The 72,089-nt window shown below is 44.2% G+C and overlaps 1 protein-coding gene across 5 annotated transcripts; it reads right to left on the reverse strand.

The window, feature by feature from the left end:
• Positions 1 to 7,984: 7,984 nt before the first annotated feature.
• On the reverse strand, positions 7,985 to 34,815 carry TRIM29 (tripartite motif containing 29). 5 transcript variants are annotated; one of them, XM_053672193.1, is made up of 10 exons: positions 33,866 to 34,815; positions 25,154 to 25,249; positions 24,162 to 24,395; positions 22,586 to 22,784; positions 19,914 to 20,015; positions 17,405 to 17,494; positions 15,049 to 15,150; positions 13,510 to 13,608; positions 12,004 to 12,080; positions 7,985 to 9,179 (listed from the first exon to the last, which is right to left on the reverse strand). In XM_053672193.1, exons 1-10 carry the CDS (start codon positions 34,667 to 34,669, stop codon positions 9,117 to 9,119), a joined length of 1,866 nt encoding a protein of 621 aa, XP_053528168.1. In that variant the 5' UTR covers positions 34,670 to 34,815; the 3' UTR covers positions 7,985 to 9,116. The 5 variants fall into 5 exon arrangements, with proteins under 5 accessions (XP_053528168.1, XP_053528167.1, XP_053528169.1 ...); XM_053672192.1 differs by having other exon boundaries at positions 17,405 to 17,497; positions 33,866 to 34,813; XM_053672194.1 differs by lacking the exon at positions 17,405 to 17,494.
• Positions 34,816 to 72,089: the final 37,274 nt, after the last annotated feature.

Consider the following 72,089-nt stretch of genomic DNA (forward strand, 5'->3'; position numbering starts at 1 on the left):
CTCAGTGAATTGAGCACAGGCCTGTGAAACAAAGGGCCACCAGTCCAGTTCCAGTCAGGGCACATGCCTGTGTTGCAGGCCAGGTCCCCAGTACAGGACACATGAAAGGCAAACACACATTGATGTTTCTCTTCCACTCATTCTCCTTCCCTTCCCTTCTCTCTAAAAATAATTAAATAAAATATTTTTTAAAAAGAGACATAGAATAGCTAAATGGATAAGAAATCATGACCACACATATGCTGCCTACATGAGACCCACCTCAGGACAAAAGACCTACACAGACTGAAAGTGAAGTGGGGGAAAACAAATTTTCCAAGCAAATGAACATGAAAAAGAAGCCAGGGTAACAATACTCACATCAGACAAAATAGACTTCAAAAAAAGGGCCATATTCTGCTTGCTTGTTTGTTTTGTTGTTTAGCTTCCTGTTAAAGGTGAGATCATATGGTATTTGTCTTTCAACATCTGGCCTATTTCACTCAGGATAATGCTTTCCAGTTCCATCCATGTTGTTGCAAAAGGTAGTAGCTCCTTCTTTCTCTCTGCTGCATAGAATTTCATTGTGTATATGTACCACAATTTTTTTTTAAATTTTATTTAGTTATTTTTCAAGTACAGTTTTTTGTCTATTTTTCCCATCCCAGCCTCCCCTGCCCCTTGCTCCCCACCTCCCTCCCATTTCCTCCCCCCCCCCCTTAGTTCTCGTCCCTGTGTCCTTCCTATTTGTTCCTCCAAATCCCTCCCCCTTTTTCCCCTAACTTCCCTTCCTTCTCCCCTCTGGTCACTATCCCCTTGTTCTCTATTTCAGTGTCTTTGCTTTTTGTTTTTTTTTTCTGCTTGCTTGTTTGTTTTGTTGTTTAGCTTCCTGTTAAAGGTGAGATCATATGGTATTTGTCTTTCAGCACCTGGCCTATTTCACTCAGCATAATGCTTGCCAGTTCCATCCATGTTGTTGCAAATGGTAGTAGCTCCTTCTTTCTCTCTGCAGCATAGAATTCCATTGTATATATGTACCACAATTTTTGGATCCATTCATTTACGGATGGGCACCTAGGTTGCTTCCAACTCTTGGCTATTGTAAATTGTGCTGCTATGAACATTGTGGTACATAGGTTCTTTGATATTGATGTTTTAGGATTCTTAGGATATAAACCCAGCAGTGGAATTGCTGGGTCAAAAGGCAGGTCGATTTTTATTTTTCTGAGAAAAATCCATACTGTTTTCCATAATGGTTGTACCAGTCTGCATCCCACCAACAGTGAACTAAGGACCCCTTTTCCTTACAACCTCTCCAACATTTGTTGTTTGTTGCTTTGTTTATGATAGCCATTGACACTGAAATAGAGAACAAGGGGACAGTGACCAGAGGGGAGAGGGAAGGGAATTTAAGGGGGAAAAAGGAGAGGGATTTGGAGGAACAAATAGGAAGGACACAGGAACAAGAACTAAGGGGGGTGGAAATGGGAGGGAGGTGGGGAGCACAGGGAGGGGGGCTGGGATGGGAGAAATAGACAAAAAACTGTACTTGAAAAATAACTAAATAAAATTATTTTTTAAAAAGGGCCATAAAACAAGATCCAGAAGGTCACTTCATAATACTCAAGGGAAGAATCCATCAAGAAGATATAAACATTGTAATTAGATATTCACCCAACATCAAAGCACCCAAATATATAACGAAAATCTTGGAGGACTTCAAGAAAGATATTGACAGAAACACAATTATGGTAGGGGATTTTAACACCCCACTGTAAATAATAGACAGACCTTCCAAACAAAATATCAACAAAGATATTGTGGCATTGAACAATTCCCCAGATGAAATGGACTCAACTGATATATATAGAGAGCCTTTCATCTCAAAGAAGCTGAATACACATTTTTTAAAAATACACATGGAACATTTTCAAAGACAGACCATATGACAGGACACAAAACAAGCCTCAACAAATTCAAGAAAATTCAAATCATATTAAGCATTTTCTCTGACCACAAGGGACTGAAACTAGAAACCAACAGCAAAAGAAAAACTCAAAACACTCAAATACATTGAGATTGAATTGCATGCTATTAAACAATGAATGGGTCAAGAATGAAATTGGGGAGGAAATCAGAAAGATTCTGGAAACAAGTGAAAATGAACTCGCAACAACTTAAAACTTATGGGACACAGAGAAGGCAGTCCTGAGAGGAAAGTTCATAGCAATACAGGCCTAACTAAGAAATATAGAAACATTTCAAACAACCTAACCCTACAACTACAAGAACTTAAGGAATAACAACAAAGACAGCCCAGAGCAAGTAGAAGAAACAAAATAACCAAAATCAGAGCAGAATTCAATGACATAGAGCACAATTCTAAAAATAAATGAATAAAGGAGGTGGTTCTTTGAAAAGATAAACAAGACTGGCAAGCCCGTAAGCAGGCTCATAAGAAAAAAAGAGAGGAAACAAATAAATGCAATTAGAAATGAAATCAACTGATATCACAGAAATACAAAGGACTGTAAGAAGTTACTACAAAGAACTGTATGCCAAAAATTTTGAAAACCTATGTGAAATGGACAAATTTCTACAAAAATATAGTCTTCCAAGTCTAAATGAAGAAGAAACAGAAAGCCTGAACAGACCAATAAGAGCTGATGAAATTAAAGCAGTAATCAAAAAGCTCCCAACACACGAAGCCTTGGACCAGATGGTTTTACAGGAGAATTCTACAAAGCATTTAAGGAAAAGCTAATACACAACTTTCACAAATTATTCAAAAAACTTCAAGAAGATGGAAGACTCCCAAACTCTTTTTATGGAGCCAGCATCAACCTAATCAAAAAAGCAGAAAAGATACAACAGAAAAAGAAAACTTCGGGCCAATATTGCCAATGAACATAATTGCTAAAATCCTCAAAAAATATTGGCAAACAGAATCTAACAATACATTAAAAAAATCATATACCATGACCAAGTGGGATTCATCCCAGGGATACAAGAATGGTATAATATCCACAAATCAATAAACATAATATATCACATAAACAAAAGCAAAGACCAAAATCACATGATCATATCAGTAGATGCAAAAAAAAAAAAACATTTGATAAGGTACAACACCCATTTATGATATAAACACTCAGCAAAGTGAGAATAGAGGGAGTATTCCTCAACATAATAAAGACCATATATGAGAGACCTACAGCCAATATCATACTCAATGGGCAAAAACTAAAATCTTTTTCACTAAGATAAGGAACAAGACAAGGTTGTCCATTTTCACCATATTCAATATAGTATTGGAACTTTTAGCCACAGCGATCAGACAAGAAAAAAAAAGGCATACAAATCAGAAAGGAGAAAACAAAACTGTCATTGTTTGCAGATGAATTATAGTGTACATGGAAAATCTTATAGACTCCGCCAAAAAAAACTGACCAATCTAATAAATGAATTTGGCAAAACAGCAGGATACAAAGTCAATATTCATAAATCAAAGGGATTTTTGTATACCAACAATAAAATATCTGAAACAGAAATCAGAAAAAAAACCCATTTGATACAGCAACAAGAAAAATAAAATACCTAGGAATAAACCTAACCAAGGAGGTAAAAGACCTATACTCAGAAAACTACACAACACTGAAGGAAAAAATGAAAGAAGACACAAACAAATAGAAACATATACTGTGTTCATGGATTGGAAGAATTAACATCATCAAAATGTCCATACTACCCAAAGCAATATACCAATGCAATACCTACTAAAGTACCAATGGCATATTTCACAGACATAGAACAAACACTTCAAAAATTTATATGGAATCATAAATGACTGCAAATAGCAGCTGCAATTTTCAGAAAGAAGAGCAAAATAGGAGGAATCACAATACCTGATACCAAACTGTATCAGGTATCTTTGATGACAAGACCACTGTAATCAAAGCATTATGGTACTGGCATAAATACAGGCACATCAACCAATGGAACAGAACAGAGAGCAAGAAATAAACTCCAGTCTCTACAGTCAATTAATATTTGACAGAGGGGGGAGCAGTATAAAATGGAGTAAAAATAGTCTCTTCAACAAATGGTGTTGGGAGATCGGGACAGCTACATGCCAAAAAAACAAAACTCAAGCACAAACTTACACCATACACAAAAATAAATTCAAGGTGGATAAAAGATTTAAATATAAGCCATGACACCATTGAAGTCCTAGAGGAGAACATAGGCAGGAAAATCTCAGATATTTCACCCAGCAATATTTTCACTGATATGTCCCCTAAAGCAAGGGGAATAAAGGAAAGAATAAACAAATGAGATCTCATCAAAATTAAAAGCTTCTACACAGCTAAAGAAAACAGTATTAAAATAAAAAGAGAACAGGACTTCCACCAAGATGGAGGCATAGGTGGAGACACCATGCTTTCTCACACAACCAAGTTTAGAGACAACAAAATATTAGCAACAGAAAACACAGCCAGAACACAGAAAATTGAACTTTTCGGAAGTCTGATAACAATGAATTCTTCAGCCTGACCGGTAAGAAGGGTGAAACCGGCAGCTGGCGGAGCAGGGTTGCACAGGAAAACTTGGTCAGACAGACTCAGGCGCTCAGATCGCAGGCGTGGGGTTGCAAAGGGCCGACCAGTGAGCGACCTGCAGATCCGGCAAGGGTGCAGGGCGATGGGTTGACTGTGGTGGCGCATTCCTGCACAGATAGACCACAGCCAGGGAGTGGGTGGTGAGACAGGACTGAGAGGGTCCCAGCAACAGGAGGCAGCAGAGACAGCCGCCATTTCCCGGCTCTGACCCTGCCCCCACATATAGCATCACAATCCAGCGACCTGAGCCACCCTACCCCGGTGAACACCTAAGGCTTCGCTCCTCACCAAGCATTGAGAAGCAGGAGAGGGGGAGGCCATTTCCCCACTCTCACCCCACCAACACATAAAGTGTCACAACCTAGCCACCCCGCCCTGGAGGCCCCGCCCCTCCCCTAAGGCTCCACTCCTCATACTTAATGAGCGTGAACAGACCAAAAATGGCTCAAGAAGATCTCAAAGCCCCAGAGCCCAGTGACAAAGAAATAGCAAAACTTTGCCCTGGCTGGTGTAGCTCAGTGGATTGAGCACAGGACTGTGAACCAGAGGATTGGGGTTCAATTCCAAGTCAGGGCACATGCCTGGGTTGCAGGCCAGTTCCCTGCAGGCCAGTTCCCAGCAGGGGACGCACTAGAGGCAACCATACATTGATGTTTCTCTCCCTCTCTCCTTCCCCTCTAAAGATAAATAAATAAAATCTTTAAAAAAAAAGAAATAGCAAAATTTTCAGATGCACAGTTCAAAACACTGGTGATCAGGATCCTCACAGAACTGGCTGATTTTAGTCACAAATTACAGGAACATATGAAGGATAAACTAATTGAAATGAATGGAAATGCACAGGAAACCAATAGTAATGGAAAGGAAACTGGGATTCAAATCAATGGAGTGGACCAGAAGGAGTTGGTCATAAAAATGACCAACCAGAAAAGAATGAAGAAACAAGAATTCAAAAAATGAGGAGAGACTTAGGAACCTCCAGGACCTCTTTAAATGCTCCAACACCCAAATTATAAGGGTACCAAAAGGGGGAAAGGAACAGCCACCAGTTAAAAACTTATTTGAACAAATAATAAAGGAGAATTTCCCCAATTTGGCAAAGGAAATAGACTTCTAGGAAATCCAGGAAGCTCAGAGAGTCCCAAAGAAAGTGGACCCAAGAAGGAACACACCAAGGCACATCATAATTACATTCACCAAGATTAAAATGAAAGAGAGAATCCTAGAAGCAGCAAGAGCTAAGAGGACAGTCACCTACAAAGGAGTCCCCATCAGACTGTCAGCAGATTTCTCAAAAGAGACCTTACAGGCAAGAAGGGGCTGGAAAGAGGTATTCCAAGTCATGAAATCCAAAGACCTACATCCAAGATTGCTCTATCCAGCAAAGCTTTCATTTAGAATGGAAGGGCAGATAAAGTGCTTCTCAGATAAGATCAAATTCAAGTTCATCATCACCAAGCCCTTCTTATACAAAATGTTAAAGGGACTTATCTAAAAAAAAGAAGGTAAAAAATATGAACAGTGAAAGGACAGCAAACTCAGTTATTAACAACCACATCTAAAACAAAAGCAAGCTAAAAGGACAGCTAGATCAGGAGCAGAACCATAGAAATGAAGATCACATGGAGAGTTAGCAACAGGGGAGTGGGAGGAGAAGGGGGGAGAAGGTACAGAAAATAAGTAGCATAGACAGTAGGTAGAAAATAGATAGGGGAGGGCAAGAATTGTATGGGAAATATAGAATCCAAAGAACTTGAGACACATGGTCATAAGCTAAAGGGGGGGAATGGTAGGGGTGGGGGGGTGCAGGGTGGAGGGGAATGAAGGGGGAAATAGAGCAACTGTAATGGCATAATCAATAAAATGAAAATTTTTAAAAAAGTGAGGATAAAGGGTTCCCCTGATTGCTTTATAATCACAGCTCCAACACTAATAGAACTGGTATGAATTGATGGGGAGAAAGCAATGCTTGGGGATGTCCCCACTCAGGCCCCAGTAGAGGGTCTAGGGCCTCCAGACACTGCTGTTTTGTCTTCCCACCCTCCCAGCCTTCACACTGCAGATGACCATTCCTGGTGAAGCCCAGGCCAAGGACAGGCAGGGACCCAGTCGCCCTTGACTTTCAGTCAAACCTGAGTCCCTGTCCATCTCCCTCCTCTGGGCAGCCAGGGCCTCTTTCAGAGAATCTAGGCATCCCCCAGGGGCCATCACTATGGCCCTCCTCACCATTATGGACCCAGCAATTGCAGGTCCCAATTAAGATTAGGAAGGCTACAGGGCACTGGAGGCCCATGGAGATGAGCCTGCTGGGTCAAGGGGGCAGAGACAGCACCTGGGGCAGGGGGCTTCAGAGAGCACCAGGCAGCCCAGGGACACTGTGCTCCCAGCTCACAAGGAAGGGCATTGAGGTGGCTAAGCCTCCTCATTTGTGGCATCTCTTCATCCAGACAGACAGTGCCTGAAGGTCTCCAAGGATGCACTAGATCCCTTCACCTTCCTCTCATCTCTTTCCATTCTTTCCCCTCTTCTTATCCATTTTCCCCTTCCTTTTTCTGATTCCAAAGAGACTTCTTCTGGGAAGCCAGCAAGGCAGGGTGAGGAAGGAGGAAAGGTTGTTGCCCCTCTGTGATGAACTAGCAGTGAGGTCATTTAGGTACCTTCACAAAGTATGGGGGCTGCTCCCTGGTGTCATTTGGCCTCTGGTGAAAAGCAGAGCAAGGAAGGATATAAGAATGGAGGAGCCATGGAGGGGCCTGTCCATACCAGGGGAAAGAGTATGGTTTTATTTTACCTTCTTTTCTCCCTCCTCAATAATACTTCCTCTGGTCTTGCTTGCCTCTTCCAGGAAGCCTTCTCAGACTGCCCCCCACCCAGGCCTCTCTAGGCTTCCAGGGACTGGGAGGTCTCATTTCCTTTCTCTATGCTCCAAGTCCAGTATGGTACTGCCCTCAGGAGCCCAGATTTCCTGCCAGCCCTTAGCTCAGGGTCTCCTCCCCAGGACTGAAAAGTCTCTTACTCTATACTCCAGCCTATGAGTGGCCACTCCTGGACTCTGCTCTCTTCTGGAGGCTCAAGAGGAGTCCAGCAGGGGCTCTGAGCATGCAGTCCTCAGGGTAGTCAACATATCGCAGGACCCCATGCCATTGTCCGCCCCCCCTTTCTCCTCATTGTTGACTGAGGCCTTCCTCAGAAAGGTCTAGGCTCCTGCACTACATCCCAGAGACTCAGTGATGGTTGGGGTAGAAGGGATACCCAGAAGAGCCACATCTTTTGGAGGAAGGAGGAAAGATGATCACATATTCACCAGAGTTGGACAGTGTGTCCAGAGGAACTGCAGCCTGTCCCGCTGGTGACTTTGAGGGAAACACTTGTTCAATACACAAGAAGCAGATAATCAATGTTTTATTCAGGGAAAGCCTAAGCTGAATATCTCCCTCCCTGTCCCACCCCTGCAAACTGGCCCAGCCTTCCCAGATCCCCACCAATCTGCTCCTAGTTTGGTCTCCTCTGCAGGCTCCAAGCCTCATGGCAGCATGGAGGGCGGTCAGAGGAAAGAGGAAGACTGATGGGGCAATAGATGGAAGTGGGGCAGGTTTATCAGGCACCCTGTTAAAAAGCACCAGCAGTTACCAGCCCAGCCACACTTTCACTGTCATGCTCACTTCCCATGGCCAGAAGAATTAAAAAAATTATAAAAGTAATGAAATTCTATAGCTAAATGATATTTTCCTCAGGGAAGCTGGACCAGAAGGTATTTTCACTGGTATCATGTCAAGGGAATTGCTTATCTCGGCAGGTAGAAAAGATGATTATTTTGACTAAGGTCATCTTACCAAGCTGGAAGGCCTGCCCTCAGGGACTATAGACTCAAAGTGGATGTAGTGAGACCCAAGACTACGAAGGATGATTCCAAGACACTGACATGCTTCCTTCTGTGGTGGCCAAAAGCTGCAGGTTTTGCCAGGCTGGGCATTGTAGGTAAGACCAGAGCAGGGCACAAACAACCAGTCTTCTCCTGATGGGGCAATGCTGCTAGGAAGAAAAATGTGGGCCCATGTGGATGGGAGATGAACAACTGTGTTGGCCAGGCATATACTGTGTGCATAATGGGGCAAGGGTCCTTGGAGAGAAATGGTTAACAGGCCTAAAGACCGCAAAATAATGGGCAGAAGAGGAAAGCTGGTACTATGTGGTCACCCATTGCTAGCCCCAATAATCCCACTGAAGAGATAGTTAGTGGGTTAAGGGAGAGAAGTCCATTTATCCCACACCTCTGTGATACATGACTTCTGAGCACAACAAAGATGGTAACAATTAGAAGCTTCAAAACTAGAGAGTGGCCTGGATGGATTGTGGTTAATGGGGAAGGTCGGGGGAAGCCAAGATGGCCCTGAGATGGCTCAGGGAGAGCAGGTACAGGACCGGTCTTCTTCCAACCCAAAGGAGAACAGTAGCAAGAGCAGCAGGGTCAGCTAGGAGTGCAGGGATGGCGGTGCCTCATTCCTGCCAGTCGGGAACTCATGGGGCTTCATTGGACCCAATCCCATTGCCTTTGTTGACGTAGAATGGCCGGTAATGAGACTGCAGGGAACAAGAGTAGTTAGAGAGGACAAATGACAATGGAGCCTACTAGCCAGACCTACCCAACTCTAACCTCCCCCAGGAAGCAGCAGTGGTCTGAACCTTAATAATACTGTGGGTCTGTGGCCAAACCTGCAAGCTTTATCTACCCTGTGATCAGGATTGAGCCCCAATGTTATCAGAGTCTCCAGGTTCAAATCCTATTTAGAGTTTATTTCCATCAGTTGATTGGTGAGCTTGAACCTTGGGCTCATCATCAAACTTTCTCTACATGGCCCAGGAAGGCCCTCCTAGCACCATTGTAGCTCCCATTTATATAATGCTTTCTACTTGACAGAAGAGTACACACCACTGTTTTATACAGATCGACTCATGGAATTTATATAACCACCCAGTTAAGTAGGTTACTGCTACATACCCATTTTATATATGAACAAAGCAAGGCACAGAGAGGATAAGAAATTTGCCCAAGGTCACCTAGCCGGTAAGTAGGGGAGCCAGGACTCCAGGCCCAGAAGTTCAGCTCCAGAGTCCACTCCCACCCATTTGTCCAAACCACTTCTTGAGTCTCAAGAATTCCAAGTGTTTGCTGCTTCTTTCATTGCAAAATTCTCCTTGACAGATGGGTAAAGAGAGGGCAAGCAACTGTCCCAGCCCAACACAGACCACCTCAACCCTTCCTCTTCTCTCATACTGGCTTCTTGTTCAGGTTCTCTTAGGACAGAGCAAGCAACAACTCTGCCAGCTCTGTGTATTATATTCTGCAGCAACTTCACAAAATCAGCACTCCCCTCTCTTCCCAATCTCTCATCACAGCCCTGAGAAACCGCCTGAAATAGAAGTGTACACTTTAGCTGCTGGTTGCCAATACAAGCACTGTGGACCCCAACAGAGTATCTAGGAGTGGCTTTGTCCCTGAGCTGGGACAGAGACTGAGCCCAGCAAACACATGACTGATTCTCATGCAGGAGACATCAAGAGTGCTCCAGCCCCTGCCCTTGTCAGCCTAGAAACTTATATTTACTAGTAGCCTCTTTCCTATGTATGTCTGGAATGATGGACATGACATCTGGAATGGCTCTGGCTCAGCATCATTAGCTACTGAAAATAGCTCAGATGTCAGTGACACTACCTATACTAAACAAAAGAAGAAAGGAAGACCCAAAGAAGTAATGACAGGCCAAGTCACACAGCTACTTGGTGGCACAGTCTGGACCAGCACTCCTGAACCCCAGGTGTCAGTTTGGACCCCAAAGCAAAGTAGATAAATGTGACAATGGCTATAGCCTTTCTTTCAGAAAGACTGGGTCAATAAAATGTAGCTTTACCCAAGTCAGTGAACAGTGCTATCTTTTTGGGAGACCAGAGTGGTGGATAGGCAGAAACAGAGAGCCCCATGGCACCTGGAAAGGATGCTCTCTCTTTCATCTGCCCACCCCTATACCCTTTCTGGTTCAGAGTCACAGCATGTGAAAGCTTGAAGAGCAATGAAATCATCCCAGCCATGTGACTCATATTACAGGTGAGGAAACTGGCACAGAGGAAGAATGACTCACACAAGGTCACATAGCAAGTTGGTGGGAGGGCTGGGACCAGATCCAAGGCAGACTGACTTCCAGCCAGCCATCTCAGCATATTACTATCTGCCTCTATTCTCTCAGGATTGGATACTTAGCTGGAGACACTAGATCCCTGCTTAGCCAGGTATCTCTGGGTGGTGATGAGCCTTCTCTGCTGATATGCAGACTCTGGGATGTGGAAAAGTATATGGTAGAGAGGGAAGGACTGAGCTCAGAAACGGAAGGCTTCTATTTTCTCTCCATATCTGCTTTGTGCATCCCTGCTGCTACGATGCCCCTGGGTCCAGCTCTAAATTACACATACAATCACATAGCTCCAATCACCAGAAAATTAGAGTCTCTCCAACTAAACCGGCCTCAGTCTTTGTGGCCCTGATCAAATCACCTCCTCCTGCTCTGACCTCCAAATGTAAAGACAACAGGGAGCCAGGAGCTCCACCCTTTGACCTAAGTAGATACCACCCACACCTAGGACATCTGGCTGGTCTCCTTCAACAGAGCCTGGCCTGGGCCTTCCTGACAGTTTGTGGGGGTAGAGGCACAGCCTGTGAAGGAAAGTCCCTGATTGGTGAGATCTTGTGCAGGAGTCAGGCATGTCAGGATCATAGGGGTACGTGGACCACATTTTAAACATAAAGAAACAGTCTCAAAGAGGAATCTGACTTGCTCAGGACCCCACAGCCAGCTGGTAGCTGAACATCAAGACTCTGCTTCCCTCTGTGCTGCTCTTCAATGGCTGTGGCTCAGCATCATTAGCTACCGAAACCTAAATGTATCTATTCCTAACTTGGCAGACTCCTCACCCCACCATCACTCCAATCATCCCTGTGCTGTCCCAAGGACATGAAATTCATCTCTAGGATGCCTGTTCCCTGGGATGAGCATTTTACACTCCCAGGGCTGGCAGCAACCAAGCCATCATTTAACAAGCATGGGTACTCACAACTATTTGCCAAGTGAAAAAAAAAAAAAAAGGCTGCCCATTTTACTGATTAGAAAACTGAGGCTCAAAAATACATGCTACCCAGGCCCTCTGCCTATTAGCCCTGGGTTTCTACTACCTTTAGCTCTATGAAGGTATTCAGGCCACTACTGCCTCCTCCTACCATCCCGTGGTCAGGACACATCACCATCCTCCCACATGCTCCAGAAAACTGATAAGCCACTGTCCCTGGGGAGACCTGTTCAGTGTCTAATCTGTACATGCCTGTGTCCATATGCTCTTTTGATCACTCCCCACTCACCAGCAAAGTCTGCTTGCCAGATTTCCAAGTCTGGGGCTGGACCTTGGGGCTCTGGCTCCTCATGAGGGAGGGATAGCCTGGGGAGACAAGAGGGTCTGATCACAGGAAGCATGGGCAGACAGACAGAGCCTGTAGGGTGCAGATGCCATCTCCAAAGTGGTCACCAAACTCTATCCAACCCATTGCCAAGTATAGCCATCCCTGAAGAGGCGTGCAGCAGCCAGGGTCCCACAATGGGAAATCCTGGGGAGGTCTGCCAGAAGGAAGTGGCCCCAAGGTAGACAGAAAGAGGAGGAGCAGGCCAGATAGGCTGAGTCAGATAGCAGAAGACTGTCACCCCAAAATCTAGGTCAGGATTTCCCCCACCCATCCTGAAGACTCACATCCCTGACCCTCCCTCCCAAAGCCCAGGAAAGCCACTTTATAAGCACAACCTGCCAGGATTCCACTGGAATGTGCTCATTTCATCTCCCCAGTGTTCATGGATGATGTTCCCCATTTATTGACCCCACTCATGCCAAGCAGCATGCTGGGACTTTGCAAATGTCTCATTGAACCTCCACCCTATTTCTGTGAGTTCAGCAGTTTGCCCTGAGCTCCACAGCTAATAAGCGGGATTTTAACCCAGGCTTTGCTGGGCTCCAAAACCCACCCTCATGTTCTTCCTGCCCAGTTCTGCTGACTTTCCCCTACATCAGAATCAGGAGGGTGGGCCCCAGAGAGAGCCATGTGGCTGAGGTCCAGGGTTAAGACAGCAAGCCCAAGGGGCCTGAGCATTTGGGCACTGTCCAGGCCTGATCCTGAGGACACTGGTACAGGGCGGAGCTCCCTGGGACTACCTTCCCACTTCTTCCCAGTGAGATCTGTAAGGAGCTGTGACCCACAAAACTGTGGAAAGAACTCTCAGTGTCAGCCATCAGCCTGTAAAGAAAGAAAAGGCCATGACCTGAATGCAGAGGAACTCAAGAAATCCACAGGGTCTGTCCTTGGCTGGGGCCACCTAGAGTCCTGTCCTGTCCTGCTCTTAGAGACAATAAGCTGATTAGACCCAGAAACCACCTGCAGCACTGCCAGGATGCCAGCAAGCGGGCCCATTCTTGGGTTGGCACTTGGCAAAACAGCAGAGACAAAGCAGAGAGCCCAGGTCTCTCCTTGCATCTGGGGATGGACAGCCTTGGAAAGAGAGGGTTGTACTGATCCTGAGTGGGAAGCTGAGAGAGAGGGAATTCAGGTCTCACTCCATTCCCAGAAAGATAATCCCATGACAGCCATCTATAATAGTGGTGAGGATGGGGGTGGGTGGAGGGGGTCCAGGAGGCCAGCCTTATGCAGCAGGTAGAAGAAAAGGGGAGGGGAGCCAGTGATGGCAGTGGGACATTCATCACTCTTCCAAAGGGCTTTGGGCAGGAAGAACCAGGATACCCTAGAAGTGGCAGAGAGTCCCACAGGCTGTTTTACCTCCCCACTGTAGAAGAAAAAGGGGAGGGAAAGGAAACAAAGAAGTACCAGAATTATTTTTAAACAGCCCATTGGTGTCCAATGGTTTGGAAAACTCTGTGGTGGCCTGTCCCAAGGTGGTGAACTGATAGGGGAATTTCTCAGTGCCTGCTGGGAGAGAGAGAGGTATTAGCAGCACAGTGCCAGTTTCAGGAGAGACCAGAGAGAGTCACATTTCATCTTGTGGTGCTGCAATTCCACAGCCCTTGCTCAACCCTAGCCCAGTACTCAGAGCATGCTCTCTGCCTCCCCCAGGGCTGCTGGAGTGAGTGTGGGTGAGTTGGTCTTCACAGATGGGGGCTCTCCTTACACACATGCAGCCCTGACCAGAACCCTCATCCAAGGCCATTCCCAGTGGATTTGGTGAGTGGATCTGTGTGAGGGTGACAGCAGATGCCCCCAGGCTATTCCTGAATGACATGGTGTATTTGAGAAGGTGCTCTCCTAAGGCAAGACCTGTGGAAGAGGCTCTGCAGGCTAATGGGGAGATACTGAGGAACATGAAAGCTCTAAATCACACCTGCTGGGTGGTCTTTGACTTGGGCTTGACCACAGAGAAGGGAAGTAGGATCTGTTAGAATCCAGATAGACCAAGGACATCCTAGAGTCTCCCAGGGGTTCCTGCAGGCTGAGACCCTCTAGTCATATTCCTTTCTCCTTCACCTTGCTGATCATTCCAAGAATCTTCACCCTGGGCATAGTCTGGGATCTCAGCTAGGAAGGATCACTGGATGATAAAGCCCCCTTCAGAGACCTCTTATTAGGGGTTTGCCTGCCCTACAGAGCCCATTTTTCCCTCCCTGAGCCTACCCAACTTGCTTATCCTTTCTTCCAGGCCAGACATCTTAGGTACCAGAAGATAAACTGGGTCACTCTCACCACAACCTGCCAGAACTGTTGCTTGGACATTTCCAAAGAGATGTGAGGGCACTGGGCTCCACTGTGAGCTTGGGCTTGGCTCAGGCCTTTCTCTCAAAATGACCCAGCCACAGGGAACAGGAGGCATTGACTACTCAGCTTTGTCAAAGAGTCCTAGGAGCAGAATCAGACATGGAGGCCTTAGAGATCATCTAGTTCCACTTTTCCCAAAGAAGCTTTGCAGGACCTGGCTCTTTGAAATATGACAGGTGTCATATAGTCACAGGGTTCTAGAGTCAACCATGGCCAGGAGTCAGTAGATGAACAAAGTTAAATAAACTCTGAAGTAGGAGGACTGGGAAGTTTGGCCTGATGAAAGCACCATGGGGATATTTGGGGTGGCAGCTCTATATGGTGTGGCATGTCCCTGTCTCCCTGATGCTGATGCCTGTTATCACAGGGCACAGTGTTCTTCCTTAGGGAACAGTTTGTGATGAGACAAGTTTGAAAAATGCTGTTGGGATATAGCTGTCCCCGACAGTGAAGACATGTATAATGGCAGTTGTCTGGCTTTCAGTCCAAGGCTCTGCCACTTCAAGGTGAGGAACTGATGAGTGAAAGAGCAGAGACAAGTGCAGGGCTTGGTGGGTGACAGTAAAAGCAGGGAGGGCAAGGGGGTACAGAGCTCACCTTTCAGGGAGAAGGAGGAGCTGCCTTGGGCCATAGGTGAGTCATCAGAGCTCTGCATGGTGGAAGAGTACTCCCAGACCCGGGATGTGTAGTTTCCTGGAGCTGTGGAAAAGAGGGGCCTCAGACCAAGGCAGTCTGACAAGGGGGTCAGAGGTGGGTTCAGCCATCTCTGTGACTCTCCAGGCCTTGTCATGTCTCAAACCAGGATACTGCTGGGCCAGGCATGCTTCCCACCAATCCTTCTTGCCATCAAAGTTGTCTTTGTGAAGTATAAAGTACCATCGTGTCCCTGCCTTATCTAAGGATCCACTGTAATCAGATGAAGGTTCAAAGTCCATCACACATAACCTACAGCTCTTTCATGGGCCATTGCCTTCACCTCTTACCACAGACTCCAGTTTCTGGCTTCCATCTCTCCCATCCTTTCCATTGCCCAACATTCCACCCATACTGCACTCTGTATTCCTCGAGGTTTTTGCACAGACCAGGTCCTCTGCCTAGGGCACTGTGCATGCAAACTCATGTGTTGGGGCTTCAGGTGTCAGATCCCATATCATCTTCCCAAATCTGTGTGTAACTCAGCCCATGCCCCACCTCACCCACACCCCTTCCCCCCTGGGTTGTAGTGGCATGTTCAATTGTCTGTCTTTCCTACTGAACACCAAGGGGCAGAGGGTTTACTCATCTGGCTCAGCATCACACCCATGCATGGCATAGAGCCTGGTTCCCATAAGGTGGTCATTGTATAGTTGACAGATGAAGGAATAAGCAAACAAACAAATAAATATAAACACATGTTAAAACTTGGGGACAGAGGCAGCTGATACAAGTCCTGGAATTCTGTTTATCAAGTGGAACGGCTGACAAATGTCCATTTGCAAGCATGTCCCTGTAGTCTAGAGGAAAGAGGTAGTGGGGAGGATGTCTGGACAGCATGGTCACCACTAGGGTATTTGAATGGGGATCTTCAGGGCCCCTGTGGATGATACATCTTTCTCTTGCCCTTCCCTTCCATCAGGTCTGGGGCAGCTTTATCAAGCTCACTTCATGCACAGTCCACATCCCTGGAAATCCTCTCCCATAGCTGCCAGCAGCATGGGCTCAGGCTAATGTTTGGGCTCAGCAGTCAGAGGTGGCTAGGGCTGTCCACAGGCTCCAGTGTGAAGCCTCTCCCACAGAGTCATAAGGAAGCTTCTGCAGCATGGACCTTAGTGAGCATATCCACCCAAGGCTGTAGTGGGGCCATATGCTTTGCCCTTTCATTCACTCATTCATTTGTTCACTCTCTTTTCAAAACATGTTTCCTAAGCCCTTTCTTCTAGGCCCTGGGGTTGCAGCAGTGAATAGGACAGACTTGGCTTCTGCCCTCACAGAAATGCACGTGATGGTACAATGTGAAACCAATCCTGGACATAGAGGTCTGTGCATTGCCCTGTCCATGTGTGCCCCTGACCCTTCAGTCTGCCATGCACGTGATGGTACAATGTGAAACCAATCCTGGACATAGAGGTCTGTGCATTGCCCTGTCCATGTGTGCCCCTGACCCTTCAGATCTCCAGGACCTTATTCTCACTGAAGAGTACCCCCAGCACTCCCTTTTTTACCTCTTCAGACCTTCTGGTGCTGTGTGCAAGGTGGGGGCTCTGGTGGAGCTGGCTCTGTCCCCTCCCTCTCTGCACATGGCTGGAAAGTACCAAGGAGCCCCCAGGGTAGAACCAGGGCTTCCCAGGGCCTGGGATTATTGAACACATGGTCCCGTTTTTAGTATAAGGGAGCAGAGAGGTCATGCACATGGCCTCTCTCCCTGGGTAAACCAGGTCTCCACTCTCATTAAATCTCTATGGTTCTTAAGGGCATATCACTATCTCACCTCTCATGCCAATTTCCAGAGGTGAGCCCATTACATATCATACCATTCTTTCCATCTATAGCTACACTAGTTTGTCTTAACCACTGGACAACTTTACAATGAAGTACACAAATCAGTAAAGATATCTTATGCCCTGATACTTGTTGACGGAGATCTCCACACCTAACCCCAGGTTCCAGTTCCCCTGAATCAACCTTCAAGGAGAAGATCACATCGACCCAGGGAATTCCAGTGATTCTGTAGTGCCTAGCTGCCTTTCCTCTAGCCTAACAATGTCACACATGTGCACACACATGAACATGCACACACATACAATTTAAGCTATACCTCACTCAAAACCCTAACCCAAATCTCTTGAGCTCAAAACCCTAACCCAAATCTCCACATCCACCTCGCATTGAGGATTCTAGCCCCTCTGCCCATTGGCTAACTCCCCTGTTCTGTTCACAAGAGTCTGCCCACCCTCAAGCTGAGCCACCCCCCTACCTTTGGTGCTGTAGAGATTATTGATGTTCTTCTGGTTGATCTCCTTGGAGAGACGGCTGGGGGACATGGGCTGGTATGATGTTCTAGCCCCTGCTGTGAAGCAAAACAGGAGAGGCTGTCCTCACAGAAAGGTGGGTCTGGCTCAATAGGTAGCCTGTGTCTCTCTCTGACTTGAAAGTTAGGAAGGATTCTTTGCTCTTAAATGGCCCCCAGTACCTGTCCCAGGACATAGATTCCACCACTATGACAGCCCCTTTGGGTCTAAAAGAAGGTGGTCACTTAATTTACCATCCAAATTGGGACAACTTTAGGAGTGAAAGGGTGTTACTGATAATTATGCCAAGTGCACCAGGCATAACCCTGGACAGTTCTGGACAGACTGATACACATGGTTACCCTATTTGCAGGCACTGAGGATCACCAGAGGCTAGAAAAACCGACACTCCCCTCCTGAGACAGTTACCATGTGCCTGAAATCACAGAGACTGGGAAATGGGGGTTCTGTGAGGAAGGAGAACCATGGAAATCAGAAGGCATTGGGCCCTGGGCCAAGTGATGGGTTTGATGAGCCAGTACCCATGAACATGAACCAGATTACTTTTCTCCAGGGATGGGAGCCTTATACTGCGCAGGTGTGTACCACCACCACCACCACCCAAATTTGGGCTCTTATATCAATCTTGAAAGGATGGCAGAGTGGGCTACATACCTCCAGGTTACAAACCAAAAAAATATACTCCCCTTGTGTGTCAACCCACCCCTTTCACCTAATCAGCCCACCTCCCACTTGAGTTCCAACACACCTGGCCCAGCAATTGCTGGTCCTTTCTCTAAACCTTTGCACCCACAGTTCCTCATTCCTCTTACCACAGTGCCCCCTGTCATCTTAGCCATGTCCTCTTTACTGAGCATTCTGACCTCTTTCTAGGATCCTGGAGACTAATCTCTCCTGGGAAGCCTTACTTCCCAATCCCACTGCTCAAAATCTCCTAGACACAAGATGGTGGCCTTTTGGTGGCCTTGTTTCCTGATTTTGCTGACTCTCTTGGCCCTTCCCTTGCCTCAACCCTGAGCCTGGGAGCTTTCTCCTCCCACCTGTACCCAAGGTAAGGGCAGAGACACTGGATGAACCTGTTTCTTCCACCTACAGATATCAAGGCCTCACTCCCACTGAGAGAGCTGGAAGCTCTCCTAGCATGTGAGTCCAATATCCTCTTCTCAGAAAGGAACACTGAGGGGGCATTAACCAGTACAATGCTCTCAGGGTGACATCTTGTTGAGCCTGTGCTTTTTTCGTCCATCCCTCACAGCCTGCAGTGGAGCCTATACTCTTCCCAATTTTCTACAGAATAGGGGAGCAAAGCAGGGACAATTTTGGGGGCTTGCTGCCACATCAGTGTTTGGTCCTCAGAGGAATGGGAGAACTAGAAAAGAGACACCCTGACTGAGGGATGCTGGGGTGGTTGCTTAGTATAGGTCTCACAGAATAAGTACAAAGGAAAGCACCTTGAGAAGGGCAGCAAGCAGGACTGGCCACCCCACACCAGGAATGTTGGGGTGGGGGACTCCACTGCCAGCTGTCTAACCAGGTCTCCACCAGAAATTCAGGGTTGCTTTTTTTCAAATTGGGTGGGGCAACAGAGGTTCCTCTCCACTGAGCTCATCCTGCCAAACCCCTAAGTCCTTCCCAATATATGTATGTCCAAGGTGTGTGAATCAGTGCTGAGGACTTGAGGCTCCCCTCTCCCAGTCCCTTGTGCCTTTTCCATATGTCCTTTCTGCTTTTACCCATACCCTACTCTTCCCCAGACTCCCCACCTCAGAAAACACATACCTATACACCTTCCTCCCACCTGAGGCTGGGGAGCCTGGTATAACCACCTTATATAATGGGCATTGTTGTGGTTTGTTGTTAGTGCTAAAGAATGTGACATGCTATCACAAGGCAAAGACAGGCAAACACTGGTCTACATCCACACCCAGGCTGTCACCGTTTTAGGACAAGACTCTCTAGGGCCTGGAGGAGGGCTGAGAAGGCCAGGATGCATGTTATATTACCCCACATAGGGAGGAAATGATGAGGAATTGAGAAGAAGATCCATCAATCTCCCTGCCTTTGAGAAGCAGAATGATTCTGGGGGGAGCCAAGCTTCTTACAGGACTACAAAAACCTAAGCAGAAGCAAAGCACAGCTTGGTCTGGCAGATGGCAACAAGTGAGACTAGAAGCCAGGAGACCTTCTGAAAGGAAAGAAAAGGAAGGATACCTAGAGGTAAGGGAAGTATGGGGGCTGCCTGTGTCACAGGGGAAGAAAGCCTCTCAGGAGCAGGGTACCAGATAATATGTCACATAAACCAGGATGCTTCTGAGAGAAAGAGGAGGCCCTGTTAATTATTACATCAGGACAATAGGTACATACTAGGACAGCCCAAGGCAGTCTGAGGACAGTTACTTTATCCAGGGGGAATCTGGCTGAGTCCTTTCCCAGAGTGGTAAGACTCGCCCTTACCTTTTGGTGTGAGGTACATGGAGTATCTCTTCATAGTGTCTGGCACATTCCACTCACTGGTGTAGCTGTTAGTGTAATTGTTCATGTAGCGATGGTCACCCCCTGGGAAGGAACAAAGTTGGGTCAGAGGAGGGGCTGTGTGGAGGAGAAGCTGGCCCACTGGGGGCATCCTTGCGCTTGGCTGAGTCAGCCCACAGCCTCCTCTGTCCCAGGGAGAGGCAAGGGCCCCCAACCTTAGAGAAAGTAACATCCTTCCCAGCATCCCTTCTGCTCTTGAGCTCCTGGGGGAATAGGGGATTGCAGTGAGCCATTCATCCTCCCTTGGACAGACTCTGTGGGTAACATTATATGCATAGCACTTTGCAATTTACAAGGTGCTACTGATATCCATTTCTTATCTGATGTATATATCAACCCCTATACTGTTACAAAGATTCATTGTCATGTGGCAGATAAAGAAATTGAGGCTCAGGAGGTGAATAAAGTTGCTCAGCCAATGTCATATGACCAATGAGGACATAGTTGGGGTTTGAGCCCTGCCTCACTTCCTAGCTTTGTCCCAGCCACTGCTGACACCTCAAGTGGGTACAGTGATGTCCTGGCACTGGTCTTCCTGGTCAGGGATTGCACAGAGGTGTGCAGAGAGGAGTGAGATTCTTATAGTAGGCACAGACTCCTCCCCTCTCCTCCACCCCAACCATCAGACCCACAAACCCAAACGAATTTATGGCCTAGTGCACAAGCTGGGCTTCCCTAGCTCCCCTCTGCCCCATTTCTTTCTCTCACAATTTCCCCATCTTCTGTGTTCTCACTGTCCTCCCCTCTCCCTCTACCCTGGGCAAGAGGAAGAAATGAGTGGCTCAGACCTTGATTCTTCATCTCCATCACCTATGCCTAGCAGGCTCTGGTACACAGTAGGCACTCCATAACAAACAAATGTCCTCCTATCCTAGATGTTTTCCTAGCCCCTTCCTTCCCTTTCCCAAACCCAGGATAAAGGTGGCCCAGTGTTCCCCAGCCCCCAGGCATTTGGTGGTAGAATGAGACACTGGTCTGGTGTGTGAGCTGGTCTCAGGAAGAAGAGGATGGTTACTCCAAGGTCTGACCCATGGGCCCCCCACCTTCTGCTTCCTATAACCAAACACATTCCCAACCACAGTGTAGCAGCAACAAAAACAAACATAGAAGCCCAAGGCCTCAGGCACAGGTGCAAAGCTGTTGACATCAGAAGCACCCATTCCCACTCCTAGAAGCCACTTTCCAATACACCTTGTGTAGGGCACAGGGCCACCCTTCACAGAGGTCATGGTCAATGCAATCATGACCTAGAAATTACACAATGGGTGGATGGCAGGCAGGGTCCCTGCAAGACTCACAGACTACTTGGACCCAGTCAGGGCCATCCTCATAGATTTGGCCAGACCTCAGCTGAAAGTTTCCTCCACCAGGTTTGTACCCCAGGGACTGTGATCATCACACTCTCTAACCCTTTGCATGGCCACCAGCACTAGCATCTTCTCAGATGAGAAGACATGGGAAATTGAGTAGCAGAGTGTGAAACACAAATGCAATTTAACCCACAGGGAAAAGAAGACTTTGTGAGTGAGGAGATTTCACAAAGCCAGCCTACAGTTGCACTCAATATCTGCCAGCTGTCACCATTGCCATTGTCATTACAAGGAGGATTTCGAGAGCTGAGTTCCACTTAAAGCCAAGAGATTGTCTTGTTGCAATGGCTTATCAGTCCTCAGGTGCGACTTAATGTCCCACAGTTTCATAGGGACACTGTGTGATGTCACCATCTCCAAAATATATGGGTGCCCTGCTAAACCCTGGTACTTCTGCACACTATTTTCCCCTTCTTGTCCCCCAAAAGTTATATGCTCCATCTGGAGACCAAAGCAGAGGTCACTTACTTTGGTGTGCCTGGGGCCAAAATTTATTAATCAAGCTGTTTCCTCAAGGCCTGTGTTGGCCTTGGCACTGGGTGGGGGGCTTTGGGAAAAGTGCCCAGACTTTAGGAGCTAAAAGAACTGGGTTGGGTCTGGAAAAGATTTAATAGGGTATTCTCTCAGGTTCAGAGCCTTTCTGTGAGATTATTCAGTTGGCCTCTGTGGGATGCAGCATGACTCAGAAAAGAAGCTGACTTCAGGGGAGCTAGTGAGTCACTGAGACATTCTGTGTTCCACTCTCCCTATCCTGGCCCCACCCAGCCTCTGGGTGTAACACCACTCAGCACAGTCATGGCAAGTTCTCTCTCCAAGCACAGTTCTAGGTCACATTTAGTGGAGTCTGCAAAGCTACCAGTTTGGAGTCTGACCCTTACAAGTAACAGCATCTACACAGCTGCTGGATTGGGCCTGACAATCAAATGTGAGTCTAAATGAGACAAGTCACTGAATTTGATGGACGACCACAGAACAGAGATATATGGGCAGCCAGTGCCTAGGTGCTCCTTACCCTGGAGGCTCCTTGTAATGGCTGCCTAACTTTTGCAGCAAGTTCAATGAAGGGCTACAATCCCTGAATCTTAGTACCAGCATCTTAGGTGCAATAGGTGACTGGGAACAATAAGGGGTCAGTTGGTGGATGCCAACCTGTACCAGGCAGCAAGAACTGACCTAGAAGAAAAATGCCCATGGCCTTAGATCTTCCCACAAGAGGGGACCTACCATTCTCCATGTGGTTCCTTTCAATGAAGTTACGGCTTAGGTCTGCCTTGCATATCTTCTCAATATGACGCATGCACACATTAAGTAGGTCATCCTTGAAGTTGCCGAGTGACTGCCCTAGGCCCTCCCCCTCCAGCAGAACATGATAGGTGGGCAGGGGAGGTGGGAGGGAGTAACTGCTCATCAATGCACCAAATTCCTACCAAGAAAGGAAAGAAGCCATTAACCTCTGGGGTTTTTAGAAGTTTTGGGGGATTCTTCTCTGCAGATGTCTGTCACAGACCAGCTGGGAGACTTAACACTGGGATCCAGAGGTGCTGGGTTCTAGATCCAGCTTTGCTACTTACTAGCCCCATTTCTCTTCACTGGGAACAGCAGCTTCTCCTTCTGTAAAATGAAATGGTTTTACTAAAATCCACTAGATGCTAACATTTCCGTTAGGACTAGCAGTCAGATAGATGGCTCTACAATTCCCACCTTTAACACTGGGTACATCATTCCTATCTCATAGGGTTTAGGAGAGTATGAGCTGTGAAGACTTTAAGAGTGAAAATGCTAAAGAAATGCAAAGAATTACTAGAGCACTGTGTGTTGGTCATGTTGGTATCTCCACCTTTACATGCCACACTCAATACTGCCCCAACACTTTTGCACCTCTACTTTCCCCTACCCCTCACCAAAGAACCTTTTTTTCTTCTCAAGTCCTAATGGGACTTCAAGATCCAGTTCAAATTCTACCTTTTCACAAAGCTGTCTTAGATTACTCACGTCTTCTTGCCCTTCTCACAGCTTTTGCAGGCACTTATCTCCTGAATCACATTTTATCATTTAATTATACAGTCTTATATATTGTTCTATAATTGTACATGTCTTGTCATCCCAGTTAGATGTGGCTCCTTGGGGGCAAAAACCATGGCTTATACTTCTCTATTCTTTTTTTAAAAATTATTTTATTGTTGTTCAAATACAGCTGTCTGCATTTGCCTCCCACCACTCTCCATTCCCCACCCCAGGCATCCCCAACTCCCTCCCCTGCTTCCACCCCCACCTTGTTTTTTTCCATGTGTCCTTTATAGTTGTTCTTGAAAATGCTTCTCCCCTTCCCCACCTTTATCCCCTCCTACCTCCCCTCTGGTTACTGTCAGAATCTTCTTAATTTATTCTTCATTCCCCTAATAAGAGTACTAGGCATGCAGTAGTACCCAAAACACGTTAGCAAATAGAAGGGTGGATGGATGACTCAATAAATAGACAAGATCAAAGATGACAAATAAGCAACACTTACCTCCCACTATTCTATAGCCAAAGCAGGAATCACTAATCAATCACAGAACTTTTTTTAATGTGCTTTATGTACTGTTGGTGCATATCAACTGAGGTTGGTACAAGGTTATTTTTGTGTGCCATCTTTGAATTAGGTAGGAAAATGGCTTGGAGAGAAAAATTAAATGGATAGGTGGAAGAGCATGGATGGATGAATGATTGATGAAATGGAGTATGGATAGATAATCAATGAGGGTATGAGAAAGTGGATGAGAGGACTAAGGGACTGAATGATGAAAGAGTTGTTTGTTACCTGGAGAAACAGCACTGAGTCACTGATGCTGTGCAGCTGCTCCCTGGTTTGCTTGTCCTCATGCAGCACCTTGGCCCTTTGGTCTAAAGCATCCACAATCACCTTCACTTGATCCACAGCATCCTTCTCCCTCTGCTCCAGTGCAGCCCTCACTTCCTCCTTTTGCTTCTCCAGGTCCCGCACCAGGTCCCGAAAGTTCTGTTCTAAGATGGCCTTCTCATTGGTGGTGAAACTCTAGGTTCACAGTGAAAGGATAGAAGAAGGAGAGTTAAAAAACCTCTGTATGGTTTTAAAATTAGTTCCTATGTACCTTTAGGTTCCCAACACAGTCACGTTGTCCCAACCCAGCAAGCCTGTTTGGTCGAAATTCTCATTCAAGGCATCATTGAGAGATGCCATTTTTGAAAGAGATGCCCAGATTTTTTTATATCCCATCTTTCCTAATTTATCTGTGGCTCCTTCCCTACTATCACTCCACCCTTGGGCAATGCTATGGGCACACAAGTGCCTGCATGAGTCAGGGTATGCTCATTGAAACCTCAATCAGAACAAAACCTCATTCAGAAAGTGAATTGATGGGTATTTATGCAGCCAGGATCATGAGTCAATAATTTCATACTGTGGTTAGCAATTACTTGAACCTTGGCATGCATACCTCTAGCCACACTGGCACAAGAAAAGAAGAAATGGTAAGCATTTGGTATCTGGTGGACAGAGCAGACAATGGGGACAATTGAAGACAGGTTGTTCTAAGGTCATTATTTCCTGGTATAATGTGAAATGAGTTTTACGTGATGGACAAGATTCTACCTGGATTCCTGACCCAGACTTAGAAGGGAAATTGGTAGGAATGTTAAAGCAGGTGGGAAAATCCAAAGACAAACAGGCGTAGGATGTAAATGTGGGCCTACCTTAAACAGGAGGTCTGTCTCCTCCCAGGAGCACAGGTGAGGTAAGAGCACAGCAAGGAAGAGGCCTGGGGGACTGCTTACCTTGATGCGGTCCTTCTCCTTCTGCCACTTCTCAGCTTCATCCTCAATCTCAATGATCTTGAGCTGCAGCTGCTCCTTTTGCAGTGACAGCTCTGTCTACAAGGAAGGGTCAGGGTTGGTGAAAAAGTCAAGGGAAAGAGGTGGAAGAATCAGGGAGAGGTCTTACCAGGGGAGTTAACTTGACAGAGCTCACTCATCTACTCAGCCACTCATTTAGCAAACCCTCACTGGGACCTCAGATAGGCCGGGCACCATGCCAGTTGCCAAGGATCCAAAACATTGTCTCACTGTAAACTCAGACCTCTGGGGTTGGACATCCCAACCACATCCTGAAAAGGGTTAAACCTTTGTGAGTCCTTTCCACCCAATGTGAGCTGGAGGAAGGCCTGTTTATGGGGTTTCCACTCCTTTCAATGGACCTGGGGACACTTGGAAGAGGAAAGAAAGCTTCTGCCTCTTTTAGGCTAAGGAATGGAAGGGGACTCAGACCAGCTCAGCCCTGCCTAGCCTAGCCCAGCCCAGTCCAGCCCAGCCCAGGGAGTGTCCTGTGGCAAAAACAGTGTGTAACATTTTTATGGCATGACGTGAGGCCTATGTTGCAAGCTGGAGCCGGGTTTGCTGCTGGTGAGGACTCTGTCTGGGCAGGCATAGCTATAAACCTGCTAATGGAAAAAGGAATGAGATCTGCAGTTTGGACAAGATAGAAACTTTATTTGGTGGGTGAGGCAGTTATGGGTAGATGTGGGAAGAGCAGGAGAGGTTGTAGGGATCCCTGCTCAAGAGCAGAACACGGGCTGTTGGGGTCTGAGGAAGGCTGAGCAGAAGATTTATCAGGAATGTGCTGGAACATGAGCTTTTATAACCATACTTCCCTTCCATTTGGAAAAATGACTTACTCTGAAAAGCAGCTACAATAAAGGTAAAAGGAGAGGGATGAAGCTAAAGTCAATTCAATTCAGGCAGGCCAAGGGGCACCTTTTTTTCTGCTGGGCTCCCCACTAATGCTTTGAAAGCACATTTCAGCTTGGAAGACAAGTGAGTAATATCCACCTAACAGACAGAAAAACCAAGTCATTGAGACAGCCTTGAAGTGTACCAGGTCTCCTTGCTACACTGGGTTTTAAATGCAGAGGCCACCCCTTTATCCAGCTATTTTTTTGAGGAGCCCACCAGAATAGTCAAGATGAGGAAGCCATATATAACTAGGAATATGAGCTTCATCAGCAAGGAGTTCTGAGCAGCTGGGCACAGATTTCCCCACATGTCACACTTCCTGAACATTTCACGTCACCAAGGGGTTTGCTGATGGAGAACCTTTTACAGACACCAGGGAAGTGAATTGATGGTGAAGAGAACTTCCCTGGATTGTTTGGAAAAGGTGTCCAAAGAGCTGGGATGCTAGTAGAGAAGATGGAAAAGACCTGGGGCAGGCACTGCAGAGCTCCCAATGTAAAGTCCCTGATTTCACCTCCCAGCCAAAAACACACTTCTGGACTTTACAGCTAGGAGACTATGGGTTCTTCTCAGAAAGTGGCTGCCCTTCTAGCAATGAGCTGGAAATACCACAGTATGGAAAATGTCTCACCAGAGATGGAAAATTTGTGTCAAGGGGAAGGAATAAAAGACAGAGAGTATGGACATTTGGCCAGGTGTCTGGAAAAAGGCTGAGGAGGAAGCCTGGCCCAGTGGGAACAGCCACAGTGGTGGGAAGACAGAGAGCAAAGGAAGTAAGACCCCACTGTGGACAGCAGAGACTCAGTCCTCACACTGTCTGAAGATGTAGGGCTCAAGTGTCCTGAACACAGAGTCGGCAAAGCCAGGGTCCCAGGAAGTCCCAAGCAGTCTGGACCTGAAATGCAAATCCAAACTGTAAGGAAGAAACCAAGAGGTTGGATAACAGGTCTGTCCCAGGCAACTTTTCCATCCCTAGAGAATTCCCACGCTGGCCTAAGTTTGATGGGACAGCTGGAAGCCTCCTTCCCATGAACTCAGGGGTGGAGAAATTGGCACTTAAGTTTCTTATCCCCACCTCACCATCCCCTAAACAAGGTTTGATAGACAGGAAAGCAGAGAATAAAAGTTCATACACTCCCACCTCAGGCCTGGTGGGAGTAGGGGGAAGGGCAGGCTTTCCATGAAATGAGCATGGGGAACCCAGGAGGAAGTCCACCTAGAGCAAGGGCTGGGAAGCCAAAGGCTTAAATTCAGTTACCATCACCTCCCAGCAGGTGGTATTTGCAAAGTGACTAACTTGTTTGTGCCTCGGACTCTCCATCTTTCATGGAAATGGGAAGAGGACTGCCTCCCAAGGAGGCTGTGGGATGAACTAGGATCAGGTAGTGAAGCTCTCTGAAGGTGCCTGACATGGAGAAAGAACTGAATAATGATCCCAGTGTCACTGTTGTGGCACCTTCCATGCACCAAAGGGTTAAGTGCAGTGTGGCAGGCAAGCCGGTAGGGCACAAGTGAGGGCAGTAGACAAGTATAATCAGATGAAACCTCGGTGTGTAGTAATGAGTGAAGCAGGTGTCACTGCATTAGGATCCAGGTGCAATGTGTATACTGTCAGGATAGAGTGAAGTGTGCATAGAAAGGCTGGGAGATTGAGACTTAGACCAAGAGTGCGAAGTAGAGGCTTTCATTGTGGATAATTGAAATTTGGAGGACACTGGGGAAACCAGAATGGAGGTAGGAAAAGGGGGGTTAGGGTAGATTAACTACTTGTAAGTGAGAGATTTGTTCAGAAAAAGTTAAGGCCAGAGTAGTTAAGAATCTGGAGTAAACAGAAGTGCTCAGGGAGACCTTCTGGGAGCTACGAGGGATGAAGAGGATGAGGCTACATCAAGGCCTGCAGGTGAAGAAAGGTCATACCCAGACAAGCATGGATTCACTGGCCAAGAGAAGAGAAGAAGGCAACTGAGCACTGATGAAGGGGAATTTGATGACATTTAGAAAAATAGAAAAGCCTAGGCCAAGGGCAGAGGGAGTCAGTCCATGGGAGCCCATCCTGTGCAAGAGGGAGGGAAGACTAAAGCTAGCTGAGGTATGGAGAGGTGTCTGTCAATGACAAGGGTAGGAGGGGGAGGTGGCTGGTCTGGAACCATGTGAGGGCAGTCAAAAGTGGAGACACACTGTCTGCAGCAGTGGGTGGATGGATCAGTTAGCATAAAGAGAGTAGTCTTATTTCTTTGGCACACTAAGGAAGTTGGACACAGACTGGGAGAAAGCCTTGCTCCTACAGCACACCTTGTGAAACCAGAGTTGCAGAACACAGTGGGACCTTGGAAGGGATCTTAGACTGGAAACTCTGTGCTACTAGAGTAGTCTTTTCTCGCCTCTGGAATAAGGAGGGTTTGGAGTGAGACCTCTGGAGATCTATCCAGCTTCTGTTTACCTCTTGTCAATACCCCTGCTAGAAAGGCAGGATATGGAAAATAATGTAACATAGGAAGACTCCAAAATAATTGGGCTCTGTAATGCTAGGAAAGAAAGGATACTAATTGTATTACTTAGCACCTACTATGTGCCAGGCATTTCTCCTTTAATGGAGCACAACCCACTGTAAAGGTGAGTAATGTTATCCCCATTTTACAGATGAAGAAACCGAGGCCTGGAAAGATAGCATAGCTTGTCTGAGTTCTTCCAGCTGGCATGTGGTGAAGCTGAGATGCAACAATACTTACTCTATCATGTGGCCTCCTAACCTCCAGGCTGTTCTCTGTACCTTCCAGGGCATCATCCTTCCTTCCACTCCTGCTGCTTCAGCTCATGCAGGCTTTCTCACCTCACAGGTGAGTCCATCTCTTTCTCTTGTTGTTCCCCTTTCCTCCCCATACCCTTCTCTGTGCCACCTAAGGCCCCAGCTATCTCTCTCCCTCTCTCCTTCCTCCCTTGGTAGGTGATTAAAGCCTGTGATGTCTGATGGGGCCTCAGCTTTCCACAGCTCCTTAGCTACCCCTCCTTCCTGACTCTCTCCTAATCCCCACTTCGTTCTTGTCACCCTGCTCAGGTCTGTCCCTAAATGCCTCCTTTGTTCCCTCTTCCACACTTGTCTGGTTGCCTCTCACTCTGGCGCCTGGGACAGGACCTGTGTGGGACATTCAGCATTGAAAGCAGAGGTTTCCTTGAAAGTAGAAAGTGGCACAGCATCTGGTGGTGTCTCAGCTTGAATGGGGCCTTCGGGTGCAGACAAAGCTGAATATTTTCCTAGACATATGTACTTGCACTGCCCTCAGTAAAGGAGAGATTGGACATCAGGCTGTGATCTTCTTCTGACCAAATTAATAACATGGGCCACTGACTGTGACATTTGCCAAATGAGCCTGTTAATTGCCAAATTTGTACTCTCAGACAAATGGTAATCATATGGGTAAGAATCTGAAAATCTATATAGATTTCCACATTTCCACTCAGATGTCAACAAGCCCATTATTATTCTGCTTAACTGAAGCTTATATTTCCTTCTTCTTCCTCAGGTGTTAGGACAGGTAAGGGGTAAAATAGGGTGGGAAGAACATCACCCAGGTCATCTCTAGACAAGATGTGGCCCTTAAGGAAGTAGTCCACTTCCCTGGGCCTTGGTTTCCTACTGGTGAAAATGAACTAGATCCCTAATTCTCAGCCTGGAAACACACTAGAATCCCTATGGTAGTCTTAAAAATAAAGATCCCAGCCCTAGCTGGCATAGCTCAGTGGATTGAACACAGGTTAAACTGAAGTGTTGATGGTTTGATTCCTGGTCAGGGCATATGTCTAGGTTGCGAGCCGAGTCCCCAGTGGGGGTTGAATGAAAGGCAACCATACATTGATGTTTTTCTCTCTTTTTCCTTCCCTTTCCTCTGTCTAAAAATAAAATAAATAAAATCTTTTTTAAAAATTAAAATAAAATTTAAATAAATAAAGATCCCAGGCTCTGACACCCTGGTTCGAAACCTTTTGGGGTGAGGCCCAGGAATCTGTGCCTTAACAATTCATCGGGCAATTCAGGTTAGAAATTGGCTTTTATAAGCCACTGGACTCAGTGTCTCCAAGGACAGCCTGCTAGTCCTATGAAAACAAAGTTTAAAATGGTGGAGAGAAAACAGCCTGGGCTACAGGCACACTAATAATTTGAACCATAGCACTGCTGGTCCCCAGTACTGTAACTTTGGGTAAGTTTTTTGACATCTTTGAGCCTATTTCTTCATCTATAAAATTAGTGCAGTAACCCCCACCACCTGGGACTGTTGTCAGCAGCAATCATGTCAATGTCAAGGCCATTTCTTAGAACATAGATAAAAACTGGTGCATGTCTTACACATTTGTTCTTCACTTCCTTCCTCTGCCTCCTATCTCTAAACCTCTTGTATTTTGTTGTTTCCCCCTCAGCACCCATGGAAATCATCCCACATCCTTTTCTTACCTACCCTGTCCTAGAGCAAGTGTTCTCCCTGCCAAATCTCCTGGGAAAGTGGTCCCAGCCCCTCCATCACATCCCAGGCCTTTAAGCCTGGCTTCTCTTCTTAAACCCCAGTCACTGTCATCTGTCCAAAGAGCTTTCTTGCCTATACCAGCACAGCCTTTAAGGCTGTAGGACCAGTGACTGCCCATGCCCAGCAGCTTAGAAAGCTCAGCTTTCATGGAGGAATAAGGCAATGAGGTGAGAAGCAAACCTATGGGGCATGGTCAGAGTAACAAAGTGAGCCAAATGATGGAGCTGGAAGAGTGGCTGAGGTGCTAAGTCTGAGCCTCACTGAGGAGCAAGGCACTTAGGCCTCCAGAGTGATGCTGGACTGAGTGCTCCTCCATATGTGGCTCATGGTGTTCCCAAACAAGAGCCTAGCCTGGACCCAAAACAGAGAAAGGACACTGGTGGGTGCAGAAGCCAGGCAGGCTGCCCCAGAGCAGGCAGCCATTCATCAGGCAGAGTCCATCCTAACTGAATGCAGTAGGAAGGATTTGGGTAGACACAGGAAAGGATGCACATGTAAATGGTAAATTTTATCAGCATAATCTGGCCTGAGAAATGTCCAGAGGCAGAGGTGACAGACAAGATGATATCTGTGGGACCCCTTGTGATGTTTAGAGTGAAATGAAAAATATTCTCATCTCAGGTCCACCAAAGGAAGGCTTGTCTTATTGCCATATCAAGTGACCTTGCCCCAACACTGCCTCCACTCTGAGTCTATAGATAGAGCTGAGGCCCAGCAGATGAACACCCATAACCCTGTGTCATGTACAGCTGCATGTAGCTAACCACAATAGGTCTCAGATTATCTAACTTGGGTTTTCACCAGCCAGCCTGTATAACAGGTTCTGGACAGAGCTCCTTGTAAAAAGCTGTGTGGGGGCTGATGTTTGGGTCTGAAGAGATGCCTTCAAAAGATGCCAGGATTGATGTAACTCCACTCTGTGCCAACGTCCCCCACTTCTGACATTATAGCAGAGCCAGGCCTAGACAAGTTGCTCTGTCCCATTTCAGTCTCTGGGCTGGTTAGTACCACTCCTTCCTGTCTACTCCTATGCTGATGGCACACATGCTACATGAAGCTCCCACCATTAAAATCACTTCAGTGGATCAGACGCTTTTCCCTGAAAGCTCCTGTAAAGAATACATATTCTGAATCTTAATCCGTCAATGCTTTTCTTAAATATTGGAAGCGAACTTAGGGGGATTCTTGCTCAAACTCTACAAGCTTAGATGGATGCCTTCCTTTCTCTGGCCTATTTCCTATCTGCAAGGTGAAGAGGAGACAGATGAGATTGCTAATATTCCATGAAGCCTGACATTCTGTCCTCTATGATTTGATGTTTATCTAGAGCTACTATGGTGTAACAAGGCAGATGTTCAAACTTTTTTTGTGTATCTGAGCTCTACCCGCTGACCTGCATCATGATCTCTCAAGGGCCAGGACTGTGTCTTTGAGTGTTACACAGCCCCAGTGCCAGGGCATAAACTCCAAGCTCCTGGGGGCCTTCAAGGAGAGCTACCCAAAACCCTTCTTGTCCTCCAGGGGCACTTGAGCTTTTCTTAACTGGTGATACCCTTGTTTCAGATAAAATTTGGGACCAAACCCTACCTATAAAATAGATAAATAATAGTGTGTGCTGTTGCAATAGATGTGGAGACCTGAAGCCCTGGCTTCTTTGCACCAATCTTGTCCCTTTCTCATCCATGAGGCCTCAAAGACATTTCCAAGATTTGTAGGACTCCATAGGGTAATTTGAAAACTACCAATCTAGCCCAAAGCTTTGCTTTAATGTATAGGAAAACCAAGAATGGAAAGGAGTTGTCCACAGCTAATTAGAGGCAAAAACCAGGAAGAGAACTCTGTCAGGTCTCTTAAAATCCAGTCAGTTTCTTGGTTGCAGTGGATGAAGATGATTGCCCCTTCTTCTGTTTTGATTCCTCAAGTAAGCTCCTGAAGGATAGGTTCCATGACCTCTGCCCTATCTCTTTCCCAATATGAAGCTTGAAGCCAGGCTGGGGTGGGAAAGTAGGGTAAACTGGGAACACCTTCTTTCTGGGCCAAACTAAGCTTCTAAAAGCATTTTTGAGTATTTCTCCATCTCTAATTTTTCCATCCTTGCCCAAGGGTATGGGCAAAAGGTGCAGGGGGAGAGTAATCCACCAGTTCCTGGTCCAGGAAGGCAAGTCATGGAGAGGGCCTGTGCAGCCCCATTCTGAGAGGTGAAGAAGCTCTTGAGGAAAATTGGTCCCCTGCATTGACCACCAGGAGGTTCATCCCAGTGGGAGGCTGCCCATAGCAAGAAGTTGTGTGGCTGCTGGAAAGAGCATGCCCAACCTCTGTGGCAAGGGGAAGCTGCCAAATCTGATCCTTTAAACCAGAACACCTTCTCCATGTGTACCAAATTCACAGCCTTCACATGCCTGTACTCCTCTGCATAGAAGTACAGGCATAACCACATATATAGAGCCCATGCAAACATAATTATATATCACATATACAAATATATGCAAACATTTACATATGCACATAAATTCCCACATGCATGTATATACACACATACATGTTTACACCCCACCCCCACACAAACAACAACCCTTACTAATAGTTTCCACCTACAGACAGAGGCACATTCTTCATGCAACCATACACAGAAAGCATACTGGGAGGCCACTGAGGGAGTCAAGAGACTGGCTGGGGGAATCAACAAACTGACAGTAACCAGAGGGGAGGGGGAAGGAGAATAACTTGAGAAAGATGGAAAGGGTTGTCAAGGCACAGGTATAAAGGACAAAGCCAAAGGAGGGTAGGATTGAGAGTGGGAGGTGGGGGTGGGTGGGGTGGGGAAAAGGGGTTGGGAGAAAATGGCAATAGCTGTACTTAAACAGCAATAAAAAAAGAAAGAGAAAAAAATAAAGTATAACTCTCGAAAGAAAGAAAGACCCCAGCTAAGACACAGAGCTCAGGATTGAGTACTGATTCTCTTATCTACTTGAACTTATCTTATGTTCTTGGCCAGGTACCCGATCTTTTCTGAGACTGTATTTGCTCACCTAGGAAAAGTCCCTATCTCCTGATGCCTTAGAGGATTGGGAAACTGTCTTTGACCCCAAGTCTGGGGGTGTGCAGAAGGGAAAATGAGCCAGGGACAGTGAAGACTTAAGTCCCCAATCTTAGAAATCCCTGGTGGAGGAGATCAGATGGAAAGACACTAGTGGTGAGAGAGGGAAGGCCTGGAGGGCCAGTGAGGGGTCCAATAAGTTACCTCCTTCTCAGCCTTGGCCTCCTCAACAGTCACGGTGCTGTGATTCTTATGTTCCTGGAACATACAGAGGTAGCAGATGCAGGTCTGGTCCGTCTGGCAGAAAAGCTCCATGGTCTTGCCATGCAGGGGGCACTTGCGGGCCTCGAAGTCCCGAATGGGCTCAAGCAGCTGGTGATCTCGGAAGGCAGCGCCTTCCAGGTGGGGCTTGAGGTGCAGCTCACAGAAGGAGGCCTGGCATACCAGGCAGGATTTGACAGCCTTCTGTTTGTTGCCAATGCAGGAGTCACACAGGACCTCCTCTGAGCTTAGCTTGGAGTGCAGGAGGGTGCCAGTGTCCACCCGGGGATAGCTATTCCTCCGGACATCGCCAGGCTCTGCAACTGGAGAGGCAGGCTTCCTGGGCTCTGAGAAGATGGACTTCCGAAGTTCTGCCTTCTCAGCAAAGGTGACAGGTGGCTTCTTGGCAGCCCCCAGCTGGAGCCCAGCATAGGGGGATCTCTTGCTTTCCCCAGTGTCCATGCTGAAGTAGTTGGAGCCCTTGTCATCAACAGACTCCACAAACTGAATAATAGGCCGCCGCCACTCATTCCCAGAGAACAGGGAGCTCTTTCCTTCACCTGGCTTCACCGTGCTACCTAAGCTCTTGCCCTCAGCTATCTCCCCACCATGTCCATTGGTGGTCTTGGCAACTTTACCATCAGCCTTGGCCCCATTCTCCAGACTGCCAGTGGGGCCTGGAAGGCTGCTAGCTTCCCTGGATTCTGGGCTGGCCCCATTGTTCTGGGAGGCATCTGCAGCTTCCATAGCAGGAACTTGGCTGGTCTGTTTCAGGCTAAGTGGGGCTGCAGGGTGGTGACCTCTCTGGCGGGAGTCTAAGCGGGAAATGGGACAGGCAGCCACAGAGACACACCTACAGGAACAGGGAGGAGCAGGAGGAATAGAGAGGAGGGACAGCTGGTGCAAACCTGACACAAGGGCGCCTCACAAGCAGACAGGCTAATTATGCAAGGGCCACACCCTGTACATTCATACCTAACCTGATTTTTTAAAGAAGTGTTTTTTCCCCCAGTTTATTTATTTTCCACAGGTCAGCAAAACAGCTGGGCTGCTTCCTTTTGATGCACCTTTTTTCTAATCAGGAAAGTTGGGGAGCCTCTGTCCTCACAAGTGAGCAGGCTTTGCTGAGCTGAGGGCCCCCTGGGGCAAAAGCTGGGGTGTCTGAAGAGGACCATGGGGCAGAGGACTATTAATTTGGTCATACAAGCCAAATAGCCTTGAAATTTGTGGGCCTGGATTCCAGAGGAGACATTCGCTGCCCTGGCATAATAGAGTTGCTTCTCATCCTAAACAGGAATGATGGGTTCAGTTTGATATGGATTTTAGGATTTGGAATTAAATTACTACTGATTATTTCACCCAAATTGCCAACTTTCAGACACTGTCCTAGGTACCTAACCTGTTCAATAATCCCTATTTAATAGATGAAAAAACTGAAACTCTAAGAAGATAACTCACTGACCTAAATCAGTTGGTAGAACTGAGATTTGAACCCTAGGCCTTTGAGATGCTAAATGTTCTTCTTTAGCTAAGGGTGTCATGGAGCAACCTAAATATTTCAATGTAAGATGGCTTCTGAAAGTCATGCCTATCCCAGCAGCTAACAAGATACATATAGACCTTATTTTATTTTCTGTCAGAGCAGGTCAGAGCTTTCTTGGATCTAAAAGACAGAGAAACAGTAATGAGGAAATGCTAGAAATGCCAGACCAGATGGCTGGGTCCTCATGGCCCAAATACTAATTCTCCTCCATCTCCACAGTAGATGGTTTGCTGTGTGACTCAGAAAAGAAAATCTGCCCACCCTCTCTGAGCCAGGCCACAGGCAATACCATCCAAAAAGAGACCACTGAAGTGTGGAACTCAGATTATTTCAGAAGTGAGCTGTTCAAGTATGACTATTATATGAATAGTCGCAGAGCTCAGAAAGAAAAGTAAGGAAAAGTATTTTTCTTTCTTGGACTACCTGCAGGATCACTTACCAGGATATGCCACCTGGTCACTTCTAGGCTGTGATCCACTGCCATAGTCCTGGGAAAGCCTCCCCATTGAGTAAAGGGCTGTGTCTCTCCCAAGATGGGCTGGATGGGACAGAACAGCAGGTGGGTGTGCCTGGGGTGGCAGGTTCTGGGTGGTGTGTAGAGAAGTGGGTTTCTCTCCCTTCCCTTTGAATCCAGGTCAAGCTCAGGAGTCCCTGCCCCTTTGGCTCGCCAGGCTGAACAGCTAGGTAATCCTGCTAATCCTTGGAATAACATCCCTGGGAACAAAAGCAGAGACAAGCTTGGTTCACAGATCACTCAGAGTTTTAAGAGGTGTGGAGTAGTATGGGGGGTGTAGAGTGCTAGATTAATAATGGAGATTCACTTTACCTGATGCCTCTGTTCTCAGGCTTCACAGGAGACACCTTTTATTTTAACTCACTGGTCATTGGCTAAGAGCTCATGTGGCCTTCTAGGGTAGGGAATCCTTTCTCCAACGGTCAGACCCAATTCCACTGGGCTCTGGCCAGAGGCATGAGGGAAAGGTAGAGAAAGAACAGTACTGCTCTCATCTGCTAGATGGGGATATGCTCACTTTTTCTCCTGATAGTATCTCCCCAACCCTGCAAGAACAGGCTATAAGGAAGAAACAGGAGACTTCCAGCCAAGATGGAGGCATAGGTGGAAATACTGTGCCTCCTCACAGAACCAAATTTAAGGACAACAAAGATTTAAAAACAAAAATACAGCCAGAAAAGACAGAAATTGAACTGTATCAAAGTCCAGCAACAACGAATAAACCATTCATCCAGACTGGTAAGAGAGGTGGAGTCGGCAGCAGTGGAGATGGGTTGAGGCAGGAAAAAGTGGTCGTTGGCAGACTTGGGTGTGGAAAGGAAATGAGCAAATCCATTGAGGAACACAAGGCAGTTGGCTGAACACAGACACACATTCACATGCAGATAAACCAGGCAAAAAAACATGCAATGAGACAGACTGCACAACCAAGGGTCCTAGGGACTGGAAATAAAGCCTTAAAACACCAATTAAAAAAAACTTGCAGGGGTTGGGGTGCTGGGAGAGACTCCCAGCCTCACAGGAGAGTTTATTGGAGAGACCCACAGGGTCCTAGAATGTACACAAACCCACCCACCCAGGAACCAGCACCAGAAGGGCCCAATTTGCTTGTGAGAAGCAGCAGAAGGGACCAATCCATGAAAAAATGGAGCAAGTGCCATTATTTCCTCTCTGATCCTGCCCCCACATAGAGCATCACAACCCAGCCACTTGGGTTGCCCTGCCCTGGTGAACACCTAAGGCTTCACCCCTCATACGTTACAGGCATGACCTGACCAAAAAATTATGGCTCAAGCAGAAGAACAGATCAAAGCCCCAGAGCCAATACTTTTCAGCTGACCTCTCAGATATACAGTTCAAAACACTGGCGATCAGGATGCTCACAGAACTGGTTGATTTTGGTCACAAATTAGATGAAAAAATGAAGGCTACACTAAGTGAAATGAAGGAAAATGCACAGGAACCAATAGCCATGGAAACAAAACTGGGACTCAAATCAATGGAGTGGACCAGAAGGAAGAAAGAATGAAGAAACAAGAATTCAAAAAAATGAGGAGAGGCTTAGGAACCTCCAGGACATCTTTAAACATTCCAACATCTGAATTATAGGAGTACCAGAAGGGAAAGAGGAAGAGCAACAAGTGGAAAACTTATTTGAACAAATAATAAAGAAGAACTTCCCCAATCTGGCAAAGAAAATAGACTTCCAGGAAGTCCAGGAAGCTCAGAGAGTCCCAAAGAAGTTGGACCCAAGAAGGAACACACCAAGGCACATCATCATTACATTAGCCAAGATGAAAATGAAGGACAGAATCCTAGAAGCAGCAAGAGATAAGGGGACAGTCACCTACAAAGGAGTTCCCATCAGACTGTCAGCGGATTTCTCAAAAGAGACCTTACAGGCAAGAAGGGGCTGGAAAGAAGTATTCCAAGTCACAAAACTCAAGGACCTACATCTAAGATTGCTCTATCCAGCAAAGCTTTCATTTAGAATGGAAGGGCAGATAAAGCACTTGTCAGATAGGGTCAAGTTAAAGAAGTTCATCATCACCAAGTCCTTATTATGTGAAATGTTAAAGGGAGTTATCTAAGAAAAAGAAGATAAAAAATATGAACAGTGAAAGGACATCAAACTCACAGTTATTAACAACCACACCTAAAACAAAAGCAAACTAAGAGGACAGCTAGATCAGGAGTGGAGCCACAGAATGGAGATTATATGGAGGGTTAGCAATAGGGGAGTGGGAGGAGGAGAAAGGGGGAGAAAGTACAGAGAATAAGTAGTGGTGGGGATGGTAGGGAGAAAACAGACAGGGGGAGGGCAAGAGTAGTGTGGGAAATGCAGAAGCTAAAGAACTTATGACACATGGACATGAACTAAAGGGGGAGAATGTGGGGGGAGGGGTGTGCAGGGTGGAGGGGAATGAAGGGGGAAATGGGACAACTGTACTGGCATAATCAATAAAATATATTTGAAAATGGAGGAAAAAGCAGAGAAGCCAAGAAGGAGCAAAAGAGGAAAACCAAAGTGTTCTGTTTATGGACCCAACACCAATGCTGGGTGAGTCTGGGGTGCTGCATTAGAAGGCCTCCACTAGTCATTAGAGTTAATATACCTATATTCCAGAAGTCTGGGAAATAATTCTGAGCCTTGAGAATAGACTGACACAGAGTAGATACTCAGAAAACATTTGTGGATGGATAGATGAATGAATGGATGGATGGATAGGTGAGTGAATACATAGTTGGCAAATTGGATAAAATAAATGAAAAAAGGAAGGGAAAAGGGCAGAAATGAATAGAGGAAGGAAGATAGATGGGAAGGAAAGAGTTAAGAAGATGGAAGAGGCCCTGGGTGGTATAGCTCAGGGGACTGAGAGCCAGCCTACAAACCAAAGGATTGCCCATTCAATTCCCAGTCAGAGCACATGCCTGGATCCAGTAGGGGGCATGCAAGAAGCAACAAAGAAACATATTGATGTTTCTTTTCCTCTTTTTCTTCCTTCCTTCCCACTTTATAAACAAACAAACAAACAAATAAATAAATAGAAAAGAAAGGAAAGAGGGACATGAATAAATAGTTGGTAGGTGGTGTGCTGATAAAACTTGCTAACTGTCTCTTCCAGGGTGAAAAAGCACTGGTTTATAGTGTTTGCCAATGTCTCCCATGGTGAGCAATTTCAAGCTACCAATACAAGGTGTGTGGGGAATAGATGAGCACTCTTGGCTCTCCCACACCATTGGGAGTCAGCTCCAGCATATCACAAAACACTGGGGGATGATTGAGATAGATTACTAGATTGTAGGAGTAAAAACAGAAAGCTCAGTTTTGGAAAATGCCACCCTCATGTGTCCTAAGGGAGGAAAATAGGTTCAAGTGACTTCAAGGTAATAGAAATCAAGGCTAATTTATGTCTCCCACAAGCATTTTCCTAGGACCCAGGCTAACAGTGATGACTCCTTCCTCTGAACCCCTGTAACATTTTTGTCTGTTTTACTCAGAGACATTTAGCTCAGACCACCCAATGCTGTTGATTTTTTACTCACACAGATTTCTTGAGCATCTTACTAGGTGTCATGCCCTAAACAAGGGACTGATCACACAGGCATTAATAAGTTGGAGATCTCATGTTCAGTGGGAAAGCAAACCAGTGAATTAATTATTTGAATTTGATGTGAACAGTGAAGGAGAGAACTCAGTGTGAGGAGCTGGGGCAGCCTAGAGGAGGAAGAGCTCAGGACATGCTGAGAGAGGCCTATGCCTCCGACCAGGCTAAGCATGGCTCACTTTTCAGCCATGAAAGCATCCTCTCTAGCCAAACAGATGTGCTGTGGAATTTGACTCAGCAGATATTTGGCTGAATGCTGGTTGACTCATCTTTTGATCCTCCTGAGCAGGGGCCCCAGACTCTTTCCTCCCTTGGGAATGCTGATTATTCCAAATGCCTGGTGGATGGTAGAGGTTTCTGGGTAGCCCTGGAGTTCAAGGCCTGAACAGACCTTCTCAGGGAAAGAAGCCAAAGAAATAATTTTTCTTCCAAGACTGGCTGCAGCCCTCACACCATTATGCCATGCGTACCAGCCTTGAGGCTGAACTAAAGAGCACGGATTTCTATCTGCTCAAATAATGAGGTCTGTTGTGGGCATTGAGGACCATGTATGGGAAAGTGATTGCTCCAAGATCTCCAGGCTCTTCTAGTTGTGCCCATCAAAGGGCCTAACTACACTCAACCCCATCTACCTGGGTCCTGCCACTCTCCAACCCCAAATCCCATTGTACAGGTTCTACAAAAAAGCATTTCCTGATGGTCTGCAGAGCCTATGTGTCATATGCCAACTGGCAAAGAAGACTCCAAAGGCCATATATCCAGCACTGCAGCTGAGGGGAGCCTGAAAGCAGAGAAACCTCTTCAATTTGAAAGGCCTTGAAAGAAAAGGATCCCATAAATCCCCACAAGCACTCATCTTTTATGTTATATTCTTCTCCTTCTAGTATTGCTCAAAGCCTTCCTCCTGAAACACTTCTCCCTATATAAAGTGATTATGGAGTTTGATTTACTGCAACTCCTACCCCATCCTTTGCAATGTTTAAGAGGTAAGGAGGGCTGGCAGGTGTGGCTTGAAGAAAAGGATCCTTATGGAGATGAGGTAAATTCTGCCTCTCCAGATTAAGCATGGCCTGCCAGCCAACCTGTACCAAATGCCTTCCTCCCACCTATCAGCCAACCTCAAGCCTCCTCTCAGGCTTCCTCCATGAGGTAACTAAAAGCTATTTCTTCCTGGAATCCTCCCCTGATTCAACAGGTCCAGTAGCCCCACCTACCCACTGTTGTGACCTGGTGATTCCATCACCAATCACTTTCAGATGAAAGAGGGAGAAGGGAGAAAACTCCCTTAGCTTCCTTAAAATACAGGATTGGGAAGGAGCAGCCAGCTGGTCCATCCTATGCCTCTGAGCAAGACTCCATTTAGAAACAAAAAGGCTTGCAAGGAAGTTATACTTAGGGTGAAGATGGCAGAGTAGCTCCCATGCCCACATCAAAATTATAACTAAATTATAGAACAACAATCATTTAGAACCATCCAAAGACTAGCCGAACAGAAGTCCTCTAACTAAGGACATCAAGACTGGCAGGAAGGGTGGAGACTCAAACCACCACGCCCACATGTGGCAATTAAGAACCAGGAGGGATATCTCAGCTGCAGAGATACTCTCTGAAGAGCAAAGGATCCCAGCACCACACCAGGTTCCCCAGCTTGGAGTACCAGAGCCAGAAAAAGGAGTCCCCACATCATCTGGCTGTGAAAATCAGTGGTAACTCCTCTAAGGTGAAGAGACATAAGGCTGCAGCAGATCCAGACCTTCTCTTAACACACAGGTGGCAAACACAAGGCCCACAGGTGAAATCCGATCCTCTGCTTCAATTTATTCAGCCAGGCACCACATTTCTACCGTTTCTACCCAGCCTCAGCACCGAGCTCTCGCTTAACTTTTAAGCAGTAGTTACATTTATATAGTCCTAAAATTACATTTGGCCCTTTGAAGGCAACCACGAGGCTAATGTAGCCCCTGGTGAAAATGAGTTCAATACCCCTATCTTAAAGGGTCTGAACGTGGACTTACACTCGCCATTAGCTCCAGGAACAGGAAAACAGTTCAAAAAGTGCCAGAGACATATGGGGAAGAACTAAATTGTCTGGCTTCAGATTAAGGGCTGAAAGACTAGGACTGAAGTGCTGGTTGGCACAATTGCTCCTTTACTGAGTCCTCCCCCCACACAGCCAACAGGTTCAGGCAGGCACCAAATCTGAGTCTCCATTAACCTGGTTAACAACACTCCCCCAATCTGCTGATTTCCTGAGACCTGGCCCCACCCAATTCACCAGACTGGTCCAGACATCTTTCAGCAGCTGTTCCACATAAACCACAGCCTTTCCTGCACTGTGGTATTTCCAGAACCTTCTCAAAGGTCCCAAGCTCCAAACAAGCAGCAGCTGGTCTTGGCATGCCCTTATATCTCTTGCTAAGTAGCCCCAAGCCTGGCACTAGTGGCAACCAGACTCAGTTCACAATGTAGCCTCTCCCAGGTGCCTCCAAAGGCCAGCACAGGCAGCTACCAAACACAGATCATTTCATAGCTCCTACTGGGGGCCCCAGGCTGGGTACAGGAAGAGGATGACCTGAGCCAGCACCAGAAACCCTCTCAGGAGGTGTCAGTACCAATACAGCTGGTGACCAGCTTCAGACCACACCAGAACACCACCCAATTAACTTCACAAATGACATCCACAAATGGTGGATTTGGCAGGCATGAGAGCCCACTAAAGCTCTGTGGGGTCAGCCCCCCACACGATAGCTTCTTCACAGTAGACAACTACTCCTCACAGCGAGTAAGCCTGATGTCCCACCCACTGACATGCCATCAGCAATCAAGGTTGAACTACAATAAGGAAGCACACAAAACCCACAACATACACCCCAGGAGTACCTGGATTAGGTGATCAGAGAAATTGAACCACTGGGCCCCACAGGACACCTACTATATAAGGTCACCTTGCCAATACTGGGAGATGTAGCAGATCTACCTCATACACAGAAACGAACACAGAGAGGGAGCAAAATGAGAAGACAAAGGAACATGATGAAGTGAAAGAACAAAACAAACTCCAGAAAAAGAACTAAAGAAAATGGAAGCAAGCAATAAACCAAATACAGAGTTCAAAAACATTGTTTATACTCTAGTATATTATTGATGGGAATGCAATTGATGCAGCCCTTACAGAAAATGATATTCAGTTTCCTCAAATAATTAAAAGTAGAACTACCATATGACTCAACAATCCAATTTTGGGGTATTTATTTAAAAAATCCACAGCACTAAATTTGAATCCAAAATTCAAAGAGATATATATACTCCAATCCAGCATGACCTCCGCCTCCCAGTTTTGCTCTGTCTTGGTATCCCGGGGGGTTTTTTTGTCTTTTTTCCTCCCCCCTCCCTGCCTTCTCTATCATCCTGAATCTTAACCCTTGCTGAGGAGACAGCAACATAAACAGACTCAGGGGTCATCAGAAACTGGCAGTAGGGTGCAGCCAATCCATACACTCTCATGGAAAATAGACTGTTCCTCCCCGTTCATGAGAGAGCCACAGAAAAACACTTCTGGCATTGGGCAAACCCAAAATCTGGGCTCAGGAACCCTAATGGGGGCCCTGCCCCGTCAAGCACAGGGAGATAATCCCAGACAGACTCAGACTAGTGGCTTCAGGGACAGGAAACAAACCTTCCATCTTCCCTGAAGTCTGAAAGGCACCTGCCATGGGAGATTCAGGAATCACAGCCCTTGTTTATACCAGAGGCCCTCCCAGAAATAGTCTGGTCTGCTCCTTGTCTAAGATTAACTGCAGGCCAGTAGGCAGAGACTGGCAGAGGTAGATCCTGAAGAACATTTTCTGACATATTAAAGCACTAAACATATCCCTGGACTCAGCGCTGATAAATGCCAGCTTTGCAGAGCAGCTTGGCCCAACCTGGGAGCAGCCAGGCCCAGAGGAATGAGCCACAGACTGTGGATCACCTGTAGCTTTAAAAAGGTGGCTGAGGACCAGCAGGACAGCACCAGACATTGGTTTATGACAGACTCAGACATCAGAGCATTATCCAAAGGAAGAAACCAGAAGACAAGATGTAAACCATGCTTAGACAAATCCACTTGGTTCTTATTTTATTATCTTAGCTATTTTTTCTTTTTCATACACATTTATTCATACTTTTATTTATTTTTATTTTTATTTTATTTTTGGTGCTCTAATTTTTCTTTTCTATCTCCTATTCTTCTCTTAGAGTATTCCACTGTTCCCTTCTTGTTTTCATTTATTATTTTTGTTACTTTTACTGTATTTCATTTCCTCATTTTCCTCTTTCATTTCATTACAGCTAGTAGTTTTCTTCCCCTTTCTCCTCTCATAATCACTCTTCTTTTGGTCTTCTTATATTCTTTTTCCCTTTCCCTACTATTTCATTTCTCTTTTCACTTTTATTTTTCTTTGCTCTCTTGTTGTTGTTATTGCTGTGGTGGACAGGGGGGAGGGTTGCTTATTTTGGTATTGTTTTGCTTTGTTCTGCCAGCATGTGGTGGTAGTTGAGCCTCTTAGCCAGCTGGACAGAGGGGGGCTCCCACCAACAAACAGGCCAGTAATAATCAAGACCCAAATACAGCAGCAGAGTCTACATAACCCACACAGAGTTCATTCCTCCAGCATCCAGATCAGGAAATCAAGGAGTCTCCACAACTGAGTCCCATAGGACTCCTAATACACAAGGCTACTCCACAAGACAGAGTAAAAACAAATCAATCTAATACATAGAAACAAACACAAAGAGACAACTAAAATGAGGAGACATAGAAGCACCCCCAAATGAAAGAAAAGGAGGAATATCCAGAAAAAGAGCTAAGTGAAACTGAGGGAAGCAATTAATCAGACACAGAGTTCAAAGTGATAGTTATAAGGAACCTCAAGGAAATTACTGAGAACTACAAGGAACTTAGCAGGACCCACATCAGCATGAAAAAAGGACATAGAAACCTTGACCAAGAGCCAGATGGAAATGAAGAGTGCAATGACACTTCTAGTGTCTAAGAACACACTAGGAGAAATTAAGAGCAAGAAGGAATTAAGAGCAAGTGAAAAGTGCAATGATTTTTTTTCTGCTTGCTTGTTTGTTTTGTTGTTTAGCTTCCTGTTAAAGGTGAGATCATATGGTATTTGTCTTTCAGCACCTGGCCTATTTCACTCAGCATAATGCTTTCCAGTTCCATCCATGTTGTTGCAAAAGGTAGTAGCTCCTTCTTTCTCTCTGCAGCATAGAATTCCATTGTGTATATGTACCACAATTTTTTTATCCATTCATTTACTGATGGACACCTAGGTTGCTTCCAATCTTGGCTATTGTAAATTGTGCTGCTATGAACATTGTGGTGCATAGGTTCTTTGATATTGATGTTTTAGGATTCTTAGGATATAATCCCAGCAGTGGAATTGCTGGGTCAAAAGGCAGGTCGATTTTTATTTTTCTGAGAAAATTCCATACTGTTTTCCATAATGGTTGTACCAGTCTGCAATCCCACCAACAGTGGACTAAGGACACCTTTTCCCCAGAAAGTGTATGTCTTCTTGATGGATTCCTTCCTTGAGTATTATGAATTGTCCTTCTGTGTCTCTTTTTATGGTCTTTGTTTAGAAGTCTATTTTGTCTGATATAAGTATTGCTACCTCAATTTTTTTCCTGTTTATTTGCTTGGAATATTTTTTTCAACACTTCACTTTCAGTCTGTGTAGGTCTTTTGTCCTGAGGTGGGTCTCTTGTAGGCAGCATATGTGTGGGTCATGTTTTCTTATCCATTCAGCTACCTTATGTCTTTTGATTGGAGCATTTAATCCATTTAGATGTAAGATTGTTATTGATAGGTTCATATTCATTGCCATTTGACTCTCCTTGTACCTTTGTTGCTTTTTTCTCACTGTTTTTCTTCCTCTTCTTAAAGCAAACCCTTTAGCATCTCTTGCAATGCTCATTTGGTGGAGGTCTAATCTTTTAGTCTTCTTTTATCTGGGAAGCTTCTTGTTTGGCCTTCTACTTTAATTGAGAGCCTTTTGGTTAGTGTTCTCAGTTGCAGGCCTTTGCTTTTCATTACTTGGAATATTTCTTGACATTCCCTTCTGGCTTGTAATGTTCCTATTGAGAAGTCAGCTGCTAGCCTTATTGGGGCTCCCTTGTATGGTGTGTGTGTGTGTGTGTGTGTGTGTGTGTGTGTGTGTGTGTGTGTGTGTGTAAAGCCATTTATGTAAGCTTTGTTCAATGAAACAGTATAGGACTGAGAATGAATTAGAAGATAAAATACTGGTTACTTTCTGTACCTGACAACATTAATAGAGAGACTAAGGTGTTGGCAGCGTGAGTTTTCTTTGTAAGCTTTAAGTCATGACTAGAATTAATTACTGCATTCCACTTTGTCTACTCTTAATTCTCTTCATGTCATCAGAACTGCAGTTACACAAAAGCATATGGTTCAGTCAGAAGTAAAGGTAATACTGAGAAGAAAATGAGGACAGAAACAACTGCTTAGGTGGCAATGTTTGTTATGGTGTGCTCTTATGACCTTCTAATTTGTGTGATAACATTGATTCTTGTAGAACTGTGAGAAGCCTAGAAAGAAAGGTCTCTTTTGAAGTCAAATATGGTCCACTCTACATCTCTTAAGCATGGTGTTATAAAGCTGGTTAAGCCCTGTTTTTTCTTTTTCTTTTCTTTTTAAAAATTATTTTAATGTTGTTCAAGTACAGTTGTCTGCATTTGCCACCCACCACTCCCCTCATCACATTGAAATTAAGAACAATCTGACAGTAACCAGAGGGAGGGAGGAGGGGATAATGGGGGGAAGGGAGTAAAGGTTTTCAGAAACAACTATAAAGGACACATGGACAATCCTTTGTATGTTACTTCCTGTTTCTCCCTTGCTGCCTTTAAGATAATCTCTTTGTGTTGGAATTTTGCCACTTTAATTATGATATATCTTGCAGTGGGCCTCTTTGAGTTCCTCTTGATTGGGACCCTCTGTGCTCCATGGACATGTGCGATTTTTTCTCTCATCAAACTAGGGAAGTTTTCCATCATTACTTTATCAAGCAGGTTTTCTATTCCTTGCTCCTTTTCTTCTCCTTCTGGTATCCCTATTATATGGATATTATTCCATTTGTCCTGCATTTCCCTTAGGCCCTCTTTGTTCTTTTTGAGTATTTTTTCCTTTTCTTGATCTTTTGGGGATTTTTTTATGTTATTCTCCAGGTCATTGATTTGATCCTTTGCTTCATCAAGCCTGATTTTGATTCCTTCTACTGTATTCTTCAATTCAGAAATTGTATTCTTCATTTCCTCTTGGCCCCTGTTGATTGTTTCTATGTCCTTTTTATGCTGATATAGTTTATAGTAAGTTCCTTGTAGTTTCCCTGTAGGTTTTGGTAATTCACACTGAGCTCATTGAGCTTCCTTATTACCATTGTTTCAAACTCAATATCTGATTGTTGACTTGCCTCTATTTCATTTAGCATTCTTTCTGAGTATTCTTCATTTTTGGAGGGGGGTGATTGTTTCTTTGTCTTCCTATTATTTGTGAGACTCTTCTTGTTTGACCCTGCTTCTTAAATTGATCTGTTTGACTTTCCGACTTTGTGATGTGAACTTCTATGGTAGGAAAACTGTGAGATTCGGTGGTGCAGTCTCCTTGGTCTCCTGAACTTGATACTTTTGAGATACCCTTTATTTGTTTTATGCTTGTTTTCTGGATGTAATTAGGTTTTGATTGTTGTCCCGGTCTTTTTTTGTTGAGTCCTTCCCTCAAGCTGGTTGACTGAGAGTCACTCTGCCCACCATGTCTTGTGTGTTGTTTTTTGTTCAAGTGCAGACAGGTTTTGCTGAAGCTCATTCTTCTGTCTATCTGAACTTTTATGGTTTCCTCTGGCTATTGCTCAGTTGTTTGTTCAGAGTGGTCTTTCCATAATTGTTTTGTAATTCCTGATTGGCTCTTGGAGATCAGTGACTTCCATTCACTCTACTGCCATTGTCCCTCTCCTACAAATATCTCTGGCAATGTTTTTAACCCACATAAACTATCATGTCATCGGTGACACCAGATTGTTTCATATCTTCCTTTTTAATGTTTATGCTTTTTATTTGTTTTTCTTGCCTTGTTGCAGTAACTTTGATCTCCAATACAGTGTTTAATAGAAATAGTAAAAGTAGACATCCTGATGTTGTTGGGAAACTGTTCAGTTTTTCATCAAGAAGAATAATTTAGCTCTAGATTTTACATAATGTTCTTCATCAGATTGAGAATGTGTCTTGTTTTCCCTCTTTGCTGACAGTTTTTAAAGTATATTTTATTCAATATGATATTTCAGTTGTCCCAACTTTTGCCTTTTTACTCCCTTCCACTCAATACCCTTCTTCCCTTGAGCAATATGCCACCTTATTTGATGTCCATGGGTCATGCATATAAGTTCTTTGGCTTCTCCTTGCCTATACTGTTCTTAATATCCCCCTGTCTATTTTGTACCTACCCAATTATACTTTTAAATCACTACAACTTTTCCCCCATTTACCTCTTTCCCCTCCTAACTTATAACTCTCCAAATAGTCTCCATATCTATGATTCTGTGTCTGTTTTAGTCTTTTGCTTAGTTTGTTTTTGTTATTTCAGATTCCATTGTTTATAGTTGTGAGTTTGTTGCTACTTTAATGTTCATAGTTTTGATCTTCTTCTTCTTTTTTAATTAGTCCCTTTAACACTTCATATAATAAGGGCTTGATGATGATGAATTTATTTAGCTTTACCTTGTCTGGGAAGCACTTTATCTGGCTGCTTGTCTGCTTGCTCTGGGAAGCACTTTATCTGTCTTTCAATTCTAAATGATACCTTTGCTGGATAGAGTAATCCTGGTTGTAGGTCCTTTCTTTTCATCACTTTGTATATTTCTTTCCAGTCCCTTCTTGTCTGTGAAGTTTTTTTTGAGAAATCAGCTGACAGTGTTATTGGAACTCATTTGTAGGTAACTCTCTGCCTTTCTCTCACTGCTTTTAAGATTCTCTCTTTATCTTTAACCTTTGACATTTTAAGTATGATTTGTCTTCGTGAGGACCTCTATGAGTCCAACTTGTTTGGGACTCTCTGAACTTCCTGGACTTGTGTGTCTACTTCCTTAACCAAATTAGGAAAGTTTTCCTTCATTATTTTTTCAAATAAGTTTTCAATTTCTTCCTCTTCCCCTTCTTCTTCTGACATCTTATGATTCAAATGTTGGCACTTCTGGAGATGACCCAGAGTCTTCTTAAACTCTCCTCATTTTTTTTGAATTCTTGTTTCTTTATTTTATTCTGGTTCAACACTTATTTCTTCCTTATGTTCCAAATTGTTGATCTGAATCATGGCTTCCTTATCCTCACTGTTGGTTTTCTGTGGATTTTTCTTTATCTTTCTTCATATAACCATTTTTTCCCTTCTGCTTTTGTCATATTCAATGAGATCTTTGAGCATTCTGACCACCAGTGTTTTGAATTCTGCATCTGATAGTGTTGTGAACCTCTCTTTCTGGTTCTAGAAATTGTAACTTGACCCCCTGTGGTTAAGGGCAAGCGATGACTTCTGGAATGTGAGCCACAGGAGACAAAACTTGTCTCTGTTAGCAAACGCTGCCTCAGTTTTCCTCCATGCCCCCAAAGCATGGTCAGAAGTCCTTGATGAGTAAGACCCCTCAGAGGAGGGGCAAACTAGGCCATGATGACTACTTGGGAGGCCATCATGGAAGGACTCAGGGGGCTGCAACAAAGAGCAATGGACTCTCGCCTCCCGGCTTTGAGATAGCCTGAGTCCCCATGTCCTCTGGGAGAAGCGCTTCCTGGCTCTAATCCCCTTAAGCCTGAATACCTGATGGGGTGGGGTGCAGCTCCTTGCCTTGCTAGAGCCTGTCCTGGGGAAAAAAATCTGGCGTCACAAAGAATTCCTGAAAAACCTGTGAAATCTGCTCTGCTAAGAGTGCTTTCATTCAGATGTTAAGGGTTCAGGCAGGAAACCTTAAAACTCTGTTCCTGACAGACTCTGAGTCAAACTAAGCCCTCAGAATTCTTTGAAATGTTACGTACTATTTGATCCTTGCCGCCGTGTATTCCTGTGTATTACAACCCAATAAAAGCCCTTTGAGGAAGGGGCTCAAGGTCTTTTTTCTCTGGGAAACTGGCCACCTCTCCTCAAGCAGATCGTGTCTCTGTCATGTTTACTCTCATCTGTGGCACATGGGGGGGCTTGCAAGGAAAGTCACCCCCACATGATAGGTTGGCTATCTCTTCATTGCTTAGTTCTTTTTCTGGGTTTCTGTTCTGTTCCTTCATTTGGGCCATATTTCTTTGTTTCCTCATTTTGGCAGCCTCCCCATGTCTGTGTACTAGGTAGAGAGCCACTCTGATTTCCTGTCTTAGTGCACCTGTTAAGTTGTATGGAGTAGAACCTTGGGTATTTGCCAGGGCGGGCAACTTGCTTTGCTCCTTTGTGGCTCCATCTGTTGGGTAGGGGTCTAAGAGGAGGCAACGTCACTGCCAGCTGACTTTTGGGGACTTGCCTGGCACTTGCCTCTTTTCCAGTCATTTCACCCACTTCCCATATGCAACTGGCACCCCTCCAGATGATGTCCTTGTTGTGGTTCCCAGAGTCATTGGGTTTGTGTACTTTCCAGGCTCTCCTGAGAAACTGGCAGTTTCTTTGGCTGCCCTGACCCCCCTGGGTTTACAGCCAAAAGTTTTGAGGCTTTATTTTTTCCAGCACTGAAACCCTGGGCTGCACAGTCTGGCCTAGGGCTGGGATCATTAACTCACATAGTAGCCCTGTGATTTTTATCCACCACATGTGAATGTGGGACCACCTGTTCTTCAGGCCACTGATGCCTTTTTCCCCCCTGGCTCGCCCCCATCACACCAATCCCCTCAAAACCCACTCCCCATCTCCACCCCTCCTACCTGTCTGGATAAATATAGCCTCTTTAAATCCTTGGCTGTCAGACTTCTGTACAGTTCTGGGTGTTTTTAATTTTTATGTTAGTTGTGTTCCTTCTTATGGTTATGCAATGAGATGAAGCATGTCTACAAATACCTTCATCTTGACCAGAAGACATTACTGAGAGATTTTGTCATGAATGGGTAAAATTTACCTCAAATGAGGGTGGGGTTTTTTTTTTTTGCATGCATTAAGATAATCATTTGGATTTTCTTCTTGGTTCTATGAATAAAGTGGACCATAGTAATTTCTTTAAAAATATGAAATGAATAAACTTCATTAGTCAGATATCTAATACTTTTTATATATTGTTGAATTCAATGGTGGATATTTTATTAAAGGTTTTTGGATTTCCGTTTTGAGAGATATTGGTCTATAATTTTTCTTTATCTTTGTCATATTTGGGCTTAGTTATTTTTGACCAATGAAAAGTGCTGAGAAATCTTTTTTCTTACTACACTTCCAGAAATATTTTGTGTAGTATTGCTATAACTTCTTCATTAAATATTTGATAAGCTCACCAGTGAAACCACCTGGGCTTAGAATTTCTCTTGTAAAGAAGTTTTATATGACAAATTTAATAAACTGGATGGGTATTGAATTATTTAGATTTTGTACTTTATTTTATGTCTGTTTTGGTATGTTGCATTTTTTCAAAGAATTTGTCTATTTCATCTAGGTAGTTCAATTTATTGGCATAAAATTGCTCATAATGGCTTCTCCTTATTCCTTTGATGTCCTATAGAACATCAAATAGATAATAGAGTGTGAAATTCCCTTTATTATTCCAGATACTGGTAATTGAGAGTTTTTTTTTTGTTGTTGTTGATCAATCTTGTTAGAAGTTTATCATTGTTATTAATATTTTCCAGAAAAAAATTTTAGTTTTATTAGTTTTCCCTATCATTTATTTTCTATTTTATAGAATCTGCCCTTTATTATTTCCTACCTTCTACTTATTTTCAGTTTAATTTTTTTCTCTATTTCTAGTTTTTAAAGGCAAAAACTTAAATGATTGATTTTAAGCCATTCTTCTTAGCTAATAAAAGCATCCAAACTGTAAAGTTTCTTCTAAGTACTGTACTCACAAATTTTGATATTTTCTTTATTATTTAGTAGAAAATATTTTTAAATTTTTCTTTCAGCATTTTCTTGGACCCACAAATTACTTAAAGCTATACTATTTAATTTTTACATATTTGGAAGTACTCTATACATCTTATTGAATTTTAAATTAATTCCATCTTGATCAGAAAACATACTTTATGCTATTACAATATTATAAAATGTATTGAGATATTATTTTACCTACTATATAATACTCCTTATTGAATGTTCTATGTGTGCTGGGGGAAAAATGTGTATCCAGCAATTTTTGTGTATAGTATTCAATTCAATAAATGTCAACTCAATCAAAGAAGTCTATAGTATCATTCATATCTGCTATTTCCCAACTGAATTTTTGTCTAATTAGCCTATCAGTTACTGAGAGAAGTCTGCAATAATAATTGTGAATTTGGTATTTTTTTCTTATTTGTTCTATAAGTTTTTGTTTTATGTATTGTGAAGCTCTGATGTTAGAATTAGTACAGATAAAATCAAATTTTAGGGCAGATTTGTAATTTTTATGCTTTATGTATTGCATCCTTTTATCATTATGAAATAAGCTTTTTCTTTCTGGTAATACTTCTTATTTTATAAAGTCTATCTTGCCATATTAATATAGTCACCCCAGCTTTTTTAAGAGTTTTCCTTTAACAGAGGCCTAACGGCATTAAAAATTACTGGACATCACTGTTTATATCAATATTTCTATCTATAGCTATGTATCTATTTAATCTGTTTAAAGAAAGAATGAGAGGTTGATAAAAAGAGACTTATTTCAAGCAATTATTTTATCTCATTGAGGGGGCTGGCAAGTCTGAAATCTGTAAGGAGGACAGGCTGGCAGGCTGGAAACTTCCAGGCAGTAACTGAAGCTGTAGTCCTGAGGCAGAATTTCACCTTCCTTTCAGAAACCTCAGTTTTGTTCTTAAGGCCTTTGAAGGACAAAATCAGGTGAATGACACCCAGATTATAGAGGAAAATCTCTTTCACTTAAAGTGAAATGACTGTAGATGCTAACTGTGTAGGGCCTCCACCCGTAGAGCCTCCCCGCCCATTATCCACCATGAATGAGAACAAGTAAACTAAGATATGATCTGCTTGGGAAGGGAAGGTGGCTGATCTCTTAAAGGAGAAGGCCCAAGACCCTTTTCCTCAGTGAGCTTTTATTGGGTTCAGTATGCACAGGAATACAGGTAAAGCTCATCAATCATTGTCAAATGGTAAGGATCCAACAATAGATAACATACAAAGAACTGTGAAGGCTTATTCTGAGTAGGGTCAGTTAGCTAAAGGGCTATAAAACTTTGGGAAATAAACTTATTTCATGGGTGGACCCTTATCAGAAAATTTAGGGCATTCTTAGCAAAGCAGGTTTCACAAGATTTTATGTATTCTTTCTTTGGCCTGAGTGCCCAGGGGAACCACCCATTTCTGCCCAGGGCTGTACCACCCTCAGGCATTGTTTCAGGTTTAGGTCAAGCAGGGGAAGTAAGGCAGCCAAGAGATTAGGAGACTTCTTACAGACAGAATGAGGACTCAGGCTCTGTTAAAGCTGAGGGGTGAGGGTCTATCACTCCCTTTTTCTATAGTCCCCCAAGTCCTTCCTGAAGGGTCCCTTTGTGACCATGCCTGTCTTAGGTCATCTCTTCTTTGAGAAATGTTACCCATCATTGGCTAACGAGTCATCTACCTGGGTCCAAGCAGGGTGAAGTAAAATGGGGCAGAGGTGGCACCCCTGCCAGGGAAATAAGCTTTGTCTCCTTAGTGGCTCAGGGTCCCAAGGTCTCTCACTCAGCCTTAGCCATGGGGGATATACAGTTTCTGAAACCAGTCAGGATGGTTCCCAATAGCTAACTACATCTCCAAAATATCCTCACAAAAACAACTAAATTAGTATTTAATTGAATAACTAAAAAGTATCCAAATTAACACATAAAACTAACCATCACAAATACTATACCTTTTTTCATCTTTTTACTCTCAAACAATTCTCTTTATTTAAAGTGCATCTCTTACAGTCAGCCTGTCCCATTTCATTGTCTAGTTAGACCATTTATATTCTTTAATTAAGGTGTTTAATTCACCAATTTTATCAATAATTTATCAAACTACATTTGATGTATCAATACATTTGAGTTTAGGCCTGTCACTTCCTGTTTGTTTTTTATTTATTTCATCTGTCTTTTGTTCATTTGTTCTTCCTTTCCTGACTTCTCTGAAATGAAGCAAATATTTTAAAAGATTTTGTTTATTTTTAGATAGAGAGGAAAAGAGGAAGAAAGAGAGAGAGAGAAATATCGACATGTGGTTGTGTCCCACATACCCCCTACTGGGGACCTGGCCCATGACTCAGACATGTGCCCTGACTGAGAATCAAACCAGTGGCCCTTTTGTTTTCAGGCCAGTGCTCAATCTACTGAGCCACACCAACCAGGGCTGAAGCAAATATTTTTAAATACTTTACTGTGATTTCTATTAGCTTTTTGGCTATATATCTTTGCATTTTGTTCTAGATATTATAATATGCATTTTAACTTATCACAATATACTTTGAGTTAATATTGTAGTGCTTAAAATAAAATATAGGAATCTTGGAATAAAATAAATAAAATATAGTTCCATTGACATATACCTTCATACTTTGCACTACATTGTCACGGTTTTTGCTTTAAAAAATCATGTCTTTTAAAGAACTGAGAAGATAAAATATGTATAACCTTTTATATTTACTCATATATTTATCACATCTGATCATCTTTATTTTCCTTATAAGTTTGAGTTACCATCTGGTGTCATTTCCTTTCAGTTTAAAAAACTTTCTTTAATATTTTTATAATATAAATGTGATAGTTAATGAATTCATTTTATTTTAATTTTAAAATTTATTTATTTTATTTTTATTATTGAAGACAGTTTTGCTGAATATAGAATTCTGAGTCAACAGGGGTTTTTTTTTTTTCAGCATTTTTAAGATAACTACTCAACTGTGTCCTGGCCTTCATTATTTATGAGAAGTCGGCCATTATTTTATCACTTTTCCTCTCTGGAAGCTTTCAGTATATTCTCTTTACCTTTAAATATTAGCAGTTTGATCATAATGTTCCTAGATGTGTTTTTTATATGTAAAATTTGGGGTTCACTGAGCTTTTGGGATCTCTAAATTAATGTCTTTCACTAAATATGTGAGTTTTGAGCCACTATTTCCTTAAATGTTTTTCTGATCTATCTTCTCTCCCTTTTCTGTCCTGGACTCAGATACATTTATGTTAGACTGCTGATGGTATCTGCTGCTGGTGGTTGCTTAGGGTAGGAGTGGAGAATTAGTCCTACAAAGCTATTCTCCCATTACTGGAAGACACAACTTTATAATACCTTTGTACACAGTAGGAAACTGAGAGAGAGAAATGATGTGATTGACTCAAAGTCTTATGGTTAATAAATCAACTTTAATATCCAACTCTTGCCCCAATTGATTGATGTGAGAGCCTTCCCTGATTTTTTTCTATTTTGAAATGCTTATATCTCCCTCCCTCTTGTCACACTATGAATAGCTTTACTCTGTATCCTGTGTGAGGTGTGAACACTTTATTGACTGTTCATTCACAAATCACACTTGTATTTTTCTTCAGCTGTTAGTACAACCTGGGCTTGATGATGCTTTTTGGCCACATAGGTACTAGATGAGACCAGTAATAGTGATGAGGGTGCTGCCAGTAGGTACTTATTGTACCTCTGAGCACTGTGGAGGCAGAAAGGGGTACTGCAAACAGAATTGCTGTGTTTAGTTCTGAATCTGCCATGTAGTAATTATGAGATCTGATACAAGTCTAGTTATCTCCCTGAACTTCAGTTTCCTTTATGTATAATCAAATGACAATTCATATATTATGGCATTATTCTGATGATCAACCAGAAGAGTATATATACTTTGTAAATTTTAAAGTTTACAGGTTGACAGTGACCAGAGGAGAGAGGGGAGGGAATTCCAGGGGGAAAGGGGGAGGATTTCCAGGAACTAGTATAAAAGACACATGAACAAAAACTAAGGGGGGTGGAAATGAGAGGGAGGTGAGGAGCACCATAGGCATGGGCTGGGATGGGAGTAAAAACAGAAAACTGTACTTGAACAACAATTAAATAAATATATTTTTTAAAAAGTTTACAGAGAGGAGTCTTCATGGTGTGCTGAAAGTGGCAGATGGTGACACAGCCACATGGATAGTGGCTGTTGCTAGGAATTGGGGCAGAAGGAAGCCTCTAGGAATAACCCTCTGAAAGTTAAACTTGGTAGTAAAACAACACAGGAAGGGTATAAATAAATCTAATCCAAGAGGTCATCCATAAATATGGAACTTAAAAGTTTTGGAGACATCCAAATTCAGTCTTAGTAATGAGAAGTACTTAGAGATGCAGGACAGAACTGTGATTATAACTAGAAATAAAAAACACAATTGTTTTATGGGTATGATATTTGGAGAATCACTGTGGTAATCAAAAAGTGATGGGGTGGCAAAAAGGAAGGAAAAGAAGAGACAGAATTTTTCCATGTGATCCAACACTTCCTGGCGGGAGAACTACCATACATCTTCTGAGGGAGAACAGGAACATTTCAGAAACCAGGGAGGTATGTTCCCTTGGAGGACGGGGTGGGTGGGGGGTTACTGGGCCTCACAAGAACTTCCTGGTGACATCTCATAATGATGGATGAAGCATTGTGTGTTCTGGGAACAAGCGCACTGAGATATCTGAAGATTTAATCAGCATCTCAGCAAAGCATCACATTTAGCAGACTCTTTACATTCATTATGATCGTAGCTAACATTCTTAGCACAGACACTGTCCTAAGTTGTGTGTGTGTGTGTGTGTGCCCTCAATATTAAGTTCTGCCAAATAGGGTGTGAGGGTGTCTCACAGCAACCCTGTGAGAACCTCATATGCTGCTTTGACATTATACTTATCTTTTTCAACCTCCTGTGAATTTATTATGAATCAATTCCCTGGAGATAAATTATCTCAGGGTATATCAACAGAATCAAACTTCAGAGTCTAAAAGCAATGGACAGATTATGAATTATAGTAATTCTTTATACACACATACCTCTCTCTTTTGAGGTCTTCACACAAGGTCCATACAAGCATCTGACTGGTTTTCTACCTTGGCTGGGGCAAGGTGATGGTGGTTATGGTAACAGCTTACAAATGATGTGGCAAATTTGAACCAAGACACAGGACATGCACACCTTAGGGTGGAGGGAGAAGGCCTGTGTGAAGGGAGGGTTGCTGCTAAACAATGACTTGAAGTGGCCACAGGGAGTGAGGAGATACTGAACCAAGGCCTAAAACCCACACATATATGTAATTCATCAAATGTTGCATTTGTGTAACCCTGTCCCCATTACTACCTTGGATTTCTCAGGAGCTTCCTACTATTCTCCCCACAGTGGCTCTGGCTCACTCCAGTTAATTCCCCATGTAGCAGTCAAAGGAACTTTTGTGGAACATAAATTTGACCAGTATTCACTTCCCTCCTTCACATGCTTGCCCACCTAAATCCCTTCATAGTTTTCCACTACTCTCTGGATAAAGACCCAACTCCTTAAGGTAGTCCAAAGTCTTGCAAAGTCTGATCCCACAACTGTATCCTTAGATCTTAACACACAGAAGTTGCTTATTGAATAAATGAAGACCTTAGGCCACTCAGCAGCTCTCAATGCCATCCTAAAACTTCAGTTTTAGTGCAGATCAAATGAGTTAATGTAAGAAATTCTGGTCAAGATGGTAAAGGTAAATCTGTGCTTGCCTCCTCCCATGACCACATCAAAATTTCACTAAACTACAGCACAACCACCTGAAAACTAGATAAACAGAAGTCTTCTAAGGTTATATAAAGAAGGAGCCACATCAAGTCTGGTAGGAGGGGTGGAGATGCGGAATGAGCTGGACCCACACCCACATACATCAGTTGAAAATCTGTAGGGATATCTCAGTTGCAAAGGTTCCTGCTGAGGAAAGAGGAGCCCCAGCTCCACACCAGGACTCCTAGCCCAGAGTCCCAGTGCAGGAAGGGAAGTCCCTATGACTTTTGGTTGTGAAAACCAGCAGGGATTATGGCTGAGTGAGAGGAAGTGCTTACAGAGTCCTGAGCATTCTACTTAAAAGGCCATGCATGGAATTACTCAATGATGGACTCATTTGCTCTAGACTCTAGCACTGGAGTAGCAGCTTGAAAGTGCCAAGGACACACAGGGAGGAAGTAAATTGTCTAGCTTCAGGGCAAGGACGGGAGCAGCAGCCTTCTCCTAAACAGAAGTGCTGGAAGATGACATTGTTCCTTTGTTGAGCCCTCCCCTCACCCGCATATGCAAATAGGCACCATATCTTAAGTCTCCATCAACCTAGCTAACACCTTTCACCCTGACCTGGTGATTCCCTGAAACAGTGCCCCATGCAACTTGCAGGCCCACCCAAGCCTTTTCCAGTAGCTTTTCCATATAAATGGCTTGTTTTTCTCACCCTTCAGGCTTTCCTAATTTCTCAAAGGTTCACAAACCCTAAGCAAGCCACATCTGGCCTCCACATACCCTGTACCTCTTGGTAAGCAGCCCTGAGCCCAGCACTAGAATCAGCTAGTCTTGATTCACAGCTTAGCCTCTTCCAAGCACCTCCAAGGCCAGCATGAGTGGTGCCAGGCAGGGCACAGGAGGCAGCTGAATGTGGCCTGCACAAAAGTCCCTCCCAAAGGTTCTAAGAACCAATATACTTAGTAGCCAGCTTCAATGAACAGTTCAAAACACTGGTTATAAGGATACTCAGTGAACTTAGGGGAAGAATAGATGACTTCAGTGAGAAATTCAATAAGGAGATAAAAACATAAAAAAAGAACTAGTCAGCAATGAAAAATATAATAACTGAAATAAAAGTACATTAGAAGGAATCAACAGTAGATGAGATGAAGCAGAGGATCGAATTAGTGGTTTGGAAGATAAAGTAGCCAAAAACACCCAATCAGAACAACATAAATAAATAAATAAATAAATAAATAAATAAATCCACTAATTGAAACACTTTAAGGGACCTCCAGGATAACATCAAGCATACCAACATTTGCATCACATGGGAACCATAAGCAGAAGAAAGAGAGCAAGGGATTGAAAACTTATTTGAGGAAATAATAATGAAAACTCTATTTAACCTAGAGAAGGAAATAGACACACAAGTCCAGGCAGGGCAAAGAGTCCCAAGCAAAACAAACCCAAAGAAGCCAATATCACAACACATGATAATTAAATGCCAAAGGTTAAAAACAAAGAGAAAACCTTAAAAGCAGCAAGAGAAAAGCAGTTAGTTATTTACAAGGGAGCTCCCATAAGACTCTCAGCTGATTTCTCAAAAGAAACTTTGCAGTCCATAAGAAATTGGCGTGAAATATTCAAAGTGATGAAAAGCAAGGACCTACAACCAAGATTACTCTACCCAACAAAGCTATTATTTAGAATCTAAGGGCAGGTAAAGTGTTGCCCAGACAAGAAAAAGCTAAAGGATTTCATCACCACTAAACCAGCACTATAAGACATGTTAAAGGGACTTCTTTTAGAAGAAGAAGGTCAAAGTATGAATAATAAAATAGTAATAAATACATAACTATCAGCAATTACTTTAACTATAAATAGATTAAATGCTTCAATCAAATGACATAGGGTAGCTGAATGTATAAGAAAACAAGATCTGTACATAACCTGGCCTGAAAGGCCAGGGCAATGGGAGTTGTGGGAAATGAGCAAGTCTCAGGCTCTTAGTGCTCCCTGGCCTGCCCAGGCTCGCTTGGATTTGATGGTTACTCCTGCCACCCACAAAGTCCTGTGTCATGCCCAACACTGGAGTGGACTTTATGCCCACATGTTCCTCACAGCTGGCCAATGGCAGACCTGATTTTGGTGCCCATTGAGCATCTGGAGGTAGCAAGGGGCCTGAGCTTCAGGAAGTTCTGTCTGGCATGGGGGTGGGAGGAACCTGAGCAAAGAGGCAGAAGGCTGTTCTGAAATTCCCTATCCAGCAGGTCACCAGAAGGATGAGGATTGTTTCTACTCTGAAGAAAGGTCCAGTAGGTATTTCCTGGCAACAAGTTTTGTTCTAGGCTCTAGGCTAAACCCCATTCAATAAATATCTTGGGTTCCATCTCTGTGTCTATTTTTCTGCACCTGAGTTCCCACCCTTCATGGCAGTCAGGCACTGTGTTCTGTGGTGGTCATATATTATTTTTATTTTCCTGAGGTAAACCTGGGGCCCAAGGAGTTTACCTGCCCAGGATCATGCAGCTAGAAGTCAGCAGATACAGGGAGATGGAAGGATGAAATGAGCTGCTCACAGAAGCATCATGAACTTTAACTGGCCAACCCCAGGGCAAACAGCGCTCCCCACAGATAGCCCATCCCCATTCCCCCACCCCTCAGAGTTCCTGAGAACTGCAGTGCAGAATAGCATTCTGTGTAAGGCACTAGAGCAGCAGGTGTGGCAACTGTTGAAGCAGCATTCAGAGACTGTGTGCCCTCCCATTGGAGGACCATGGTCTGAGACAGAGCTTCTTGAGCTCTGGGACTTGGCATAGCAGGTCCCAATCAAGGCATAGCACACATACATACAAATGATAACAAGGCATGATCCACTGAAGTAAATTTGCCTTCAACCAGCAACTACATCTGGGCAGGGGCAGCAGACCCCTAGAACCTCCTGGGCCATCTGGAAGACCTGGTTGGGGAGATCCCTGCCTTAACACCTCTATTCTTGGCATACCAGAATGCCCACAGCTGGGAATTCTGTTTCTGCAGAGGTGAGTCTGTACACTTCAAGCCCCTCTGACCAAGACAGCTCAGCCTTTCACAGGGAGCTGCAATGACACAGCTTATTGCTCACCTCACAACATGCCCTCCTTCTTCCTAAGGAGGAAGCCCCTTACCAGAGGCTCGCCCTCCCATCCCCTACCAGAACCCCAATCAGAACCCCTACCAGAAGCCCCATTTTTACCCCAATCTTCCTCTATTGGCCTCACAACCCCATTTTCTGTCCAAACCAATTCAATGCAGGCATGAAGGTGACAAGTAAGGGCTATGTAGTCCAGTTGCCAGCATTTAAATCCTGCCCCACCATCAATGAGTGACCTTGGGCCAGTCTCTTGATTTTTCTCTCTCACTTTCCTCATCTGTTAAATGGAAGAAATGACAGCATTAACTCATAGGTTGTTGTGAGGAATGGTGGGTACACTGCTGCTGGCACAATGAAGATCCATGGTAAATGTTAGCTCTTGTCATTATAATCCACCTCCTCTCACAGCTCAGCAACCTTACCCTCACCCAACATAAGATGCCTAGCATTCATAAGATGCCCTTGCATTCAGACATAAGCCCAAATTGGTGTCCTTAAGCAATTTATTGTGCAAGGTTCTGGTGCACAGCAGACAAGATCCTGGGCAAGGCCCAGGAGTCAGTATTGAGGATGGCTAGAATTTTGCCTGGACATTTAAGAGCTGAGGATTAAGCAACATCTACATGTCCAAATCTCCATCAGGACAGCAGTGTCAGGCCATTGGCCAATGGGACCAGCTTCTGAAGTAATCATCTAAGAACCCTAGAAAACAGTCAATCTCCTTCCTTTACCTGCTAGCACTGAACTTGACTTAGGTAGAGGGATTTCTGCACTACCATGGAACTGTCTTCCACCCAGTAATTCTCTTCTGGTATCCAACTGCAATCTCTCTTATTGTCTTTAGCTCACTTATTATGCTCTGACCTGAGAGAAGATGAAGACTGGATCCTCACTCTGCTCTCTCCCCTTGGTACAGGGAAGGTTGTTTGTAAAGCTTGGAGAGGAGTTCTTGAACATCAGAGTGAACACAATAGAAGAGGACAGTTTAGTGACTCAAGGGCCAATTGGCCCTTCCTCCAGGTCCAGGAGCCTGGCATGTGAACCAGGCTGTCACACCATGCCATGCAGTGCAGCTTGACCAGTTGCAGGTATGATGCATCCAGGTGGGCAGCCTGGCACCCTGTGGCCACATGCTACAATCTCTTGTCCATAAGATACATGCATAAACATGCCTACAATGTCAGATTGTGAAGGGTCCTGGAAGTGGGGAGCCAGGGAAACAGCCGAGGCCTACTCACTAGGATACTGGCTTGGGAGCCTGGCCTCCTGTGTCTGGCTGTAATATGTAAGGTCTACTCTGGGTTCTTGGAGACAAGATCCCAGCCTAAAACATACAAGGTCCTGAATCAAAGCAGCCTGCCTTCATTCAGCCACTGGCTGCCCACTATTCTACTCAGATGGCTCCAAAACAGGAGGGGACAGCCCTGCTGTATTTTTCAGGGGAATAGTGGAACATAAAGGGTGATGACAGGGGCAGCTCTCTTGAACACAGCCTGGGAAGAGTGGTTGTTGGATACACAAGGCTGCACTTGCCTTCTCCTTGTAAACCTCTAATGGTTCCTCCTTGGAGGAACAAGAAGAGTACAGAAGAAATAGATCAAGTGGCCTCCTAAATCAGTCCAGGAAAGGTGGGGAAGCACTTGGAAGAAGACCAAAACAGGAGGGGCCACATTTTAGAAGCCTGGCAGAGTAAAAGCACACCACACAACCAAACCCTAATTGGAGATGGAGTGGTTTGAGCAGGGCCTGAGCTCAGAGTTGGAGAAACAAGTCCCAGCCCATTCTCAATTCTGCCCTTTGACAGTTCAGTCTTGCCCTAGTCCCTTGCCAAACCTACACTCTCCTCTTTAAAATGAAAGGAAGACACACCATATCTGTTGTAGGTGCCTGGTCATGAAGGAATGTAAGGGAAGGGGTGGAGTAAAGAAACAGGAGAGCTGGTACCAATGCCTCTTCCCACCTTGAGCTCTGGGCGTGCCAGAAAACCAGGTGTGACCAATCAGCACTCTTATCCCACCTTAGGTGAGATCTAGCTCATACCTTCTCCATCTTGGGAATAAACATGGTCTTGGGATGGAACACTCAACAGTTCCAGCTCCACTGCCATTTGTCCACGGGGTGGGGCTGGAGGAACTTGCAGAACCCTGATTAAATTTGGGCTGTTTTGATACTTACTAGCTGTGTGACATTAGTCAGGTAGTAACCCCTCAATGAGTGGCCAGCCTTTCTTTGGCTTTAACATGTGCCAGACATTAAAATAAGAACTTTGCCCTCACCCCTACAATAATCCTATGAAGTTCCATTTCACAGGTGAGAAAACTGAAGTTCCAAGAGGTTTTCTACGTTGGCCAGGTTACTTAGCTGCTAAGTGGTAGAGCTAGAAGGTGGACAGTGCCACTAGTTCACATGAAAGGAGGCATTAGAATAGCTGCCTCTAAGAGTTTGTGTGAGGAGTACATGAAATCTCACATGGAAAGTCCCTGCCCAACATGATGTGAACTCAAATAAGGCTGCTCCTTCTTTGTCTCATTCCCTTTCTGAGGGAATGAGACTGTAGTTCTCTATTCTCACCACAGGGTGTCCCCACAATCCTGCTCAACCACCCACCAAGGGCCCTGACCACCCCTGAAACAACCTTTCATGATGTAGAACCTAAATATTTCCTGACACTATTTTGTGTGTTTCCTCCTATTGGTGTTCAGGGGAGGCAAACCTTGGCTATTGGCAAGTGTAAGGCCTATCACCACCCCACACTCCTGCCTCGTTGTGTTGAGCTGAGTGGCCTGTAGCAGGAGTTATTTTCCATGTGATTCCTAGGTGGTTTAAAACCACCTCAAGTTCTCTCACTGCCTCAGTGTCTTACCAGGAGTCTCAGGTAATGCTTTAGTCCCCTAAGAGTCATGAAGCAAGGATCTTTTAGGAAACCCCTCACTCTCTGACAGTGGGCCTTGAAGGCCTGGAGAGAGGCTCAGGCCATCTGTTCTGGAATCCTCTCCTCAGCCTGGCAAAGTAACTGGTGACCTGGGTATTGCTTCCTAGTCTCCACAACCTGCATTCTCATAAATTTGTCTCTGTGAGGATAACTAGAATGGTCATAATTATGCTATTTTGAAAGATTAAATAAGGTTGTGTAGATAAAAAACATTTTGTAAGCTCTTTATTACAATATAAATGTTGGTTGCCAAAGATAGAGAAACTATCTAACTTTGAGGCCCCACAAAGTTAAATGACTTTCCCAAAGCCACACAGCAAGTCAGTAGTGGCCCCAGGGGAGAAGTGCAGGCATCCTGATCCCAATACAGTGATTCTCCCAAGAAATCACACTAGCCTTTGGAATGACCTACTTTGTGTTATCCTCCTCCAGGGGTTAAAGGACATCATAACAGAGATCCTGGGGAGACAGGAAGCCAGGGATGAAGAGGTTAAGAGAGCCTGAAGCCAGCATGGCTGAAGGCTTTGAACAGATCAGTAAGAAAAGAGAGGGCCAGAAAAATATCTGGCTATGATTAGGTCCCAAAGCCATCTGGAGAATTAGACTATAATGATTGATTTTATGGGGGCAGATGGCATGAATTACAGGGACTTTAATGGGGCAGTAGGGCTCTCCTTACAGTGACTTTGGAAGGGGCCAAGGTAGTACCTTTTCTATTGCAGCCCTTGCTGTCCTCCTTGCAGTACCCCCTCTCTATATGCCAAACAACACTTACCCCACAAGGAGTCTGGGAATATGTGCCATCACCCAAAGGAGAGAGAACTTCCCCTTTGCTCTTACTACAGAAGCCAAAGCAAAATTGGTACAAGATGACAGAAGAAGACTTCACCTTGTATGGTGAACATATTAAACAATATACAGATGATGTATTATAGAATTGTGTACTTGAAATCTATATAAGTTTATCAACAAATGTCACCCCAATAAATTCAATAAAAAGTTTTTTTTTAATGTGGTATGAGCCCTGGCTGGTGTGGCTCAGCAGATTGAGTAGCAGCTTGCAAATCAAAGGGTCACCAATTCAATTCCCAGTCAGGGCACATGCCTGGGTTGCAAGCCAGGTCCCTGACTGGGGATATGTGAGAGGCAATCAATTGATGTGTCTCTCATGGATCAATGTTTCTCTCTCTTTCTCTCTCTCTTTCCCTTCCCCTATCTCTAAAATTAAATAAACAAACAAACAAATAAATAAAATGTGGTATGAGCCTGGGATCATTGTAGACAGTGAACCACCATGTGGCCCGGCAATCAGGAACAGCCAGCTTGCCCCCAAGCTAATTGCAGGACCTTGCACAGTCATTAAACCATACCCTTGATGGTGAGGGTCATGGAGATCATCCTACCCAAATGTTTTAACAGAAACCTGAGGCCACACAGCTAATAACTTGGTGCTGGACTGGCAACCTAGACTCCCAACTCTTGTACTTTTTTATGATCATACTCCATTACACAGCATCCCTGGGTCTCCTCACTTAACCAATATATTTGATCTCCCTCATAACTGAAATGGAATAAAATATTTGCTGCAAAAAAACTTAAAATGTTGGATCCACCACACAAATGATTTCAGCATTATTGCCCTCTGGTAAATGGAGCTGGAAATTTCCTGGCTAGCCATGGTCTATGCTCTGCGGGGGAGCCCTGTTTATATCCACTGGCCTTCATAGTCATTCTTCAGTGCCACTCTGCTCAGGAGAATAAAACAATGCTCAGCCTGAGAAAACATCATTAGAGAGATGATCATTCTGCAAAAATAAATAAAGAATCTCTTCCTGCACCCCAAAGCCAAACAGAGATAATTTCTTAGTCACCTTCTGGGAAAATTATTCCACCCTGCTGTCACATTCCTAAATGAGGAAGAAAGAAATGAAAGAATAAGGATGGAGGGTTGATAATCAATTTTCCCCTTATCTTGGAACAATCAGGGCTAGCCAGAAAACAACCTGTGCAATGTCTATCCATTTATGGTATGTATCTCTGACATGGTAATTCTTCTTCTAAAACTTTAACCCTTGGTTGTTTTGCACAGATATATATTATATATGTATAAGGTGGTCCATTGCAGCTTTGTTTGTAATAACTGAAGTCTGAAAACAATCCAAATGTCTATCATTTGGAAATGGAGTAAATAAATTATGATACATCCATACTATTTGAAGTAGATATATATGTGTATATAAATGAAATATGTGTACATATAATGAAATAGCTTTATGTGAAGACTTCTAAGGCACTGTTAAGAATAAGTCATATATCATTTCTGGCCAAGATGGAGGAGTAGCTAGATACACTTTGACTCCTTGCAAACCAAAAGAAGGACAACAACAACTTTAAAAACAAAAAATAACCAGAACTGCCAGAAAATCAAATTTTATGAAAGTGCACAATCAAGGAGTTACAGAATAAACATTCATCCAGACAGGCAGGAGGGGTGGAGATGGGCAGCTGGGGCAGAAACAATTCGCAGGCATGTAGTGGCTCGTGGTCCAGGAGGTCCCACATTTGTGTGCAGATAAACAGGGAGGAACAACTGGGGAGTGAGACAGACCACACAACCCAGGGTTCCCGCATAGGGAAATAAATGCTCAAAATCTCTGGCTATAAAAAAACCTATGGGGTTGCAGTGGTAGAAGAAACTCCCAGTCTCACAGGAAAGTTTGTTGGAGAGATCCATGGGATCCTAGAATGAATACAAAACCACCCACCTGGGAATCAGCACCAGAAGGGCCCAATTTGCTTGTGGGTAGCAGGGGAAGTGACTGAAAGTGGGGCAAGAGCCAAGCAAGCATCATTGTTCCCTCTCTGACCCCTCCCCCACAGACGGTGCCACAACGCAGAAAAGTGGGTTGCTCCACCCAAGTGAATACATAATGTTCCACCCCTTACAACATAACAGGTAAACCCAGACAAAGAAATGTGGCCCAAATGAAAAACCAGATCAAAACTCCAGAAAAGAACTAAGCAATGAGGAGATAGCCAACTTCTTCTCAGATGCAGACTTCAAAACACTGGTAATCAGGATCTCACAGAAATGATTGAGTATGGATGCAAAATAAAAGAAGAAGTGAATGGTATGCAAAGTGAAATAAAGAAAAATATACAGGGAACCAACAGTGAAGGGAAGGAAACTAAGACTCAAATCAACAGTTTGGAACAAAAGGGAGAAATAAACATTCCACCAGAACAGAATGAAGAAACAAGAATTCAAAAAAAATGAGAAGAGGCTTAGGCACCTTTTAAATGTTCTGATCTGAATCATAGGGGTGCCAGAAGGAGAAGAGAGGGAGCAAGAAACTAAAAACTTATTTGAAAGGATATTGAAGGAGAACTTCCCTGACCTGGCAAAGGAAATAGACTTCCAGGAAGTCTAGGAAGCTCGGAGAGTCCCAAGGAAATTGGGCCCAAGGAGAAATACACCAAAACACATCATAATTACATTACCCAAGATTAAAATGGAGAGAATTCTAGAAGCAGCAAGAGATAAGCAGCAATAGATAATTCTAGAAGCAGCAAGCTCTGTGGGAAGCTCCCCCACAGAGCATAGACCATGGCTAGCCAGTCACCTACAAAGGAGTTCCCATCAGACTGTCAGCTGATTTCTCAAAAGAGACCTTACAGGCAAGAAGGGGCTAGAAAGAAGTATTCAAAGTCATGAAAAGCAAGTACCTGCACCCAAGATTACTCTATCTAGCAAAGCTATCATTTCGAATGGAAGGGCAGATAAAGTGCTTCCCCAACAAGATCAAGCTAAAGGAGTTTATCATTACCAAGACCTTATAATTTGAAACATTAAAGGGACTTATTTAAGCCCTGGCTACTGTAGCTCAGTGGATTGAATGCCAGCCTGCAAACAAAGGGTAGCTGGTTAATTCCTAGTCTATGGCACATGCCTGGGTTGCAGGCCAAGTTTCCAGTAGGGGGCGTGTGAGAGGAAACATTAACGGACATTAATATTTCCCTCCTTCTCCTCTCCCTCCCTTCCCCTCTCTAAGAATAAATACATAAAATCTTTATGTATTTATGCCTGGGTTGCAGGCCAGGTTCCCAGTAGGGGGCATGTGAGAGGAAACATTAACACACATTAATGTTTCCCTCCTTCTCTTCTCCCTACCTTCCCCTCTCTAAGAATAAATACATAAAATCTTTTTTAAAAAATAAAAGGACTTATTTAATGAAAAGAAGATGATCAAAACTATACACAGTAAAATGACAACAAACTCAAAACTATCAACAACTGAATCTAAAAAACAAAAATAAAATCTAAAACAAACCAAGCAAATAACTAGAACAGAAACAGAATCATAGATATGGGGATCATTTGGAAGGTTATCAGCAGGGAGGGGGACGGGAGAGAATGAGGGAAAAAGTACAGGAATTAAGAAGCATAATTGGTAGGTACAAAATAGTCAGGGGGAGGTTAAGAATAGTATAGGTAATGGAAAAGCCAAAGAACTTATATGCCAGACCCTTGGATATTAACTAAGGGGGGAGGGATTACTGGATGGAAAGGAGGTACTGGGTAGAAGAGGATAAAGAAAGCAAAATTGGGACAACCATAATAGCATAATCCATCAAATATAATTTTGAAAAAGTTAGTGCTGCTTGAGACAGTGGGAGGGACAAAGTAACCTATTGGGTTTTTTTCCAACCTAAGAATCTACAAGTAAAATGAGTGTTCAGGAATATTTGTATCTAAACTCTGAGAATATGATGTTACTAAGGTTTCTCAAAAGTTATTCCTTGCTAACCTGTGAATGGATATCAAGGGATTCAATTTTCCACTGAATGGGTAGGGTGAGATGGTTATCACCACTGCTGGTCCCTTGGTCTCTCTTCTGCTGCCAGTAACCATAGGGACTTCACTTGGTAATCCATCAAGAGCCAATACTCATCCAGTCCATCTCGAAATCCCTTGAAGGAAGAAGTAGAAAGAGTTCTATCCCAGAAACTGTATCCCACATCAAAAAGAGAGCTAAAATGGAGACATGTCATGTTTATTTTTTCATTTCGCTCAAGGATCAGATAGATCTTGACAGCAATAAAACAGTGGAGAAAAAATAACCTGTTCACTTCCAAGTACCAACAAAGAAAAAAAGCTGAACAGATGCTGGCCTTGAGAAAGAGTTATGTTCCCTTCCCCTCCTTGTCTCTCTATTCAATTTCCCACCTTTTCCCTGAAACCCCTTCTTTCAAGTTTCCTAGACCAATGTCCCTACTCCTTCACTTTCCACAGGAAGTTTTATTTTTTTTTCATGGCCCTGAGTCTGGCCAGATGCTCACAGAGCATCTCCTATGACAGCAATTACTAACTCAGGAGAATAGTGGGCTCCCTGACTCAGTTTCCCACCAGACAGCTGAGGCTGATGTCCTTATTAATGCAGAAACAAGCATGTCTTCACTCAAGGTGAGCACTAGTTTTTTGTTTTGTGTTTTGTTTTCCAAGAGCCAACACAGTTGTACCTCATAGGAAGAAGGTCTATTTCTCCTCTTAGCTTGTCTCTGACCCTGCTTCTTGTAAAACAATAACTCAAGCATTAATTTGTCTAAGAAATAATTATTCATTCCTAAGCTTTGTTTACAGTAGAAGCATCAAAACATCAGTTGACAAGTACTCTCAGCATCTGCAATGACTCTAATTAGATTCCTTCTAATTTCTAATACCCCCTTGATGAAACGTGGGAAAGCCATCAGATAGTTCATTCTGCCATAGTAAAAATTATAGAGAATGGTCCATCCAATAAAGCCTATCTATGAAGAGGCATGGAGAGTTTGCTGTTAGCATGGTATCACCATTGGAATGATAGCGGGGAATGTATCTAAACATTCCTTATATTCCCCTGGTTGATATTTATGAATGACTTGACCCTTTGTAGACCAAGCATGTTAATGCACATTATGTTTTATAATCTAACTCATAGGAGGTTGGTAGTATTATTATCCCCATACTATAAATGGTTAAAGGCTGTGTCAAGCCTAGAACACAGGCCCTTGACCCTCCTGCTTATTCCACTTTACTTTAAAAAAAATGTTTATATTTACACCTAGAAACCACCACTGTTGCCAAGACTGCTACTATGCCAAGGGAGAGTTACAAAAGCACTCCTCTCTTCCTGATACAGAGTTAGATGTTAAGTGTTCTAAAGTTTCAGGGAGACAAATGCCAGCATTTCTGGTATTCTAGGGCCTAGAAAGAAAACATGCCATGAACAATTACATCATCTAAAAAGGAATGAGAAAAGAAGAGGGGGAAGAGAAGGAGAGACAAAAGGAGGGAAGGAAGGGAGGGAGAAAAAAGAGAGGGGAAGGAAAAGAAGCCAGTAAACAATCTTCTAATGATTTCTGAGAAATCACACACATTTGGACACACACACACCACACATATGTGTGAGGGTATAATAGAATGAACATAGGCTTTGAAGCAAGGTGGATCTGGTCAGTTTCCCAGCTCTAACATTACTTGCTGTGAATCTTTGGGTAAATCACCAGACCTTTCTAAGTCTCTGTTTTTTCATCAGAAAAATGTGGGGATTTAAACTTCCCTAAAGTTTGCATAAAGCTCAAGAAAACTGTTGAACCAGAGGATGGAGTAGAAGAGGACTAGGGGAATACGAGTGGAGAGAGATGGGGAGGCCCTAATGAGAAAATGAAAACCTCAGTATCTAAATCATACTGAAGGAACCATTCTCTAGAATTCACAAAACCAAGAAGAAAGTCATTCTTTTCTCCTTACAATTTTGCTATCAAGCCCAGATCCTCTCCCTCTTAAGAATCCTTTCCATCTATCACCACCCTAATGTGTTCTCCACATGTGGCAAGAAGACTCTCCCAGCTGCCTCTCTTTGGCCATGTTTTTCATCACCTCACCCACATTTCCTATGTGAGAACGAAAGCCAGCTCAGGACGGATGGGCAAATCTGAGAGAGACTTGGGTCCCTGGCCCTGGCTGGGCCTCTCTGGCACACTATAGACACAGCAGCCTGGAGAAAGAAGGCTCATGTGTGGAGGCTAATGGCAAACTTGGAGGGTCCAACCAGGAACAAATGTTTTAAATGATGGAGAAAAGGCCAGGCCTGTTGCATTCACTTGGCCTATGCAAAACTCAAGGGCAAAACTGAGAGTCAGATACTGACATTATCAAGCAAATAAGCTTTGCTGAGTACAGAGCCATGGTCAAGACAAAGATGGAGGTGTTGGCTGAGGTAGGAAGGCACCAATAGACTGAAAGCGAATATTGGCATTGATGACGTAGGTTGACAGTCTCCAGCCACAGATGTTTCTGGACGTCAACCCCGTAGACTGAGAATCAGCAGCTCAAGATGAAGACATACATAAGGCAATTGGGCTAAAGCAAGCCTCTTCATAAAAAAGTGGGTGTGGTGGGCTGAGTATGAGGGAAACCAGGGCTGTTACGTCAAGCGGGCCCTGTGAGAAACTCATGTGTTAGTGGGACCAGTACTGTTATACCATTTCCAGGAAATGGTGCCCAGGGCAACTTTAATCCATGTAGCATAGAACATCCTCATAGGGGCAACCTTCTGTCCAAAGAGCAAGCTCCTCTCCTTTTCTGTGGCTTCATTAAAATGAACCCATCCTTCCCTTCACTCTTCCTTGTGAAACATAATGCATTTTCCTTTACTCTAAACTTCCTCAGGACACCTCACTGTTACACTCCCTCTTCTTTTACTCCTGTCTGCTGAAATCAAAGCTCAGCTTTCCTCTACCCTGAGTTAGAAGGCAGGAAAGCCACCTCATCCAAGCCTAGAAGGGAAGGAATGGACATCCTTTGAAGGTTTCTCTTTGATAGACTGGGTTCTATTCATGGCTGTGTGACCTAGAGCATTCCACATCATTTCTCTGTACTTCATTCCTGGAAATAAGTAAAGAATGTTTCTACAAGACCCTGTGTTCTGTGATTCTTCTCTGTCTTGCAGTATTAGTAGGGCTGGAATCTTAGGAGGCATTTAAGACACTGAGCCAAGGAGCCTGTGAGGCAAATAAAGTGCAGAGAGCTTAAAGTGATTATGCAAGACTGCACAGCTGGATTTAGTTGGGTACATAAGAGCCTCAACAATGTTGGTTGATTTGCTACAGATGTATGTTCTAACAGTAAAGGAATGGAGAAACTCAATGGGGTCAGTTGGCTGAAACAGCTCAGGATCCCTAAGTTGTGGGGTCTTATTAATGTTTCCTCCAGGATGGAAGATATCCCCAAAGCCTACTAAGCCTATTCCCAGAGTTTCTGACTACTTTTGTACACTCACCCTGTTCCTCCTCTCTCCCATTTGGAAAACCACAAGCTATTCATGTTCCCTACTAACAACGATAGGAGAGGGCACCTATGAATTGCCCTCTGGGAATTTTCAGCCCTGCACATACAGTTTCCAAGTTCTTATGAATGACCTTGATCTTTCCCTGTGGAAGAAGGGCAAAGGAAAATCAGTCCAGCTCTTTCTTCCATCTACAACAGGCCCCTGAGAGACCCAGAGCTGAC

The sequence above is a fragment of the Artibeus jamaicensis genome, unplaced genomic scaffold (genome assembly GCF_021234435.1).
Source record: "Artibeus jamaicensis isolate MK-2021 breed Jamaican fruit bat unplaced genomic scaffold, CSHL_Jam_final contig_196, whole genome shotgun sequence".
Taxonomy (NCBI): domain Eukaryota; kingdom Metazoa; phylum Chordata; class Mammalia; order Chiroptera; family Phyllostomidae; genus Artibeus; species Artibeus jamaicensis.

Coding starts and splice junctions, on each gene's coding strand:
- TRIM29 (XM_053672192.1), bottom strand. CDS start 34,669: ATGGAAGCTGCAGATGCCTCCCAGAACAATGGGGCCAGCCCAGAATCC. Junction 12,081..13,509: donor GCTGTTTAAAAATAATTCTG/GTACTTCTTTGT, acceptor TTGTCTCCCCAG/GCTATCCCTCCCTCATGAGG. Junction 9,180..12,003: donor CTGGCAAGCAGACTTTGCTG/GTGAGTGGGGAG, acceptor TGTTCCCTGCAG/TCTCATTACCGGCCATTCTA.